This window comes from Pavona decussata, unplaced genomic scaffold (genome assembly GCF_977016875.1).
Source record: "Pavona decussata unplaced genomic scaffold, jaPavDecu1.1 SCAFFOLD_139, whole genome shotgun sequence".
In the NCBI taxonomy this organism is placed as follows: domain Eukaryota; kingdom Metazoa; phylum Cnidaria; class Anthozoa; order Scleractinia; family Agariciidae; genus Pavona; species Pavona decussata.
In genome coordinates, this window is record NW_028145552.1 from 132,512 (window position 1) to 204,600 (window position 72,089).

At 38.1% G+C, this 72,089-nt stretch overlaps 2 protein-coding genes and 1 pseudogene across 4 annotated transcripts; 1 reads left to right on the top strand and 2 right to left on the bottom strand.

Annotated features, from left to right (window-relative positions):
* The first annotated feature begins 1,333 nt into the window (after positions 1 to 1,333).
* LOC146467050 (adhesion G protein-coupled receptor L4-like) lies at positions 1,334 to 20,540 on the top strand. 3 transcript variants are annotated; one of them, XM_085126403.1, is made up of 21 exons: positions 1,334 to 1,511; positions 3,278 to 3,307; positions 4,416 to 4,823; positions 5,616 to 5,942; positions 6,748 to 6,815; positions 7,416 to 7,466; positions 9,133 to 9,337; positions 9,907 to 10,011; positions 10,289 to 10,376; positions 10,521 to 10,614; positions 12,593 to 12,642; positions 13,441 to 13,588; positions 14,087 to 14,181; positions 14,295 to 14,397; positions 15,020 to 15,170; positions 16,003 to 16,084; positions 16,434 to 16,500; positions 16,820 to 16,902; positions 17,222 to 17,342; positions 17,435 to 17,476; positions 19,248 to 20,540. In XM_085126403.1, the coding sequence occupies exons 1-21, from the start codon at positions 1,451 to 1,453 to the stop codon at positions 19,428 to 19,430; spliced, it is 2,562 nt and encodes an 853-aa protein (XP_084982529.1). In that variant the 5' UTR covers positions 1,334 to 1,450; the 3' UTR covers positions 19,431 to 20,540. The 3 variants fall into 3 exon arrangements, 2 of the variants coding, with proteins under 2 accessions (XP_084982529.1, XP_084982530.1); XM_085126404.1 differs by having other exon boundaries at positions 10,524 to 10,614; XR_014867867.1 differs by lacking the exons at positions 16,434 to 16,500; positions 17,435 to 17,476; positions 19,248 to 20,540 and having other exon boundaries at positions 17,222 to 17,259.
* Positions 20,541 to 21,151: 611 nt separating this feature from the next.
* On the bottom strand, positions 21,152 to 36,461 carry LOC146467051 (skeletal aspartic acid-rich protein 1-like). The gene is made up of 5 exons (XM_085126396.1): positions 36,351 to 36,461; positions 25,769 to 26,029; positions 24,913 to 25,067; positions 23,629 to 23,889; positions 21,152 to 23,059 (listed from the first exon to the last, which is right to left on the bottom strand). The coding sequence occupies exons 1-5, from the start codon at positions 36,394 to 36,396 to the stop codon at positions 22,814 to 22,816; spliced, it is 969 nt and encodes a 322-aa protein (XP_084982522.1). The 5' UTR covers positions 36,397 to 36,461; the 3' UTR covers positions 21,152 to 22,813.
* Positions 36,462 to 56,959: 20,498 nt separating this feature from the next.
* LOC146467052 (uncharacterized) lies at positions 56,960 to 60,448 on the bottom strand (annotated as a pseudogene).
* Positions 60,449 to 72,089: the final 11,641 nt, after the last annotated feature.

Sequence of the window (72,089 nt, forward strand, 5' to 3'; positions counted from 1 at the left end):
AAAAGAAACATTTGCAAATGCAATCCACAAGGAGAAACCTCCATGACCATGAATATGCACAGTCAAGAGAACGTCATGTGATTTACTTATCCTGCAGTGATCACATGATCTTCTCCTGATCAGTTTACAAACATGCATACATAGATATTTTTTTCTTACCACCGTCCAATTTCATTGATACGCGACCCTCGAATAAAAACTTCCGCGAGCATTTGGCGATTCGATTCCGTCAATCATGCGCTCCTTATATGGTGTTACAGGAATGCCGCTCTTATTTTCAAAAAATATGGCGGCCACCGTGTAGCCTGTTCGGTTGACATGGTTGCTTCTTTTTCTTCAAGTTTACGTTGGCGAGTGGTGTATTTGCTCGTGCAGGGGTTGTGCATCGATTGATGGAAGCCACACTGACTGTCTTCTCTCTTGCGTACTGAACTGAGCCATCCCTGTGTTTCATCTTCGTACACGAACGAACGAGAAGACCCAACGCTTCCTGGGCAACGTTTGGGCTATGAGCTTATTTGCATGAAAATAAAAGCACGTACCGATTTTAAGGTTTAACATTTTCATATTTCTCACAGACGAGAGAAAAATATGCACAGGTCGCATCGTTCACATTTAAATAAAACAGCCTTAAAATGCTTCTTTTATTCCTTATTTTACGTAACGTAAAGAAACAGATAATAACTAACTAAAATAAATCAAGTTCGAAAAATGATCTTAATTATTTTCTGCAAAAGTTGGCTGCCATGGTAACTTCAAATTCAATGAAGTAAACTAACCTACGACATGAAATGATTCCCAGAAGTCAGGAAGGGCCAAGTCGATCGTTCGATGGAATATTAAATAAGGTATAAACGGTCAAAGTCGAAGTGGCCAGAATTCGCTCCCCCCCCCCCCCCCCCCCATCCTTCCCCCTCCCCTAATGGTAGCGCAATAATCGCTTTTTTAACTAAATGTACAATTGTTTAGTATACTGAAAAATTTAGCCTCCGGGCAATAGCAAAAACGCCGTTTTCTAAAATTCGTAAGCAGCGTAAACAGAAAGTTTGTGGGTTTTATATTAAAATTAAAGCTTAACAACGACCCAAATTAAAAAAAGGCGAAATTTTCCTAGTATTTTCCTTCAGTTTTCATGCCAAGAGCACTTGTTTTTTGATATGCCCAATTATATTTACTTTTCTCAAATAATTTGCCCATGACGTTGGGCTTTTAAGAGGTGCTTTAAGTCAACACAAGTATGATGAGGCAACTACTTAATTGCACCCAAGGATATATGGAAATTTTATACCCACGGAAATCATTTAATAGTTAGCGTTGTCATATCGATGCCATATAAAACCTGAAGCAGGAAATACAGGAGCTCTACTCACCAAACGTGTTTTACATTATTGTTATTTTCTATGAGCTTGGGTAACTCTTATTTAGGAAGAGACTAAGTTGAATTGCGTTCATGGCGAAGATGATTTCCTTTCGCATTTCATGGGGAGTTCTCTTCCTTGGCTTTGTTTCAAGTGAGTATGGAATAATTAATTTATTTCATGGAAAGTTATTGTTGATATAGTAGGTAAATAATGAGCCGCGATAATTTTCTGTCGCGAGTTTTGGTTAACGCTTTTTTCGGGTGCACATCAACTAATGATGGTGAATTTCCTTGCCCTTTCTGAACTTTCTGTCATCCGCACGTATTCGTGAGTTTTGGCAAATTTAACTCGCTCGAACCGTCATAAAGTAAGAAATGTAGTATCATTAATCGCGTTTTAAAACTTTTACGAAAGGAAAATATATTCGTGAGAACATGTTTCCAAAGCATTTCAAATGTGTATTGAAGGTTACACGACGTTTCGAACATCCACTTGTTATCGTCACTTGCTTGCCAACAGCTTACCAATGACTTAAGAGATGTGGAAAATATTATCATGAGTATAGAAGAAAAAGGTTGAAAGTACTGAAAGGACAGGCTGATAATCCAACATAGTTGTGTTTGCACATCCATATTGCCACTGTCTTTTGTAATTAAATTATTGTTTGTGTTGCCCTAATATCACACTCTTCACGAGTGTCTCAGTGCACTACATAAATGATAGATAGCTCACGGCGTTTGCAATTGAAAAACATTCACTTTGGGAATTCTAAGTTTTAAATTAAATTGTGTCTTGTTTACTCACTATTATAAGTCTGGACGTTGAAATTGCCTGTTATCTTCAGTCGAATGTCTCTCAAAGAGCCATTTTCTTTTACTAAAACGTTGTTCCACCCAATTCTTTGATGTCAAAAATTTTTTATCCAGCAATCGCGCGTCATCCTTTTAATTTTTGTTTTTCTTTTAGGATATGTCGTTCGTAAATTAATTTAATTTAGCACTAAAATAACGACGCTATAGGCTGAGTTTGTGGGGAATGAAAGTGAGAATCAGAAGTCGATGTTTGCGAATAATTCAAATAATTGGCTAACGGAGCTTTACGAAACGCTGGAGGCTTGAATAAACTTGTTATTTGAACCCCATCCAGGGTAAGAAGGAAGGTTTGTGGTTTCTTTACAATATTCGAAACTGTGGTAAGCGTTGTAAGCGCTGTGCTGGGACTGGTTTTAATCAGCTTTATATTTAATCATAGAGGCGCGTTTGGTAGAAAAACAGATGACTGTAGAAAAACACCCAGAATCGGGAGTTAAGGAAACTAGCTAGATTACAAAGTGTATTTTGAATTTCTTGCGTTGGAAAGAATTAAAGATATTACAGTGCAATGTATTTAAAATTCAATGAAATTTCAAAACACTCCTGCCAAGTCTCACTATTCCAGTATGTCACTAACCAAACGCGTGCCCGCTAAATTAAAAATGACTCTATCTCTCTCAGATATCAAACTCTTTCTTTTAAAATACTCAATATTTCAAGTAAATAAGTTTTGCCGTGAAAGTATACTAAAAGAGTCGGAGCGAAAGCATTTTTTTCCGACGAGTATTAATTTTTACGGGAATATTTATTTGTCTTTAAGAAAATCCACAAATAAAGGGTTTTTATTTCATTTCAATTTAAATTTAGAATTGATATGAAAACTGCTCTAGAAAGGATAGAGAAGAGTAAATAACAATTTAAGCTGTTTTACATATATATGATTTGCGACCCAATATCGTGTTAAGATGCTTTTTCTTTTCATTCAAATTCCACTTGCTCGTGGTGATGTGCACGCGTTTCTTGAATTCATTATCGTGTAGATTATACTGAAACTCTCCAGTTGTTAAATTCGATGTTATTTTACAATTGCTTTTTTTTCCGCAGTTCTCGAAAATTTTGGAAATAGAGTGAAAGGTAAGTTTATCATTTTGATGAGTGAACTTAGAGTGCTAAAACCTAGGGCAGGTGAAAGCGATAAAGTAAATGGAAAAAAGAAGCTCAATATTTTACACACGCCACCTGAAAAATTAAGTAATTAAAAATCTAAAAGCCAAGAACAATTTCAATTTTTTTTTTCTTACAATGCCAGTGGAATCACCCTAAAGTTTCATAGTGATCGTTTCAATTCAAGGGATTCCTTAAAAATTGCATGTGTTAACGTCTACATTTTTTTAAGTTTAGATCAGATCTAATTCAATTTTATGTTTAAAAAATTAACTTTCAGTCACTGTTGAATAACTCGAACTCAGTTTACAACTTCAACTAATATTTAAAAATGTCAAGGTGACTGAGAGTTGCGCAATCGAAAACCATTTTAGGCAAAAAGTTCTCCATTGCTCAATTGCGAAAACACTATAGAAAAAATTTGAGAAATTCGACCTAGTCTCACAGTCTCTGAAACAGTTAATTTCTTAAAGGAATGTTTAGTTTTATCAAAAGAGTTGGTCGAAGCGTTGTTCCTATTTGATTATTCTTAGTTTTAAGATCGACCAATTTTAATGATTCCTCTTGCTTGTTTCGAGACTACCGGCGCGCAATCACTAAAAATAATCAGTGCTAATAACTGGACCTCAATAGGAGTTAAAATAAAACGAAGAGGCCACGTTGTAAAAGGTTTGAGCACCAGACTTATTCTCTTTATTGTTCCTCGGTAAGAGTGTTTGGTTTATCATCAGAGTTGACAACTAAATGTAAATTGGCCACCGTAAGAGGATTCTAGTTCTGATGTTTCGAGTGTTAGCCCTACGTTTTAGCACTACAATTTCGTCAGAAACTAATCCCCTTATACATTTGTTCGTCGGTAGCCCCTCTGGTAACAACAGATGACAGTTTTTTCATGGCTTTGCTGAATGAGTTTCCATATCACAGATTAATGTGATTGCCAAAGAAACAAACAAACAAAAAACAAAGTAACAAAACACTAACACTAACAAAGAACAAACAAACAGAAAAGGAGATTTTGTTCTCACAATGGTAATTAAGATTCTAGTCACTGTACTATTTCGTCCCTTTCTTTGCACAGGAGAACATTGCTCATCTTACGAGCCGCTGGAACACAAAGAACTCGAGAAAGGCAACTGTGAGCAGCTCGTTAATGGGACTCATGAAAAGTATCGTGCAGCGGAATGCATCATTAATCGATCCTATCAAGGGAGACACTTGAAGCGGTGCCTCTCATCTTGGTGTAATCGCTTTGCTTCTTGTTTCAATCAAACCACGGAATGGGCAACGCTTTGCACTTGGCGTTTTTGTTGGTTTCGGTCATCTCAGTTTGACATCTCTGTTCCAGATGAAGGAGTTAATGCGTCTTACGTTAGGAATATCCACATTAAGTACTGCGGGAAAACCTATCCAGACTGGAAGACTGTGAGATTTAAATTCTCCATCAAGACGACAGGGTATCAATGCCAATCAGAGACAGCAATAAATGGCAAGTAGAAGCTAAAATTTAAGGGAAGCGCTCGAAATACTATATACCAACCAAACCGCAAAATAGGTTGTCGTTTCTGCCTGCAGCCTCCTTTCCTCGACCTCAAAAGATGATTTCTTTATTGCATAGCAGCATACCAGCAGTATTTATTGTATACCAGCAGTAAAAAAATGACAACAAAAAATTCAAATCTCACTTTTCTTGTTAATTTCGCAATGCTGACTTTTAAAGCTGAATATTTCTGTGTCAACTCATTAAATCCCTAGCCCCCCTACCCCAAACAAGGTGGGTTCTTTCAAACAAACTTGTTATGACCAGTTCGCTAACACCTTTTTTCCTAATTGGTGAAGGCGCGGTTGTTTAGTGGTTATCGGGTCAGACTTTCGTTCAGACGTTGTTTTAAGGAAATGGGAAATAAAATATTGTTGTTGTTGGTAAACACGTTTGTACTGAGACAAATATCTGGCATTTGGGATAAATACTTGTTGTCTTTTGTGTGCAAGCTCTTGGAATATTTCTACAATAGAGTGTTTCTGTCGAGGAACTATCGACAGATAGTTGCTAGGCGGAAATTTGAAGTGCTTTCAAAAAACATATACGCTCTTTCAAGTACATCAAGTCCCCAAGTGACAACTATTTTGCTATAATACTCTCGCGCCTTCCCATCTACCCTTCAATCCGCCACATACTTTCGCTTCAATCGCGGTCATATATTTAGTGCATATTTTTAAAAATATATATTTCCTTGCACCCTAAACTAACCTTGTCCTTCTTACGTTCTATATTATATAGCCGCTTGTTCAGGAAAATGGATTGGCTACGACAAATGCGATAAGCTAATTAATGGTACACACAGCAGCTGGTACAGCATCTTCTCCACTAATGACTGGTGCAAATCGTTTGAAACCTGCCTTGAGTCAAAAAAACTGAAAGAAAGATGCCTCGCCGACTTTCGCTTCTACACCCACTTCTGGTATTATTACTACCAAGGATTTACGTTCGAAGTGAACAGTTATCTACCTGATACCCGGATTCAAGTTCATTATCGATGCGGTTATCCTTACACTTTTGGTGTCAATATTATTCGGTGTGACTCTGTTGTGAACAGCAACGGGAGCCGTGAGTATAACATTTTTGTGTGGCCTCAGCTGTCCATTTAAGACCATTATGCAATTATATTATACCTGATTTACTTTTTTGCTTCATATTCGAGTACTGACTTGGAGAAAACTTCTTTCCTTTTCACGTCCCTTCATCATGTTCGGAAGAAAAACAGAAAGAGCTATTCTTACTAGTGATTTGTCTTTGTGATGTAGTAAAACAAGAGGAGCTATTCTTACGAGTGATTTGTCTTTGTGATGTAGCAAAACAGAAAGAACTATCCTTAAGAGTGATTTGTCTTCGTGATGTAGTAAAACAGAAGGAGCTATTCTTACGAGTGATTTGTCTTTGTAATGTAGTCAAACAGACAAATAAATGAACCAATAAACTAGAAAAAATAAAGGAAAGTTAACTATGGGTGACAAAGTTGGCAAGTTCGGCTACTATTATTCTCCTTTTAAATCGCAATTGGCATTTACATTTAATAATTACATTTTAACTCATTTGGTTAACCGTACGCAATAATTACGCGGACATGCAGGCGAATTAACTTCTGTTTCGGGGTTTTTCTGGAGGATATGTCTGATAGCAGAATTGCTGTTTAGTTTTGCGCTCTACCAAAATTTCCCAAATTGTTTACACTGTTTGCATTCGCTTTGACGATGGGCTTAACGCTCAAAGGAAACATCAGTATTGCATTAGTTTCTACTCCCCAACCAACGCAACACCACAGTTTCTTTAGTAGCCTCCCAAACCCCCAACCCCCCCCCCCCCCCTCCTCTTCTTATGTTCAACTCCTTTCTCCCTTTTGTCTCATAATTAGAAGTTTACGCAGGAAAAGATAGTAATGATGACGATGATGATAATGAGGATTATGACGTAAATACAGAGGTGCGTGTACCTGCCTAGGCCGATGAAATACATTCACAGGGGAACCAATAGTATGTTTTGGAACTGGCTAAAAGTATTTCTAACTCAGTGATAACCAAGTCCTGGGTTCGATTCTGTTTGAAAACTGATCTCGTTTTGTTTTGTCTTTGTTTTTTGGGGTTTTTTTTGTTGTTGTTGTTGTTGTTCTTCTTCTTCTTGTTATATGTTCGTTATATAGTGAATACTATATCTTTCTTATACATTTGCATGTAACGAAACTAAAAAAAGTGAATCACAAATAAGGACCGTTTCAACTTTGTTGCTAATAATTATAAACCGTGACTAACCGTAAGATGTGCTCAGCCTCAGCGGTTGTGAAAGCATCACTGCATTAGGTGTAATAAAAGAATCTCACTTTGTTTGACTTTGTAATGCACATTGTCTTTATGTAAGATATTAAACTTGGTGTAACCTTAATGGTAGTATAGTTTTTTGTTTAGAACTTCTCAAACAAAATAATAACATGTCATTTATTTATTTATTTATTTATTTATTCATTTATTTATTTATTTATTTATTTATTTATTTATTAATTTATTTATTTCCTACCCTTTTTCATAGATGACAAATGCCATAAACTCCCTTGACGTTCAAAGAAACGACTCTTTGCAGGTATTATAACTTTGACTTCTTTCCCAGCAAAAACGTATCTGTCATTGAATCGAAAATATTGGTTTCCTGCTCTGGAATCATGATTTTAAAATGTAAAAAATGTAAAAATTCTGTACTCAGAGCGCAATTGAAATTTCTTTTAAGTGAGATATTTTGTTAGGATCCAATGAACTTCGTCAGCCACAATGCAAATTTGAATGTTAAGAAGGGTCATATCATGGACCCGAGGGAGCTAAGATGGTGTCATAGATGTTGGCTAATATATTCGAAACCATTGTCTCTGTTCAACGAGGGCTTACATAATTTTATCTCAATTGCCTCCCGTATGCGGCGTTTGAATGTGTTACTTTCCGTGACAAGAACTTTTGTTTTGCTGGAATCCACTAAATGACCCGTGAGCTGGCAATGTTCATGAACGGCTGACGAATTCCTAGAAAGATGTTCCTTTACTCGAGTTTCTAATAACCGAGAGGTTTCGCCCACATAATCTTTATCACATCGTTCGCAATGGATGTGATATTCTGTCCCACTGTATAAACTCGTGTGATTTGAAGGTCACACTTGTCCACAAGTGTAACCTTATCCCACTTTAGAGAAATTTTAATTGCGCTCTGAGTACAGAATTTTTATATATTTTTTTATATTTTAAAAGTATCTGTCATTGTTCTAATCATGCTTTCGTTTTCGTCAACTCTCTACATGTTTAGTTAACTCTATCTAGGCCGGGGTAGGAGGGGGGTGGGGGGGATTCTGCCCGCGGCGACTTTGAACCTGAGTAACATTTTTTTTAATATTTAAGCAAACATCATGAAACTTAATGACTTTTTCAGAGATTCACCTGGGAACAATTTGGCGTGGTTAGCTAGTGTTCCTTGACTTTAAATGAAGAAAGATACTTTTTAATAGTCACTTTTATGTTGTTAGCTCATATTAGTGTTGTTTAAATGTTTTTGATTACTTTTCATTCAAAAAATTGAAGTTTATGGGAAATAGCGAAATCCAAGATGACCGCCATTTGGCAATTATGACGTATATTACCACGTGTATGAAGTCATCACTTCTCATGACGGACCTCGAAGGAAACATCTTTGAATGCATTATTTATACTCCAAATGTCGTTATCATTCGAGTGCCATGTTTGTCAAAAATTCTCGTTGAGATAAGAGAAATTTTGTGCTGATAAAACGAAAGAAAAGACCTTGGATACAAACCAAAGCTAGGTGATGTCCCTAAAAAGAAGGGTAAAAGGACATTTTATGTAGAAAGCGATAGCAGACACTGACAACTGGGCTCCTGGTTCGATCAAGCTGCAACTTCACAGATCGAAGAATAATCGAGGGAGGCACAACGCGATACACCACTTTCGTTTAGCTTATATTGACTATAATACACACGCGCATGCCTTTTCCGGGAATTTCAATATATTGATTTTTCTTGAGTTCCTGTAGGGAGTTCCAACATTCCTGTTCGTAGAACAAGCATTTTAAGGTGTGCAGAAAAAAGGTGGGTTGTCCAGAGGGAATTATCGGGAAATAAGTTAAGTAATATGGGATAGAATCCAATTATTTTTCTGTTTTTGTTTTCCTTATCTATTTCCTGTAAAACATACCATATCATATATAATATTTTAATGTGCTAATAACAACTGGTTTTGTGTATTCTTTAGAATGCCGTCGAAGTTTTTGATGCTGTAATCAACGAGTACATTAACAGGACATCTCTTTCTGGTAATCGTTTGAATAAAACGCTCCAAGAAAAAATGGAAGACATTTTAATGGCCACGGTTACTTTTGAGGATTTTGCGCTAAGATTTGGTCAGCATCATCTTAATCAGTCATCACCTGTCTTGAACCTGGCAAGCGAAAAAGTTGGTTAGTGTTTATTTTTATCGTGTTGTTATTGTTTGAGTGCCTCGATAAGGTTCAGCTGATAGCTCAGACTTGGCCAGAACTTTAACTGTCTGTGTAGAGAAGCCTAAAACAAGGAAAGCGCAGGACACACTTAGATAGCGGCCATTTTAACTCCTGCCTTTTTATTTTATTGTTCTCGTTTTTCCATAAGAACGTACATGAACTGATTCTGCAACAGACAGCATTGAGGCAGCATAAATGAGTTGGGATTTTGCAAGCTTAGTCCTCCCAAGCAGTGTTAGATCATGCGTCTACAACAGATTGAGTTTGGACTCTATCTTTGTTAAAATTTATTTAATACCCATTGTTACTCCTGCGATAATAAGAGAGAGAATAAGAGAGATATGTCCCTAGTAAGTATGGCAGTAAAGAATGTATGCCAACGTGAAAATGACCAATTCCAAGATACTTATCCCTAAACTACCTCCAACGTGATCGGTAATGGGACAACAAAACAAGAAAAACGAATACGGTCTGCTGTCTCTGGAAAAACCAACTTTACCATAAATAATTAATGCGTGCTCTTTCAGATTTGCAAGTCAGGAGAGGTTTCTACGAAAACGAGACCGATTTTCTTCTCCAGCAATCAAAAGGACAAAACTACATCAGGATTCCCTCGAAGGATTTTCACAACGGTTAGAATCATTTCAAATACCAAGTTTAAAGATCGACATCGCTAGAGTTCGCATTTAACCAGCTTAATCGTCTAGTCTAAGAATAATGTTTTCACCAGAATTGATTATTAAACCAGTATTACAACTGCAACGTGAAAATTAACAAAAGCAACTATCATGCTAAAATTTAATTTCGCAAGTTGGTAACAGAAGGTCAAAGATGGCCATTGCTAATTAAGGTTTAGAGGTTTATTGTTCTGGTGTTATATATTTATTTTATTTCCTTATCATTGCCCAGGGTCAGTGTTACTGGGAGTTGTGTACAAAGATCTAAACGAGCTGTTTGAAACAAATCAGACCGAATCCAACACAGCTAACAAAACCAGGTTTGAGTAATGTAAAATTTCATTTAGCTAGCTTATGGTTAGATAATACTTCTCCCCTAGCTCGCTTATTATAAAATTAACACATTGAGGGACGCATAGCGAAACTATTGAAAACCCATTTTGTTTCTGTTTATTTATTTTCAGCAGAAGCCTCAACACTGTCATAATGTCAGCAACTTTGTATCCCCGGACTGACACACTGCGAGAAAATCTGACCCTGTTGCTCACGAATGTCAAGGTACCTTGTCCAATTGTGGAGTAAATTATTTGAAATGGACCCAAAGATGGACACTCCTTTAACCCTATCTAAACCGGGAGGGGGGGGGGGGGGGGCGATTCTGCCCGCGGCGACTTTGAACCAACATACCTTTTTTAATATTCAAGAAAACGCAATCACAGTTTAGGAGGTTTTAGGAAATTTATCTGGAAATAAGGAAATATCATCAGTTACTGTTCATTGACTTTGATGTTGCCATGGTAACCAACTTTTGACTGGCCTTTTTTTTTCCGAAAATGGAAAATCACTATTTAAAATAAAGAAAAATTACTTTTCTTTCTGTTTTTAGCCCATGTTAGTGTTCGTTTATTGGTTCAGTCTGATTACTTTTCTCTTAATTTCGGTGCTTTCCTGAAGGAAAAGTTGTTTTAAAAGTTGTTACAAGATGGCGGATCCAAGATAGACACCATTTGACAATCACGATGTCATCACAACGTCAAATTGCGTCATCACTTCGCGTTGCGGACGTCAAAGGAGACTTCTTTGGACGTACTATCTCTCCTCTCATTGTGATAGCTGTTATACTTGCGAAGTTATGGTGGGGGCGGAACCCACCCTTCCTGGCTCCAGAAGACAAAAAGCCCGGTCTAGATAGGGTTGAATTAAAAGTTATTACAGTCGAACCAGGTCAAGCGTACCCCCCTAGATTCGATTAATGAATCTATTATTTGAAAATTGAAGCCGTTAGTCGTTTCAAGTATTCAAATCAAAATTCGATTTCTGATTGGATTTTACGAACAATGCATGAAACCAGAAAACCAGGAAGCCCGCCGGAAAAAAGCCCTTTTCAACATATTCAGAGCGGAAATTCTTGATTTGTATAAAAGCGGATTTTCCAAAAAGCATTCTCGTAGTTTGCAGCAGTCAACGCGTACTATATACTGTCAGAGAGAAAATTCGCCATTTTCAACCAGGCACGGTGAAAATGGGTCCTGTCGGGTAGTTAAATGATCACTAAATCAGTGGACATTTTACGTTTACACACTGGCGTTTATTCCGTTAATTGTTAAAAAAATGAGAAAAAAAATTGGAAGCGATTTATCATAATAAGCAGTTCTCTTTTTGAGGTATATGCAAATTAATTCAGCGAAAAGTATGCGAACTCACAGTGAAAGATGTTTATTTCAGTTGACCTTCGACAATGGCAATGACCTTCGGCACATGTGTTGCGCTATTTTTCGCGGTATAATGGACAGTCTGATGAGATATATACCATACTTTTCATGCAACAAGGTGGGTAATGCTATTCATGAAAGATAAATTGGAATTTTCAGCCCGACTCATTTCAGCAAGCGCTTGACTTTGTGCTCTTGCCATGACCAAATTTGCATAATGGCTTTAATGTATGAACGTGTCAACAAGGGAACAGTTTGAACGAACGAGCTGTTTCAAATGTACTATAGTTTAAATTTTACAGGCTATTCCTTTCCTGTTAGCGCGGATCAATGTTCAAATTAAAAGCCAATAAGAATCGAATTTTAATATGAGCATTGATCCGCGCTAACAATGAATGAATGAATGCATTCTTTGAAACGACTAATGGGTTCAATTTTCAAATAATCGATCCATTAATAGAGTCTAGGGGGGTACGCTTGACCTGGTTCGACTGTAAAAGGCGTTTCAAGTTCACGTCCTCGAGACGAGCACGTTACCTAGATAGACACCTTTCTACAAATTGGACACCTCTCTAGCTAAGGTGAACACCTCTTCAAGATAGGCACCTCTCTAAGGTGGACACCCCTCGTAGACAAACTCATTTCTGTAGCAGCTTCTTGTGACACTACTCTGAGATCGCACTTCACAAAAACGAGTACCCCAGAAAAAGAGATACCTCTGTAAAATGGGAACTCTCATAGAAAGACACCCCTCTAAGCTGGAGTCTTCTTACTATAAAATACCTTAATCGTTGAATTTTGTTAAATCGACTGCTTGGTTTTAGAAAGCAACAAGGAACAGGGAATGCGTGTTTTGGAACTTTTTAGAAAGCAGGTGAGTGCCCTTGACCTTTAATTGACCCATTTATGAATTTCAATCGACCACTGGCCTGCTTCCCGAACATTGCCAAAACGGCTGGTTTGACTAAATTTCGACACACGCAACGAAAATCTACGAGTAATGGCAAATGACTTGAAGCAAGAGATTAGACAACTGACGGCGAAAAAATCGCAAATGTGACGAATTTGAAGTAATTTTGTGAGATTGCTCAGATTAACGGAAGTCGACCGGAGTTAATAGCAGGTAAAAGACATATTTTCGTCCTCTCCAGTAACGATCGCCACTGATTGTCAAGATTGTTCAGTTTTACTGAAGTCAACCGCAGTTGATGCAAAAGAGTTGAAATTGCGCCGGACTTGCCAAATCACCAAAAAAAAAAAAAAACAGAATCATCAAATCTGCCGACAACACAGGATCATGTGTATTGAACTGCAATAGTTTGCATCATGATAACTACAAATAATCGAGTAGATATTCCGACTGGTCTGTTGGCGAATATCACTATCTTGAATTGGTATCTTTTGGGCATTACCTTATTGTCATCGATTCGTTAGCCTGTAAACAGGCTCCCAAGTCGGGTAGTAGAGACGGGAGAAAAATTGATCTCTCCGCGTTCGGCTCGCGGATTTTTTAATTCCCTTATGCCCCACTTTAAGATTCTGTTTATGGGCTACGATCCCATACGTTATTACCTCAGTCCAGCTGTTTGGTATTTTATAAGCTAATAATCAACTCGGCGTGGCCCTGAGGATAATTCTCTTATAGATTCTAATCGTTAAACCCTTTCTGCAGTCCCGTAGGCTGGTTAGGACAAGGATGCTTTGTGAAATCAATGGACGATTCCAAAACAGAATGCAGCTGCAATCACTTGACTCACTTTGCTGTTCTTATGCAATTTGACACAAACACAGCAGCTACTACAGACACCACTATATCCGAGGTAAGACCCAGGCGAACTAATTTTTTTTACAATCCTTTAAGCTGATGATACATAATCGCCATCAAATGATAAAATTCAGTTATCATGGATCCAACCTATCTTGGATTATTCCGTAGTTTTAGTGTGGAAATTAATAAAAAAAAAAAAGAGTACTTAAGTTGATTCATACAATCAAATACAACAGGATAATGTAAAAAGTACTTAGTGGTGAGGGGTGAGGAGGTTGGTAGTGGAGACAACGCTTCTTAAAATTGTGAAAACTCAACTCTGAGACTGACATTTCAAGGATAAAACAAGGTCATTAACAATCATTAAACTAAACAAAATTCTTTCTTTGACAAGTCTTTTGAATGTTGTCAGATAATTATCTGTTCAGACCATTAAATGAAGCACGACACAACATAATCTGGAAACACAGGGAACAACTTCAAAGTGATTTGCTTAAACCAAGCTCGTTGGGTGCTATTCGTTAATATGTGTCTTGTTTATTCTATTAAGACAGATAAGAGAATATTGAACATCCTCACCAACGTGGGTCTAGTCCTATCCTTGATCGGAATTATATTGACAATTATCTGCTACTTTTTCCTCACGTAAGTATGATTCTCTGCTGCGAGTAAATTCCTTGGCTTTTGGCTTGTTCTTGTTTTATTCTTAATTTATAGTCTGTTGGTTTGAACATAGCTTGGTTTTCTTTGTTTTACAGAGACGTTAAAACACCTTTATCCCAGATCCGGGTCAGCCTCGTGTCATCTCTCGGAGCAGGGCAAATCATCTTTATGGCGGGAATTGGGGCGACAGAAAACAAGGTAAGAAATAATTATCCAATAAAGCAATCCCCAAAAAATTTCTCAAAGAGCTTTCATCCATTTTTTCTTTTTTTTTTTTACCATAGCTGTCAAAATTCCTGAACGCTGATTGGCTCGTAGCTATTGTCTATTAGAATACAGACAATTAAAATGACGTCAGATGTAACGCGCTTTTTCTTAACGGAAAATATGGCCATTTCCGTTAGTACCTTTTCCGTGTTAAAAGAAAAAAAAATAGACGGCAGTTTTCTATGGTCTGTAGTCTCACATAATGGACGACATAAAATGTTCAAAGCTTCGTAGTGAACACCACTTGAGTTTTGAACATTTAATGGCCTATAAGAGTATAGATCATAGAAAACTGCCGTCGATTTAATGAATGTCGACGCAAAGCCTGAAGAGGGGATCAGTCAAAACCATAATATCATTTCCAGACTCCAGTAGGAATGGAAAATTGAAACAAAATTATAACATTGGATACCCATTTTGACTTAAACGTGGCATTGGGCAATCTTCTTCTCTCTCTTCGTAATTTTGTTGTGATTGTTGCTCACAGGGAAACCCAGAACCCGAGGGTAAGGATGCATGACATCATGTAACTATGGTAACTGTCATTTTGCAGGGAGCGTGTGTAGCAGTAGCGGCTCTAATTCAGTATTTCCTTATGGCCGCTTTCTGTTGGATGTTAATCGAGGGAATTTATCTTTATTTGTTTGTGGTCAAAGTTTACAACGTCAGCAACAAAGTGAATATTTGTCATGGATTTTCCTGGGGTAAGTTCAACTGTGGGCTAGAATTTTTCAAAATGAAAGTAGAATTTAACCTCCTTGCGCGCTAGAGAAACTGAGAAAGGAAAGTAAAGGACAAAATTAAAATTTATGCTTAGGTTCAATCCATAGACCTTGATAAGCTTCCGAAATAAAGTTAAAATCACCTTGTAGAGAGTAAAAGACTGATTTTCATCATCGCTTACAATCGCCATCGATATAGGTTACTTCTTCTTCTTCTTCTTCTTCTTCTTCTTCTTCTTCTTCTTCTTCTTCTTCTTCTTCTTCTTCTTCTTCTTCTTCTTCTTCTTCGTCTTCTTCTTCTTCTCCCTTTTACTCTCCTTTTTTTGTTTATCGTTTGTTTGTTTGTTTGTTGTTTTTGTGTGTGTGTGTGTGTGTGTGTGTTTGTTGTTGTTGTTTTTTTTCTTTGCGATGGCCCGTGCTATGATCGGCCTCGGTCCCGAACTAGATTGTGTGGTAGTCGTTTCTTTCCAAGCTTCCGGAGAAGAAAGCATGCCTTCACGCATCTTCCGCGATCTATGACCTTCTGATTACTAGTTTGGATGCTCTACCACTGAAGCTTAGTAGAGCTCGAGCATCCCAACTAGTAAAAGTAAAAACTCCGATATTCCTGCTTTGCCTGTGTCGCTGACTGAATAGTAAGAGTGCCGTGAAGGATGAAACCCTTCAATATTCTCCTGAACAAAAAGTTATGAAAAGGAAATTGGAATGATCTGAAGAATCAGAATAAAATCTTTCACCTCAGCGAGATTTGAAGTCAAGACTTTGGTTTTTACTTGAGCATTTTTTCCTTGTTTGCGTTGTTTTATTTTCGCAGGTTTTCCCGTTGTTATGGTAACCTTATCATTGAGTATTGCTGCTGGTAAAGACGGAATCAAGAGTTTTGTCAGCGATAAATAGTAAGAATTTGAAACTTTGTTTCTTTTATATCTCATCAGCACTTTATATTTTGGTACACGTAATTTTGTGCGGCAAAATATATAAAATATAAATATAAAAAGCATGTACATACCTCGTAGCCAGGCTGTATGTGGGCGGGCTATTAAGGAACAGGAACTTAACTCCTAGCCTACAGGAAGTTTCCGTGGTCTTAGCTCTCCATCCCTTTATTATGATGCATTTTTTATTGGAAATTTATTTGGCTAGCCCCTTTCTCTGATGAGCTTACATAAACCAAATGCAAAGGCTTTAAAATTTAATTTCAAAATTTTGTATTAATTCAGTCAACGTTTCGATTTTTTTTCGTAGTTGCTGGTTGTCTACCTCCAGCGGTCTGCTCTGGATATTTGTCTCCTTTATTGTTGTAGTTGAAGTGGTAAGCTGCAATTATACCACAGTAAAATCAAGTTTTGTTCTATTTTTAAAATTGGAGTTTTTGTTTGTCTGTCATTGAAAAGACGTTGAACGGCACTTTTAGGTCTGCATTCACATTCGCTATTGTACGTTTCTGATTTTCTTTAATTTACGAGTATATAGACATGATGACTATGAAGATGATGATGATGATGGCGAATGCTCAGGCTTGTAATTAACTAATAACGGTACTAATATATGGTCTTAAAGACGATGAGAACAATAATGATGATGATAAGGATGACGAGAATGATGATTAGAATTTCTATTTATTCCTCAAGCTGAACGTGCTGATACTCGTGCGAGTTATCAAGGAAATGGCATCGATGAAACAAGTGAAGGACAACCAGGCAGAACAAATAAGGTAAAGGTTCCCACTCACATGCGTGGCATTATTGTTTACCTAGCCATTTTCGATTTATGACCCACATAAATCAAATTTGTTAGGGGATGGCTTAAATCTGTTTGGAACAAAAGTTTGGACAAGAAAACTGATGATCGCTGTGAAGCTAAGAGAAACGTGCCACACATCCTATTTCAAAATTTGCGATTAACTAGTGAGGCCGACTACAAAAAGCTGTATGTTCGATAAAAATACATTATCACAACCTACATATTGTGTAAAATTACTTTCTTTTGGAAAAAAACGCTAGGAAATTAAATTAAGCCTTTTTGTTTACTAGACTTGGGATCAGAGCATGTGTGGTGTTGATACCCCTTCTTGGAGTCACGTGGTTATTTGGCCTTCTATCTTCAACTCACAAAGCTTTTGCCTACATTTTCACGATCTTCAACTCCACTCAGGTACTTAAATCGTAAGATATCGACGTATGGTTGCCTTATTGTGTACTGATGTACTGGGTCATTCATCTTGTTTATTTTCAATACCTACGCAGGGTTTCTTCATATTTGTCTTCCACTGTGTTAGAAACACTGAGGTAAGAGCGAAAACTATATTAACTGGATCATTGTATAATCCAATTCCAGGGATTTTATTGGCTTAGCTGCCATGGTATATGAGCCATTATGCCAAATAAATAGCGGCCATTTAATTGTCTTCTGGTTATTCTTACAAAGGGAAATCAGATCTAGCAATATTTTTTTATCGTTTCCATTAAAAAAATTATTATTCACTCACGCTTGTTGGATATAAGATGATTATGCCTACTATCATCTCATATCCAATCCTCATATCCATTGCAGAGTTGACAGCACGTAATTACGGTTAAGCTAGGGTAATTTATCTGGGCCAAGTTTTCAACTAGTACCCCTAGTCTTCTTCATTCCCAGAATTACAATGCCAGAGAGAAAATAACGGCTCTTAAAAGTTTAAATTTCAATGTAAAAATAAAAATGGACCTTTGTTGTCAGCCCTGCAATCAGTTTGGTTTACTTACACGTTGAGTGACGGCTGGCGTGTGCATTTCTACTACAAGAAATCCGGCAACGAAACGTATTCAGAACAGTTTATTTGTTTATCTTAGAACAGTTTATCTTATCTAATCTAATTTTATATAAGCTAAGCCAAGCTCAGCAGCTAATTTAGCCTAATCTATTCTAATATAACTTAAGCTAAGCAGCTTATCTGCAGTGGAAATAGGCCTATCACCGGAGATGTGCGGATGAGAATAAAATATACGCAAAGGTGGGGTGCTGTGTGTGCATTTCGGGAGGAAAGTATTTTTTTTTTAATTACAGGAAAGTTATGACGAAACTTTCGAATGCCTGCAATGAATTTTGTTCACTAACCCCGGTGGAAACGGAGTTTTACAGTTTCATTTGTTCTTGCTACGATGCTGAATGTGTAAATTGTTTGTGTTGGCCATGGTGCTATTGTCTTGTTTGTCGTCTCTTATGTATTGTGTAATAAAGGGTTGACACTGCTGCCTGGCCATATACACTTTGTACATCACCAGGAAGCTTTTCATGGTTTTTTCATGACCATTGGGTTCAATTTGTCTTAAGTGACTGAGGAAGACAGTAAAATGGACCATCGTATGTCCACGTTATACAAAAATGCTCGATTTGGCCCTTTCAAGGAAAGAATAAAATGCCCCTAAATAAATTATTAACAATTATTCTACGAGCGCGCGTTGGATATAAGATGATAGATAGCCAATAATCATCTTATATCCAAAAAACGTGAGTGTAAAAATCATTTTATTAAAAACAATCAAGAAATGTTGCTAGATCTTGCTTTTTTCGCTTTGCAAGAACAAGCAGAAAACAATTGAATGATCGCTATCATCATCATCATCATCATCATGTCTTTTATTTATACACGATAAAATTTAAAGCAAAATGCTTGTAGGGTCGTGAATATACAAAATAAAAATTAACAATTTTCAATTACAACTGATGTACATAAAATAAAAATGGATATAGATTGAATAACCTAAGAGTTAGTGATTATCAGAATTTAAACATAATTTTTCTATTTGTCGGCCATGGTATACTGGCTCATATACAATGGCCGCTAACTAAAGCCAATCAAATTCCTGGGGTTATATTATTCAATGACTTAGTTTTTAATAGTTCAAGTGATTTTCAGTTTGTTTATTAACATTTCAATAACATTTTATAATTACCTTGATGGTTGCGTGAGGTTCCAAATGATGATGGAGATAAGGGTGACGATGGTCTTAGCCTTACTAGAGTCCCATCTTACAGATTGTTTAACGTTTCTAATAGGTTTAATTTCTCCTTCAGATCAGAGAGCGGTTCAGGCGAAAAATCCGCGCGGTCTTGCCAGCTGTAGGAGATGGAGTAAGCACCATGAAAAAATTCTCTGAACTAAACGAAAGCAGCGGAAACGTCTCACTTAGAAAAATCAAAGTGATGCCAATGAGTATGAACAGCAAGAGTCATGAAAGTTTAGTGAAAGCCTCCTAAGTGTTAAGGCATGTCCACTGCAGAACATTATCTGTACATTTTTCCTAATTAGTCTCTAGTTTAGTTCTTGTTATACACGTACATTTCTATAACGAACCAATAAGTTGCTCATAAATTTCACGTGTTTAGATAAAGCTTACTTAATAACTCACATGCACTAGATGCTCTTCAAGGAGGCACGCAGTCTATTACCTATTACCAGTGCTCAAGGATATGCACGGGTAATAGGCTGTGCGCATGCTTGAAGGAACTCCTGGCGCATGTACAGTGGTTTTTGAAGTCTCTCCTAAGTATATAGTCTACTGACATGAATGGTTAGTGAGATCTCTACTTAGTGATAACTTTAGAACTGTTACTGTAACCTTATTGGTTACAGTCCCCGTTACTGAATTAGGAAGTTATAGTTATTATTTTGAAGGGCGTTGCATAAACTACCTTTGTTCTGATTGAGTGTCAATCTAACAGATACCTCACTGGAAACTTATAAAAATTTCCAAAGAGTGAACAATTTAGCAGCTTTTCCTCTTCACTTATTCAATAAACAATACAGTGTTTCTCTAAAACCACCATTAGCTGACAGATACGCGCGAAACGTTTCATTGTTATTGTTATTAAAACACACATTTCGTTCCGAAGGCTCATTCGATAGTTTTAAGAACATCAAATTTCGAAGGGCTTTGTTTGTTTGTCTGTTTATTTGTTCGTGTTGTTTCTGTGGACAAACTGACTATCCAACCAAGTGTGAGCACTATCAAGTCAAATGATCATTACAAACAATCATTTTTAAAGAAAATTAAATTTACTAGTAAATTATAATCACTCACAGAAAATTTCACTTCTTAGTCTAACTTTTAACTAGCTGTATTGCAGTTGCAAAAAAAAAGTTTTTATTCAATTCTCATGGAAAGAAAATTGCAGGTTTCATTGTCAGATCCCAGGAAAAAGGTATACCGAAGCCGAAAATCAAGTGTTTCATGTCTCAAAATACCCCAGGATTCGTGGAGTATTTTGCATTTTGTGCCAGGGACTTCTTCATACCGCCATTTTGAATATCGCGAAGACTCTGAGGCCGAGTTCGTAGCTGTAGATTCTTTCCTCACCGGAGAATGGTGTGTAAGTTTGAAGTATATTGTTAAAAAATAATCCCCAATAAACATTAATGTTGACTTATTTGTTATTATCTGCGTTTTCTATTACGATCCTTGATAAGGTTAATTTTTCTTGTAGTTTAAATTAACCAGCAACGCTTATCATGTCCATAAGATATGTCCTTTTCCCTTCCTCTTTCTTTTTGCAATTTTGCAGCGAGCTACTAGCGTTCTAAAAGATATCTGGAGACGTCTCTTGAAGTGAGACTTTAAATATCAGAGCGACTTTAAGATGTTGATTGCATCCTTTTAAGTCGAAAGGATGCAGGAGAAAGATTTTGACTGTCATGAGACCGCGATAGTCGACTCAACCGTGTCACATACAGCGGAAAACGGATTAAGATTATACCTAGGGAACATAACGGTATGGTTGAAAGAAATAAAAAGCATCAGCTGGAAGAAGGAAAAAATTAACATGGCCCCTCATTAAAAAGAGTACCTCAAAACTGAGAAAAGGAGTAGCGCTGAGTTTGCGCTTCAACATCAATTTAAAAGTACTATCAATTGAAGCTAGAATGGACTGCAAATTGGTTGGAAAATGGTATAAAAAGGCGCAAAAACAAAAACAGAGAACAAGGTTTACGGTGCAAATTTATTTTTAATACCTTAACAAGTGTCAAAGTGTTTAACAAGCCATAGCTGACCCTGAACTGAACAATCTTCAGAGAAACTCGAATGGGTCACCCTGAATGGACTGGCAAACATTCCGCGCTTTTTTTTCCTCGTTGGTGCATTACAAGAAACAATGGGCGCAGTTTCCAAACTAATTCCAATTCACTAGTTTAAGCTATTTTTTTTTGGTGATTCTGTCACCTTCGCGCAAGCTATTTTTTGTGATTCTGTTACGCTAGTCGTTACCCAGCAAAAAAGAAAAAAAAATCAAAATGTAGGGTCCTGTAATAAAACACAGGAGAAATACTAGGAAGCTGGAAAGAAAACAGTGAAATAGCAAAAGAGCAAATCGGTTACATTGAGCAAGTTCATGTTTTCTGTTGTTAAGTCCTGTCAAACTTTCAAGATGACATTAATCATTCTTAGCATATTTTATGCAAAGACGAGGTCCATAATGCTCAGCTAAATTTAAGTTTTGTCTCACCCTTCTCATGCTTCTCTTGGTATTTCCCTCGTGTTTATACACGATTTCCCTCTGGTTAGCTATCTCAACAATTGATTGGGTATACTGTTAGACACTCGCTTGACTCATCAGAGAGACACAAGGAATCTTTGGGGTAGCTCTTCTTCATTCTTTAAGGGACTGATTTTCCACTGCAATAACTCGACGACAGTTCTACAATTATTCAGTTCCATTCTACGTCTACTCTACAAGTAATCTAAGGCTATTCTACTTAATTCTACATCTACTCTACATCTTTACACAAGTATCATTCAAATCACGCCTTACTTTGTAGTGTGCTGTAAACATGTTTACGACTGTAATTCAACCAAGGCCAGATGGTCCCAACCAGAGATAAGAATTGGTTTTGCCAAAATACACTAATAGGAAAGAACAACGCAACTGTTCTAAGAAAATAGATAGAAAGGGAAACCAATCAGGCTGATAAAATCCTTAAGTGTTTTGCCTTGATCTCAACCTTCGAGGAGGCCGAAGCCAAGGTTAAAGGAAGTAGTCAAACCTGTCCACAGCACAGCTATTAAGTCTAATCTTTGAATAACAGGAAAATGTCAAATAATCTGGAAAATATCCATCAAAACTATCGAAAGGAAATAACAACTATATTCTAAAATTAAAGTCGGAAACACACCCTTATATTAGCTTCACAACAATACTCAAGCCAAATATCAATATTAGGTTGCGGCTTATGCTCAAAAGATATGGACAAGTATCAACAAAAAATATCAGAACTGAATCAATTAACAAGTGCAATGAAAATGTGCTTTTATCCATGCACAACCACAGGTAGTCTAAGCTCTATATGCGTTTATAAGACCTTTGTTTGACCTTTGTAACTCCACGTTTCAATTTGAGTGTTACGCAATGGCGTAAACTATTAGGGTTTGGACACTCTCCCAAGATCGCGCTCGCTTTTACAAACCAAGATGGCGGCAGTTCCATCGACGCGTACCGGTCTCGAGAATCCTACGGAAAAATAGGGGGACTGTGAACAGTTTATCTGATCGATCCCTTCCAGTGATTACCCAAATTACAACGTGACGTTACAAAGGTCAAACAAAGGTCTAATAAAGCTTATAGAGCTTGGGCTATATGTGGTAAAACTACATGAACAAAGCCGCAAAAACGGCAACAAACAAGAAGACATTCAGATGAATGGAAGAGGCGAGGTCCTTGTCGCCATCTCCGCCATCGTCGTCATCGTCATCCTCTTCAATATCCATAACTGGATCAAATACGATGCTGTTGTTAAACCTGGGGCCTTTGAATATGAACCTTTGGTTCTCTCCTTGCTCCATGAGCTTGGGGTATCCGCTGGGCATTGTTTTGAATGCACCATCAACCTCGGCCTGAATGGGGAATAACAACAAATCCCAACAGCTAAGAGTTAAGAAGTGACACAATCACGAACCATTTACCCCACTTTTATTTCCTTCAGAGAATAATTTGCAAATGGAAATGTCTATCTGTTGGCCCACGATTTAGCAGTTTTCATTGAGCGACTGTGAAATGTGCCACTCATTGTTAAAAGCACTGACATTTTCCTTGTCATTTCATTTTTTGGATTATTGTCACTGCTCCCCTTAAGCTTTATTGTTAGCTTGATCACTGCACTATTTGAAACGAGTATAAGATTATCAGTCTAAAGGAAGAAGAATAAGGAGGAGGAGGAGGAGGAGGAGGAGTAGGAGGAGGAGAAAGAGGAGGAGGAGGAGGAGGAGGAGGAGGAGGAGGAGGAGGAGGAGGAGGAGGAGGAATGGGAGGAGTGAAAAGGAGAAGAAGAAGAAGAAGAAGAAGAAGAAGAAGAAGAAGAAGAAGAAGAAGAAGAAGAAGAAGAAGAAGAAGACGAAGAAGAAGCTAATGTGGTAAGTAGCCCGTATCTGCACCTTGGATCTAGTGTATTTCTTTTATGACATACCTGGCTAGCAACCCCAACATCATTGTTGCCAAACCGATACATTGTGACGCACTTTTTGTTCTTAACGCAGCGGAGACGAAACCTTTTCTCATTAGGTTGAGGAGGGCCCTCTCTTTTCTTTTTGTCGTCATCGCTTTCTTTTTGACCTTTCTCTCCTTTTCGGGTTTTTATTACGATAGCAGCCTCAAAATACTCTCCATCTTCGTTCTTTTTGCACAGAGAATCATTTCTTCGTCCATCGCAAAAGGGAAAGTTTTTAACCTGAATCAACAAAACAAACAATTAGAATATAATGTTGGCAATTGACCAAGTATTTCGAACGCTCAAGAATCGGACGGAAACAAGGGTAGCTTCGGAAGGACTAGAAATAAAGAGCCACAGGAAAAACAAAACCGACGGTAAGATGGATGGTAAGTGTCTCTATATATATTTTACATTTTTAGTTGGAACAAATTTGGGTTGAGTACTCGAGCCTCCTGTTTCAAGGGTCTGCATAGGGTGATGGATTCTCAGCTATCATGCAGTTAACATTTAAGCGATCAGTTTATTAGGATGCATCTCACTCAACTTTTGTTCTCACGTGTTTTTCTGCGGTATTGAATCCTATCACCAGTGTCCCTCTCTTTAGCCGAAAAATGTAAAGTATCATCCGAAGATTTCCCGATGACCTTTTGAGTGATTACGAATATTGCTTGTCACCTTCCGACGACCTCATGATTTCTAGAAACATCTTGTGAGGAGCTCCGCGCTATCTCCCTCAGCAACTTATTTTTACACAGTTAATGGCAAGCTATTTGCATGTAAAATTCGCACTATCTATACTCACTGACAGCCAAAGTTTAGATTTATCAGCTAACAATTTTCTTTATGTTTCTCGGTTATCAGTAATAAAAACTGCCATTTCTTGGCAAACAGTTAACATTTTGGCCAATTTTCAGCTATCAATCAATTTCATATAGACCAGCTGTTCTTGACATCATAGCTCATGGTTGAACGTCACTATGTTTAAGGCAAAAGTTTAGCAAATGCCTAATCCAAAGTCTTGAATTGAAATAACGAAGAAAATAATTAGAAATTTGTTGTCAATCCAAGAGCTTCATATTATTTTCGTTATTTGTGGCCAAAGCTGGAAAAAGTATATTTCACAAAGGCCTACGTTGAACGTTCATTATTTGCTTCGTCATGTAACCTTTACCTGTTTTTTTTTTTTTTCGAAAGGGCCAAAGACATTTCTATGGAAGAATATTTTTTCATATTGAAGCAGGTGAAACTCGGTAAACCAACCTTAATGAAGAATTTTATGGTTCCGTTTTGCACTGTAAAAGAGTCATCGCCGAATGTGAGATTTCCTTCTTCCTTGAAGATGAAAATCCTGAGACTGATGCTAGCATTATGATCTTTTAAGTGGGCCATCAACTTTATAGTTGCAGCCTTTACACCTAGAAAGCAGAAAAAAAAGAAAAGAAAGGTATATATTCAAGAAAGAAGGGGAGAGACAGACAAAGGAGAGACGAAAAGATTGAAAGTAATTGAAGGAAAGTGAAAAGGAGGAAAAATAACTGATAAAGGAGAAAAGGTTACATGCAAAATTAATTGTTCATCGCGGCGTTTAGGCTGAGTCGGTCTGGTTCTACATATCTTACTACCCATCCGATTTAAACTGCGCTAAACCAATTTTTAAGCCTTTAAATGTAGGGTAAATCGAGCGAAAATCACCCTCCACCCTCCACCTTTCGCCTTCCGCTTTCTGTCCGTCCAGTAGACATTAGGAAATTTTTTGTCTTCTTCCAAGGACCCAAGTTTTATAATTCGCTTGACATCGTCAACTCAATTTCTATCGCTTCTTTTAAGAAATCTCTTAAGAGCAAATTATAAATCACTATGAATAATATAAAATCTTCTAGGTAAAGTAAAGACCCTAGCCTTCTCCCAAGTCTCCCTTAATTAGCTGGCGTGCAGTCAAATGTGACGAAACAGTTGCGCTGATCGGGAATACTTCTTTCCTAAGCCTCCCGCATAAAGCTCGTCTCACTTGATGAGCGCGAGGAGGTGTAGCAACGAAACTGAAAAAAACAAAAAAAAAAAAAAAACTCGGAGAACCGGAGCAACATCAACTACTCTGATCAAAAGCAAAACTTACCTTGTAACTCAGCACTCTTGTTAAATGGAGAGGCGCTGAACACTTGATTGCCAAACGATTGCAAGGGTCTGCCAACATTATTTCCCCGCCCGTCTGTCTGGCCCAGTTTATACAGTCCGATTCTGAAGCCGCCCTTGCTCAGATCTCTCTTTTTACCACTTTTTCCTAATCGCCCGAAAGTAATTTCGACTTTCTTCTTATTTATTCTGAAGTAAATTTTATCCTGCTCGTGATCTTCTTCGTCCTGAGCAGCAGCAAAACCTGTGGATGAATGAACTGATAAGTTTATGATCATGATTGCCCTGGGGCGAAACATCCCTGTCTTGAAATCAGGAATTTTACTCTTTGAACATTGAAAAAATAGAAAAATAAAAACAAGAACCAAAAGAAAAAAAGGTAGAGCCAAAGGATGGAAGCTGCGACCAATGTCAGGAAATGAAGATTATTAATAGATAATATATAATAAACTATATAGCGCAGGGAAGGCAACATTCGATTTTTCTTGAGAACTGATCATCACAGGATTTCTTGAAGATGGCCGGTCGCTTAAAATAAATTAAAATGGCAGGGATCGATTATGGCTGAGGAATGATTCAGACTGGATGTCATGAAGATGTGGAAGAGGGGAGGGAGTCTCAAAAGTGATTCTGAATACAGGGTTTGTCTAAGAACTGACTCAAATGGATTACATGCATGAAGGTGATCTCTTAACAGGGATAGTCCCTTTCAAGTTGATGCCGGGGCTGTATGGCTTTGATTCACAAAAAATAAGGAAAAAGAGCTTCTCTTGCTCAATTACACCTTGGCTCCTTGCTGTCTTATTTTTGAATTTGCATATCTCAATAGCTGATGTTAACGTGGGGTTGATAGGCCGGCTTCACGGATCCCATGCGCGAATTTCAAGAACTGTACTATAAAGTCTCCTTACGTACACGCACCCCCTTTGAACTTCTAGACCCTTCGTTTCTCGTTTCTCGTCAGTCACCTTCTGGCTCGTAGTCATATAAGCTACAGTTCGAGGGCAGGCTATGTCTTACCAAGGTCCCTTTTTTTGTTACTGCGCATGCGTTCTGTGCACCTCGGGATGGTCCCAGAACCTCGAGTTTCCTATGGGCGCCGCCTACTAACACAGGGATGTTTTGCGCAGTTTATAACTATGCGGGAAAAGCAGGTCTTAGCTAGGGTTATTGGAACCTATAAAGAAAATTAGGGGTAGCAGACGAAATTGTCCATTATGAGAAAGGCTTATTTACTCGCGCCAATAGGCCATTTTACAGTTGTGTGCTTAGTGACCTGGCCTTGATTGGAAACGAGGCTGGGGGTGACTTTGTCTTGATATAAACCTCACTACTTTTCATGTGTAAATGCAAACTAGTTAGCATAAGAACAGCACGATCTACATAAGAAAAGCAGTGAGGTTTGTATCAAAACAAGGTCACCCCCAACGTCGCTTCCAATCCAAAGCCAGGTCACTTAGCACACAACCATAAAATGGCCTATTAATCCCGGCGATTTGGCCCAAATATCAACAAAAATCTGTGAGAATTTTTTAATTAGCCGGTTTTTACTCCGCGCTACAGAATTTAAAGAAATCGGCAGACGAACTCTAATGTGTATATGTGCCCGTGCGATTGACCGATAATCATTGTCATTCCTTAGCACTCCTGGAGCAACATAGGTCTTCTACAGACCAGATCAAACGGAACAGCTAAGAGTGCCTTCAATTACCGCTATTAACGGCATTAGAGAGGCGGCGTAGCCTAGTGTTTAGGACGCTGTTCTTGTAATCTGGAGGTCCTCCTTCAAGTCCTGCTCTGACCACTTGGTTTTGTTTTACGGTAGCCCTGTTTTCATATCCAACTGGTTTGCTTCCCAGCAATTGGGATTTTTAACAAATGTTATGTACAGTTTGTATATTTATTTTACTGATTTATAGTGTCCTTAATTAGCACTATAGTGCTTAATACTTCGACTGTTCTTTATTTAATTTATTTTAATCGGCCGGAACAGGAATTTATACTCGGCATGATCACTAGAAATTTCTCGTGATAGGTTTTTGGAGTTACTGGAATACAAAATGGCCCCTAAATTATCGTCCATCATCGAAAGTTTGTAGCCACGTTTTCCCAAATTTATCTAAAAGGAAAAAGTATTTCTTCTTTTACTTATCCCGGAAAACCGTCAATCGAAAGTGACCTAAATTAGCCTTTTAGGTGAGTGTCCGATCCGCGAAACGGATTTTGGTTTGATTTTGTAATAAGTGGAATTCTGACAATATAAAGAAATGGCCGTAAGCTGAATGCGGCTGAGCTCGAGTGTTACTGATTGAGTGACCGAGGTCAGTAACAAAAACCGTTTCTAGTGATTGCACATGAGCAAAACATGGGAAAATATTTACACTCGGCGTCAAAGGAACCGCAATATTTTGACCAAACAACACTGATAGTCATGGCAACACAGTTAACAGAAATTAAATTAACCACAAATTTGTAAACGAGGGCGCAATTGATTACGAAAGAAGTCCCAAAATCAATCTCCCAAGCTTTTTTATGACTTTTTATTTGTAATTTTCTACCATTCCACTCATCCAGAAATTCGCGATCTGTTGCGTACAAAACACGGGTTAATGATTACACAACGCCTTAAATTATTTTAATTTCAAAGCCACTATATTACATGTCCGAAAAGATCAAAAGACTTCGTTAACTAAATACCTGATAGCTCCCTATCTGTAAATGCGATAAAATCCAATTCACAGAGATCACAAACACACTGGTTTAAGATTTAACACATGCAGGCAAGAAAAGAATGTTTAGATTCTCATCCCTGTATATAAACATTTCAGAGATAATTCTTAGTGTTCACGGTTTTCGTAGTTTGACAAACAAGAGTAAGTCGCATTTTTTACGTTATTAATAAAAGACAATGGTAATGAATGTTGTTGAATGTTGTTGTTGTTGTTGTTTATCCGTTAATGGTAATGAAGCCTGATAAACCTTTTTGCTTATCATAATATGTTTCTGTTAGCAATTTTGACCTTAATTGATTGGGCGCAAACTGCAATTAAATAGATAGAGCGATTGACCAATAAAAACTTTCCTGTTAAGATATTCAATAGTAGTGTTTAGGGTTGTGCACGGTCGCGGTCCTTCCAACATAAATTGCAGCAAGGCAAAGTTTCATAACGAGTCCCTCAATGAACTTTGATTTTTACGAGATTTTATATTAGCAATGGAATTTTTAGTGCTGATCATAAATTCCGAAGTAGAGGAGTGTAGTGTTAAAACCTCCCTAATAAACCATGAGATAAGTCATATTGTAGACCTTATAAACACTGCATTCAGCAGACCAGCCATTGGATAACATGCTACCGTTCAGGACGCATCGAAGACAAATTATAAAATAACGTTTTTGTTAATCTATATGCCAATAGTGTTTGTCTCGTTTGCAATAACACGTGCCGTTGTCGGTGGGACTGTGTGCATGGGTCAGTCCGCGGCTTAACATAGCTGTTGGCATAGTTGGCATAGTTGGGAAATTTATACAATAAAGAATTGAATTGTATAAATTTCAACTCGTGTACGTGCGGTTGGGAATCCTTCTGCGATAGAGGGCCAGACTGCTAACATCTTGAATTTGCGAACGGGACTTTGAGCACGATGCTCAACGAGTTTGCCTACAAATTCTAAAGGTCTCTGAAGAGTCTCTTGGCCGAGACGAAACGCCGCGTCAGACTAGCCATGAACATTTCACAAGTAAAAAAAAAAACATTCACGTTTTCTGAATAAATTCATTTTAATTTGTATTCATTTAGTTTTAACGTAGCCTGACTACTCAGGATCTAACGTCGTAGGGGCGGTTTTAAAGTTCAGAAAGATAAGCAAAATGAATCATCATGCGTTGTATGACGTTCTCTTTAATCCTTGAATGTGGTTATTTCACGTTGTTGTTTTAGAGAGGTCGGCTAAGAAGTGTACTGGAAAGTACAATGCATCTGCAAAGCCATTTTTCGTTGCTGATTAAAACTATTGTTCACTGCCTTTCTCGTTTGCATCGTCGATGTCGCTAGTTAAGGTCAATTTATTTGATTCTTGTCCGATGGCACCACACGTTTCTGCGCGCGGGTTATTACCGTTTCGGTTAAATAAATAACCAGAACAATTTTCTAACTGTTTGACGTTTTAAAGCAAGCTGAAAATTCAGAAGTTCACGACTTGAAAGTGCAAGATACGGTATAACCTTATTGTTCCCCCTCTGTATAGCGAAAATATAACTGACCTCACCTATTGACAAAGAGTTATTTGGTGGCTGGCAAGCTTAATAACCAAGATGTGCAAATTGGGTGTTAACAGAAACGTAACTTTGGATAATCGACTGCATGATGCACCATTATTGAAGGAAACCTTCTTTCAAAAAAGAAGAGGAATTGAAATATTTCCGATCGTTAATCAAGCGTATTTTTTACGGCTGGCTAGAAACTAAATATTGGTCCTCAAACTGAAAAATGAAAATTTACTGTTATTTTAATCTGTAAAATATGTGAGAGTCGATGCTATTAAGAGCGGCTGCCTGAGAATATCGAGAACTCGCGGTCAAAACTGAAATTTCGGATTTCCTCATATTTTGTCAGAAGAATCCCTTTAGAGAACTATTTACGAAAATGACATTAAAACTTTCCAAAGATTTTTCGTTTTCGAGAATTTCGGCATAATGTGAAATGCCGTGATCGCGGCGCAGCCGGCGTTAAATTTTGACGAGATTTGGTGCATTTTCAAATCGCTCGGGAAGGAAGGCGGCGTAGCGTATTAAAACGATCTTTTGGAATTAAGTTAGGCATCCTTCTGAGAATACGGTCTTAGGAAAATATTGCTGGAGGATTCTTATTTACAAGCAGTTTTCAAAGTCCTATTTTCAGCATTTTTGTTGACACTTGAAATTGTGGAAACTTTGCGGACAAATATCGTGTCCTGGTACATCGAAATTTGAAGCAAGTATTATACTTTAGGAAAGTTCTATTCATGTACTGCAATATATAAAAAAATCCAGCTTGGGTAATTTAAAATCCAAGCGTTGACGGAAGTAAACACATAGGGAATTTTAATTTTTTTTTTTTTTTTTCAAAAATGGCAGTGGTCACGCAAGGACAAGTTTTAAAATAAGTTTAAAAATAAATTTATTGTTTATGTTTCAGTTCTGGTGGAATAAAATTAGGTTGTTATTTGGAGACAAAATCTCATGTGTTGATGGGTTTATCCCTATAAAAAATAATTTCATTCCTAGTAGGTGATCACCGATCGCAAACAAAAAAATGAAACGTTCAGGTGTTATGTCACGCTTTCCTCGGTACGCCAGCATCAACAATGCGAAGGATACGAAACGAAATCAGTAAATATTTCATATCAAAATGTATCTGAAACCCCCAACAGGCGATAATCTTTCATTAAATTACTAATCGACATGCGTGAAAGACGGCTTTGGTTCAGAAAAGTTGCGCAAAAGTCGCAGTTTTTATAAATCCTGGGTTTGTCAAAGATGCATCTCATCCACACTGTCAATAAAATGTCGTGACAGGCACTTACATTGAGCTGGACAAGCGAAGACGAGAATTCTAAAAGCTGAAGAACAAGGTATCTGTGTTTTCAATTTGCAGGTCCTAGACTATATATCATAAACAGAACTGAGATATCAGAGCCGGTAGAGAAAATCATGCTTTCACTTTAGTGCAAGGCTGGCCATAATATTATCTTTAACGGCTACACTGCGGCTATAATATATTTGAATGAGCACTTACCGTTCCAATGCCTGCAAAATAGGCATTTAATGAACCATCCCCATTAATGCGAGCAATAGTCTACCCTTCTCAGTCCGATCCGGATAGAAGAGCACCAGAAAATAACCAAGGTTGTTTGCATATTATGGCCATCACTGTGTACATAGCTATTTTAAACTTGCTATTCATAAACAATGACGCAAAATGGTTATTGCCCCCGCAGGGTTTTGGCCCAGAGGCCAAAACCCGAGGAGGCACCCTAGGATTCCCCGCGTGTATACATATAAGGAATTTCAAAATGTAAGAAAGTAAGTACTGTAAGTAAATTTGTTAGTATGCGAAAAAAATCTCGATTTGATCAAACTAGGCGCGCACTGTCGTCTCGGGTAATATTTCAGCAAGCGCGCAAGGTGCTGTCGGGTAGCCGTCATTCTGCAACCACGAGGTCTTCGAGCAGCGTTTGACGGTCTTGCAAGCAACTGTTTGCGTTTCGTCGTCCTCTAGCAGCATTTCGAGTTCTTTCTAGCAGTGTTTCAAGGTCTTGCAACCACGAGTTCGCATTTCGCCATCATTTAGCAGCATTTCAACCACGAGTTCGCGTTTTGCCATCTTCTAGCAGCCGTGTCAAGGTCTTGCAACCACGAAGTCACGTTTCGCCATCTTCTGCATCTTTAGCAGCCTTTCAAACCACGAGTTCAAATCTTCGAGCAGCGTTTCGCAGACGATCGCAGAAGGTGGAACCATGTTCTATCTCTTGCGATCGTCTGCGATCATCTGCGATCAATTGCGATTGTGCGATCATATGGAAGCCAAAGTTTGGAGTTCTCTCCCACGATTCAACGCTCGTGTGTTCCGACGATTGTAGGAACGGTCTACGTTATGAATGTGTTTATTATCGCAGCCGCAAAGATTTTAACGACTGCGATCGTCTGCGATCATATGGAAACCAGCCTTTATATCAACTGATTTATGGATAATATATTGCAGGTAATTATACATACAATACGTTGCTGTTTCACAAAACAAAACTGTATGACTGTAATAGATTTCAATGTCAAATTTACAGATAAATATGCTAACCAGTTACATGGATGTTAACTTCAATAAATATTCAAACGTTTCTTTTTTAAAATTCGTATGCACAGTATTTATATCCAGTAAAAACCATATACAGGTGTTAAACAGATCTTCAAAAGCGGGGGCAGCTCTAGTGAAAACTATTACTAGTAAATAGCAATATGCGTTCTTGGTTTGGAGTGGTTTGCTCGATACTAGAAACTGTATTTCTTCTTCCGCGATGTCATATTTTGCAGTTTTTATATATTTTCGGTTGCATTTATGGCTCCGTGCTCATTTTCGTCCTTGATAGACGACGAGTCCGGTTGCGGTCAAAGTTCGTACTATTACAGCAACCTGCGTTTCTTTGGGTGAATGCCAAAAAGATATCTCCAGTCATCCAGGTCCCAACGCCAGGAAGGTGTTTGCTGACGACAAAACTGACAGTGAAATGTAATGAATCCTCGCGCGCGCATGTTAGTAAAGTTATCGATCATCTGATGTTGTTGATTGAACATATGAAGTTAAGTCTACTGACTTTACATTGATGGAATACAAACAGCGGTGATATTTCTGATCAACCTACGATGACCCAAGAACAACAGTCTTTACATTGATGGAATTTGATATTCTGAAAGGATGAGTCGAATAACAATCAGACCATCCAGCCCCGAGTCCCCTCAAAACGACTGCGTGGGAGGCTACCGCCAACGAAGACCGTACACATCTAGTTAAGACGTCCAGTTTAGTCGGAAGGGGCCGAGAGGGAGAAATCTGCGTGACTAGCATTCCGCAAGCGTTGCTCGTCTTCGCGCTCGCGAAACTCATATATGCCTGAATAAGCCCTAAAATTCATCATTGTCATTATCATCATCATCATCATCATCACCATCACCATTATCGTCATCATCATCATCATCATCATCATCGTCATCATCATCATCATCATCATCATCATCATCATTGGTGAATCGAATAAAGGCCTTAGAGGTACGGCATGTTGCTTTGCTTTTTTTGTGAGCATGAGAAACCTGCAGTTACTATTAAATGACATCTGTAGTGCGGAAATACTTCGGATTATTGTTGAATACCTTTTTCGTGCAAGAGTATGTGTGTACTGAAGGAGATTCAAAATTCGTTCAAATTAAAGCAGCCACATCGATAGAATGATTGCTGAGACCATAGCGGATTTTGAATATTATTTTCTCTCTTTTTTTTTTTAAGTTTTATCAGTCACCTTTCCTTCTAAGACCAGAGTATTGTGTCTCTATACCAAATGGTACCCTCCTCTTAGATAAAACAATAGTTTCCCCGCTTCCTCTTCTCCCCGCATTAACTTCATTCATTGTCCTCTTTTTTAAATGTCATATTCACTCAAGATTGTTTGAGGGCCGGTTGGAAAAAACAAGCGCCTGGGATCTAGGGATTATTTTCAGCAAACTTATATATCTATTAACAAGTTGAATGCGTTGTAACCAGCTTTAAATCAATGTTATTTTCTTTACTATGGAAGAAAATACTCAAAAAGACTCAGAAAATGCTGTTTAATTAGCTATGATAAAGGTCGTTTATTGACAGGCAGACAGACAAACAGACTACACGGGTTAGTTGGACTCCTCAGTGCGAAAAAGATGAAAATACCGCAACGTTTGTTTGATGGAAGTTTCGTCTTCAGTGAGCAATACCACGTGTAGGTGATCTATCTTCTACTCGAAAATATGCCAAAGCGCCGGGCAAAATGGAATTTTATCTCATATCAGCGGTATCGAAGCGGCAGGCAAATACAACTCGGATACTACACTGTAGTTATAGAAACGTAAACATGTCATTAACCTTAGCTATCGACTGTGAGGTAGAAAATGTCGCTGTTTCCTACAGATTCATTTAAGAACTGAGCAGATTGTCACCCTTCTGTTTAGCGAAAAACGTACTAGTTGCGTGAAGTACAATAATGAAATTTGTCGATCATTCTGACGTTGCGTGATATGCCACGGCAATCGGCCTTTACGAATTTTGCTGTGGCATTAGTTATCACTCACTCTAACTGTGAATAATTTTTTGTATAGGAATATTCAACAACGAAAAACTGTTTAGAGTATTACATTTTGTATTGTAGCGATAACTTTGTCATTCTCTCGGGAAAATATATTATACAAACTATAAATGTGTTAACTAGTACTTGCGTGACTGACCACTGACTGACCATTTTGTTAACACTTGACTGTAAATGTTATACCCAAACTAGATTTCTTACATGTTGCAGTAAAATAACAGATCGTACCTCAAGCATACCTGTTGTTGTAAGTTTCGATGTACCAGGGCAAGATTTTGCCTCGAAATATTTCCTCATTTTCAAGTGTTCACATGCGAGGAGTTCAACAGTCACCATGTTGTTGACAGGCCGTGATCCTGCTTTGCACAGCTTCACAAACCCAAAATATTATTGAAGCAAGTTCTTATTTAGTTAGATATATTATCATAAATACTTGGCTCTAGAAGTAATTCTAGATGCACCATGTGACAATGAAAAAAAATTGGTTGAGATCTGGACGAGCAGAAAGGTGACATGACACTTTGACCTTTTCAAATTTGGGGTTACATCTCACTCCCTAGTTAGACTTATTTTATTTAAGATATATAAAACAATTCAAAACTTATTAGATCATTAGATTTAGTTTTGGAACAAGAATTTTATAATTCTCCGGTAAAAATAACATACAAACAATAATTTATTGAAACATGTCATCTTGTCCTTGCGTGACCACAGGAATTTTTTGAAAAAATATGTCAAAAATTCCCTATGTGTTTTATTCCTTCAAAGGCTGGCTTTTAAATTACCCAAGCTGAATTTTTGATATGTTGCAGCACAAGAATAGAGCTTTGCTTTACTGTAACTTTCATTGTAAATTTCGCTGTACCAGGAAAATAATTTTGTCCGCAAAGTTTCCACAATTTCAAGTGTCAACAAAAATGCTGAAAATAGAATTCTTCGGACTTTGAAAACTGCATGTAAATAAGAATCCTCCAGCAATGTTTTCGTAAGACCGTATTCTCAGAAGGATGCCTAACTTAACTTCAAAAGATCGTTTTAATACGCTAGGCCGCCTTCCTTCCCGAGCGATTTGAAAATGCACCAAATCTCGTCAAAATTTAACGCCGGCTGCGCCGCGATCACGGCATTTCACATTATGCCGAAATTCTCGAAAACGAAAAATCTTCGGAAAGTTTTAATGTCATTTTCGTAAATAGTTCTCTGAAGGGATTCTTCTAACAAAATATGAGGAAATCCGAAATTTCAGTTTTGACCGCGAGTCCTCGATATTCGCAATCAGCCGCTCTTAATGCCCTCAAAGGACTGAGTAGCGAGAATGTTGCTCAGGAGCCAACTGCATGTAGGTATAGGCCAGGTTGCTCACGTATAGAACATAAACTCAGGCGAAATAATTAATTTTATTCGCCTTTGAGATGACATCTGCGTTCAACTTCAACATCCCATTTACTTAAAGCAAACAGAAGGGACGAAGAGCGAATTCTGTACAGGTCTCGGAAAACTGATTCTATCAATCTCGACATTTTTTTAACATCGATCGCTGTCGGTTACAAAACAAACTTATATTTTCCAACATAGAGTGCAGTGCAGTGCAGTGCAGTGCAATGTAGTGCAGTGCTAAGTTTCCGAATTAAAGTAAAAACAAAAAAATATAGCTAGTTTTACAGGCCTATATCACACTGTATTGGAAATAAACAAGCACTTACCGATGAAAGCGAGGAAAAAGACGACAAGCATGCCCCGGAAATCCATGACACCTCAGATACGGTGGCTTCACAGAATATTCTTGCGTGCTAAAATCTGATCTTTGTATAATTACTTGGGCTTCCCACAGGGAGACCAAGTTGAAAATTGCCCTTCGTTTTTTTTTGTTTTGGTTTTGTTTTCCACATTCAGTCACAAATCGCCGTCTGGCCCCTAAAGCGCATGCGCCGCTTCGGTGTCTCTGCGCATGCGCATGATTGGAGAACACGCACATCCACGAACATGGCAATCTCGTACCCAGAGTCCTCAGGCTTTTTGGTCAGCGGGGCGGCGCCAGGAGAGACTCTGGGGTAATGGAATTTCTTATCCCAGAAAACGTCAATCTCGTACCCAGAGTCCTGAGGCTTTTTGGTCAGCGGCGCGGCGCCAGGAGAGACTCTGGGATAATGGAAAAATTTAATTTTTTCGATTGGTTGTCTGCATAACAATGGAAGACCGACAGGAAGTCCGTTGGTCATTTGCGGAAGTTAACCAAACCGGAAACCCCCCAACCAACTTCCTTGTTTTGGAGGGCGATTTGAAATGTCAAACTCGCTGTTTTGTAATTTTTATGTGTGTGTCACGGTTATTTTATGTTTTTTTTTCCATACCAAAAATAAGGACTCCAATTCAAAGACGGGTTTTGAATTATGTCAGTGAAACAATTTCTAGCCGACTAAACATTAGCCGTTTTATCGTAGGAAGTTTGCCACTACTGTCATTCGACGGTAAAATGACACGGTCAAATGCGAGCAGTTTAAACTGATTACTGTCACTGTTGAAAAAATTATTTTCGGAAAATATCATTATATCAGTCAGTTTGGGAGAAAAAGCGGTAGGAGAACGAATTGGTGAAGCCGTTCGCAAGTATTATAATGGCAACATTAAACGTATTAGAGAGGACATTGGTGTCGTCAACGTACTAAATATTTCGAACATGTTATTTACTAGTGAAGGTTATCATGGAAAAATAGAGAAGTTCTTCAACATCTATAAACCTTGTCGTGGATAAAAATTTGGAGATGACTGATCTGGTGTGGAGTGGAGTCCATCTCAGGTTGCCGTTTCGATTAATTCCCTTTCGGTTTTGCCACAAGGGAAACGCTGAAGACATCTCTACGATGATCAAACACCGCACACGAGAGCAAAGGTTTCACTTTTGTCAGTCACGGCCCATGGCCAGCTTGCCAAAGAAAAATAATTCAGAAAAAAATTGCCCCTTTGAGGCGGAGGTAATGGTGTGTTCAACATTTTTCTTAAATTTTGAGAGATTTTGTTTTGAGAATTTTGGCAGATTTTGTTCTAACTGTTCCATATTCCATGCAAAATAAGAACAATTAGTTATATGTCCTACAAAGTGTAAAGGGCGTGGTGTTAAGTTACCTTCAGATGACGGTTTAATCTCAAATGTAATAGTACATACAGATTTAAAGATTATTTTTACAGTATGGGGGCAGTTGAGAATAAAGACTTGTTGTTTGTTACTTACTACCATCTTCTCTGCAAGAAAGTCAACACACTGTCTGTGACAATGAAGAGCCACCCAACTTGACAAGTCAAAAAACAGGTGTAGATAATACTGAAGCCTGAAGCTAGACTTCGAAATGCAGAAGTACCTTAAAATCTTTGCATTTATTTACTTCCCACATGTACACAGACAAACAATGAAAAGAAAAAAACTCAATTAGTGGAGTGGATCAGGCTCAATAAAAGAAATCAATATGAGGCTTTTGAATATTAGGCCTCCTCAATATCGTTACTTGTTATTTTGCACTGATAATCAAACAAAAGAAAAAACTTTCAGACACTACAATACTAGCTTGCAAAAAAAACTACATTCAATATTTACTAAAGAATGACAAGTCTATAAAATATATATGTTGAACATTCCAAGGATTCGACTGCGTCCTTTACTCGATTCCCCTTCCCTGTTGGGGGTAACTAATAAAATTATGTGTAACCATTATCTCATCAAGTATATAGAATTTTTAAGTATAATTTGTTAACAAAACTGTTAATTATAGAGTGATTATACAATGAAACATAAAGTTTTACAGTCAACGCTTTTTAGAGCCCCCCCCCCCCCCCCCCTACAAAAAAAATTGATAAATTACTATTCAATATATTTTATGGGTTAAAGAAACATCACTAGCCTTATTGTTTATTCTGTTAACAAGCTTAAAAGAAATTTGAAACATCTTTAGATACAGTTTTGTAACTGATGGTATGACAAATTTATATGATTTTGAATTATCATTTTGAATGAGTATTTCCATTGTTCTAGACCTTTGGTCAATGCAGCTCACTAGGCTTGGTCCAGTCCCACAAACATTATGCAATATGCTGGATGACTTAGATTGTGGCCTAATAGACAATCAGAGCCCAGGAAGGGCTTGAAATAAGAGTCACGTTTGACAATTTTCAGTTTTAGTTCTTAGCTAACATTATTGTCAAGGGACCACAAATTCCCACAAGCGCTGTATAACTTACACAGTTTAGCAAAGGTCTCACAACACTGTGCCAATCATTCAGGATATTGGGGAGTTTGATAATAGTAATTATCTGTCGTCAAAGCAAGAGCTGCAAGATCAGAGAAGAGATTATATTACACTATTCAGCAGAGTGTTGGTTGAATATAATACTTCCCTTGCCTGAAGTCAATTAAATGTGTTATACCTAATCACATCACCATCGAGCCGACTCAAAAGAAATGGCAAATCATTCCGAAATTATCAATTTACCAGTAATGTGCCCTTATTAATCAGAATACGTTAGGTAATGTGTGTCAGTATCTGAGCTATCTGACTCAGCTCTTAGTTAAAGTGTACACTCCACGACCAGATGAAGTCAGGCCCCACCAAAATTTATGTCAATTAATTTAATATAAACATAATTTCCCCAATCTATTGAACCCTTCTCTGTGCTTCCTACACTGCACCCAAATTTATTAGAGAACTCACATAAGATAGTTTTAAATTATTTTACCTTGATTACATGTATACAAGAACAGACTAAGGAGGTTATATGCATGGTATAGAAATTGGCTGACTAAATGAAGTACCATAGGGAGGATATCAACAGTCTCTCAACAATCACATTATAACCAATTTACTTATGAGAGGTGGCATGATTACCACACTCCATACAGTTCTCATATATAATTATTACTCTGTGGTTAGGCAGAATAGCTAACTAATTAAACCGCAACACGACTCACTATCCTTATTTTCAAAGCCTGCAATGGCACAATTATCAAATCTATGTTATACTACTTCATTTTGTTTCTAGATATATTATTAGTATACCTGGGAGCAACTCTACAGCACTAGAAGCATGCAATATGTGAGCACTCTCTATCAGTTTTGCCAAAAGCTAGGCAAAAGGAATGTCTATTCAGAAAAAAAAATTCACAGCTGCTCTTGAATTCATGGCATGTATTAAATATGCTGATGTTGAAATTGTACTTAAGCTTGCATTCGAACACATATGACATTCTTAAATTCACTTTAAGAAAAGCGTGCACACAATTCAGTCTAATAAAATTAAAAAATTTTGAGACGAAAAAAAAAATTAATTTACAACAGTAAATATTACTTATATAAAGAGGTGATTTAAATTTTTTTCAAATGGTAACATATATGTGTTCATTGAATCCCATTTGGAAATAAACTGTTAAGGGAAAGGGAGAAGGTAATTTGAAAATAAATTGAATACACAGTCAGCTGCTCAGTTCTGTGAGAGGAGAAGTGATGGTTCCTTTTTATTTGTAAGTATAAACAGTAATAAAGAAATATGTTACTTGTCTGTTGTAGCAACGTCGAATTAAGTCCACCTTTCGCTCGCTCTTACATGAAAAAAAATCCAGTTGCTTTAATCCGCTCTTACGGGAAAAAATCCAGTTCCTTTTGATCGCATGTAGAATCAATTTTGGCTTTTTCGAACACTTTCAAGGCCCGATAAAACCTTCAGGCCCAATAACAGTAACGCGGCTGCCATTTTAGGGCATTTGACTTCCGCTTTAATCTTAAGCATGCGCACAAAGACCGGAATCCCACGTTTTCTGGGATAAGAAATTCCATTATCCCAGAGTCTCTCCTGGCGCCGCCCCGCTGACCAAAAAGCCTGAGGACTCAGGGTACGAGATTGAGAAAACGTGGGATTCCGGTCTTTGTGCGCATGCTTAAGATTAAAGCGGAAGTCAAATGCCCCAAAATGGCAGCCGCGTTACTGTTATTGGGCCTGAAGGTTTTATCGGGCCTTGAAAGTGTTCGAGAAAGCCAAAATTGATCCTACACGCGATCAAAAGCAACTGGATTTTTTCCCGTAAGAGCGGATCAAAGCAACTGGATTTTTTTGGGGGTAAGAGCGAGCGAAAGGTGGACTTAATTCGACGTTGCTACAACAGTCAAGTAACATATTTCTTTATTACTGTTTATACTTAAAAATAAAAAGGAACCATCACTTCTCCTCTTACAGAACTGAGCAGCTGACTGTGTATTAAATATATGTTCAAATTACCTTCTCCCTTTCCCTTAACAGTTTATTTCCAAATGGGATTCAATGAACACATACATGTTACCATTTGAAAATAATTTAAATCACCTCTTAATATAAGTAATATTTACTGTTGTAAATTAAGTTTTTTTTCGTCTCAAAATTTTTTAATTTTATTAGACTGAATTGTGTGCACGCTTTTCTTAAAGTGAATTTAAGAATGTCATATGTGCTCGAATGCAAGCTTAAGTACAATTTCAACATCAGCATATTTAATACATGCCATGAATTCAAGAGCAGCTGTGAATTTTTTTTTCTGAATAGACATTCCTTTTGCCTAGCTTTTGGCAAAACTGATAGAGAGTGCTCACATATTGCATGCTTCTAGTGCTGTAGAGTTGCTCCCAGGTATACTAATAATATATCTAGAAACAAAATGAAGTAGTATAACAGAGATTGGATAATTGTGCCAACAGGCTTTGAAAATAAGGATAGTGAGTCGTGTTGAGGTTTAATTAGTTAGCTATTCTGCCTAACCACAGAGTAATAATTATATATGAGAACTGTATGGAGCGTGGTAATTAATCATTCCACCTCTTATCAGTAAATTGGTTATAATGTGATTGTTGAGAGACTGTTGATATCCTCACTATGGTACTTCATTTAGTCAGCCAATTTCTATACCATGCATATAATCTCCTTAGTCTGTTCTTGTATACATGTAATCAAGGTAAAATAATTTAAAACTATCTTATGTGAGTTCTCTAATAAATTTGGGTGCAGTGTAGGAAGCACAGAGAAGGGTTCAATAGATTGGGGAAATTGGGTTTATATTAAATTGACATAAATTTTGGTGGGACCTGACTTCATCTGGTCGTGGAGTGTACACTTTAACCAAGAGCTGAGTCAGATAGCTCAGATACTGACACACATTACCTAATGTATTCTGATTGATTAGGGCACATTACTGGTGAATTGATAATTTCGGAATGATTTGCCATTTCTTTTGAGTCGGCTCGATGGTGATGTGATTAGGTATAACACATTTAATTGACTTCAGGCAAGGGAAGTATTATACTCAACCAACACTCTGCAGCTGAATAGTATAATATAATCTCTTCTCTGATCTTGCAGCTCTTGCTTTGACGACAGATAATTACTATTGTCAAACTCCCCAATATCCTGAATGATTGGCACAGTGTTGTGAGACCTTTGCTGAACTGTGTAAGTTATACAGCGCTTGTGGGAATTTGTGGTCCCTTGACAATAATGTTAGCTAAGTACTAAAACTGAAAATTGTCAAACATGACTCTTAGTTCAAGCCTTTCCTGGGCTCTGATTGTCTATTAGGCCACAATCTAAGTCATCCAGCTTATTGCATAATGTTTGTGGGACTGGACCAAGCCTAGTGAGCTGCATTGATCAAAGGGCTAGAACAATAGAAATACACATTCAAAATAATAATTCAAAATCATATAAATTTGTCATACCATCAGTTACAAAACTGTATCTAAAGATGTTTCAAATTTCTTTCAAACTTGTTAACAGAATAAACAATAAGGCTAGTGATGTTTCTTTAACCCATAAAATATATTGAATAGTAATTTATTAATTTTTTTGTTTTGGGGGGGGGGGGGGGTCTAGCAAGCGTTGACTGTAAAACTTTATGTTTCATCTATAATCGAAAATCACTCTATAATTAACAGTTTTGTGAACAGATTATACTTAAAAATTCTATATACTTGATGAGATAATGGTTACACATAATTTTATTAGTTACCCCCAACAGGGAAGGGGAAGGGAGTAAAGGACCCATTGGAATCCTTCGAATTTTCAACATATATATTTTATAGACTTGTCATTTTTTAGTAAATATTGAATGTAGTTTTTTTTGCAAGCTAGTATTGTAGTGTCTGAAAGTTTTTTCTTTTGTTTGATTATCAGTGCAAAATAACGATAAACAATATGATTCACTAAGAAGTATAATTTTTATGCTAAAACCTGCTGGCTACCACAAATTTCTTGCTAATATTTACTAGCAATAATAATTACATGAATGAATATTACATAAAGAAATGATAGAAGGGTTGTTTTCACCAAATTATTCAGTATTAAAATCCATCCACTGCCAAAATAGTTATGTTAGTAACTTTGCCAATTACAAGTGGAGTGTATGATAAGGATATAATATTGTTATGATGAAAGTGGTCACTTATTCTGCACAAGGCTGTGCAAGCGTTATCTACAGGTCATATGCCACACAAACTTGGGGTACTTGGCTTCCATGTTTATGTACAACGGGTACACTTGCAGTGGAATGAAATCGAGCAGGGCCTTCTCCTGTGTCTCCTCAATAATAGCGTCCAATTAATTGAACCCTTCAGGGGAAGACTTGGTGTTCTTCCTTATAACATATAGCACAGAAGGTCACACCACCGCTCATCTATTTTTTTTTAACTTTAGACATGATTTCACACTTTGCAACAGCATAATTGCTTTGGCCTCTCAACAGGAATATTTGTCTGCAAGGGAACCCACAGTTTTCTTGTCTCATACTTCGTCAATGGAGTATTTGCATGTTTTTTCAGATGAAGGGAAAAATAATATTTTAAAAAGGTTAGATTATTTTTACTTACATATATTAATGTACAGCACATTAACAGAGTACAGTTAAACTATCATTACCTTCATCTTTATTTTAAATTCAGTGTGCATTATTTGTTGAGTTATATAAGAACTCCAAGCAATATATTATGTTATAACTTTTGTATATTTTAAGATTGAGGAGGCTTAATATTCATAAGCCTCATATTGATTTCTTTTATTGAGCCTCCACTCCACTACTTGAGTTTTTTTCTTTTCATTGTTTGTCTGTGTACATGTGGGAAATAAATAAATGCAAAGATTTTAAGGTACTTCTGCATTTTGAACTCCAGCTTCAGGCTTCAGTATTATCTACACCTGTTTTTTGACTTGTCAAGTTGGGTGGCTCTTCACTGTCACAGTGTGTTGACTTTCTTGCAGAGAAGATGGTAGTAAGTAACAAACAACAAGTCTTTATTCTCAACTGCCCCCATACTGTAAAAATAATCTTTAAATCTGTATGTACTATTACATTTGAGATTAGACTTTCATCTGAAGGTATCTTAACACCACGGCCCTTTACACTTTTTAGGACAAATAACTTATTGTTTTCTTATATTGCATGGAATATGGAACAGTTAGAACAAAATCTGCCAAAATTCTCAAAACAAAATCTCTCAAAATCTAAGAAAAATGTTCAACACACCATTACCTCCGCCTCAAAGGGGCAATTTTTTCTGAATTATTTTTCTTTAGCAAGCTGGCCATGGGCCGTGACTGACAAAAGTGAAACCTTTGCTCTCGTGTGCGGTGTTTGATCATCGTAGAGATGTCTTCAGCGTTTCCCTTGTGGCAAAACCGAAAGGGAATTAATCGAAACGGCAACCTGAGATGGACTCCACTCCACACCAGATCAGTCATCTCCAAATTTTTATCCACGACAAGGTTTATAGATGTTGAAGAACTTCTCTATTTTTCCATGATAACCTTCACTAGTAAATAACATGTTCGAAATATTTAGTACGTTGACGACACCAATGTCCTCTCTAATACGTTTAATGTTTCCATAGTTGCGAACGGCTTCACCAATTCGTTCTCCTACCGCTTTTCTCCCAAACTGACTGATATAATGATATTTTCCGAAAATAATTTTTTGCAACAGCGACAGTAATCAGTGTAAACTGCTTGCATTTGGCCGTGTCATTTTACCGTCGTATGACAGTAGTGGCAAACTTCCTACGATAAAACGGCTAATGTTTAGTCGGCTAGAAATTGTTTCACTGACATAATTCAAAACCCGTCTTTGAAATGGAGTCCTTCTTATTTTTGGTATGAAAAAAATAACATAAAATAACCGTGACACACACATAAAAATTACAAAACAGCGAGTTTGACATTTCAAATCGCCCTCCAAAACAAGGAAGTTGGTTGGGGGCTTTCCGGTTTGGTTAACTTCCGCAAATGACCAACGGACTTCCTGTCGGTCTTCCATTGTTATGCAGACAACCAATCGAAAAAATTAAATTTTTCCATTATCCCAGAGATCCCAGAGTCTCTACTGGCGTCCACCCGCTGACCAAAAAGCCAGAGGACTCTGGGTACGAGATTGCGCACATGGTGAAAAATGGTGGATTTATTTCAAGCGTCGTCTTTGAAAGAAAGCACGAACACTATGACGTTCTCTCCGCCCAAAGCACACACAAATGCACACACTGTTTGCGGTAGACCCACACGAAAAGGATTTGAACGCTTTTTGAAAGGGTCGCTCCTCGGACTTTACGAGAGATCAATTTACGAGCGAACATTTCTGAGTGAACCGATCGAGAACTATGCTAAATCAAATGAGCTATCCAATGTTAATCATGTAAAGAAGCATCTGCATAAGCATTATCGTGTATTTAGACGTGATCGTGAACCCAGCAGAATACCAATACGAACTCTGGAACGTTTGAGGAACAAGAACAGAAAGGTTAGAGAATTTGTTTATAGAGGTATTCGTTCATGTACACCCAAGTCCTCCAAAGTGCATTGCCATGTGAAAATTAAAGAACAACGAAATAAAGCGAAGTTTTTGTTTAAACGATCTGGTACAATCCATAAAAGTATAATAAAGTTAAGAAAGAGAGCTAGTCGGTATTTGTCATTGTTTTCTCCAAATAGACTGTGTCTTTACAAGGGTCAGGCCCATGCAGCGAATTATTGTGAATTTAAATTGATTTCAGACATAGAAAAGAGCCCTGGTCCTACCCCAATGCACGTCGACTCTAGCAAAACAATAGCAGCACCATATAGCCAAGGTAATGAGTTGGTATTTGGACAAAATGCAGGACAACAATGTGTAGCAATGAGTTTATGTTCTTTGATTTACAATACAAGACTGAGCATTAGCTCTGCTCATGATCTCATCAACATAATGAATATTGGAAATCAATTGTATTCAAGTTTGTCTCAATTAGCACGACAGTCGTATTTAATGCAGACAGAATTGCCAACAATCTTAAATGTGTTTCAAACTGACTATCAACTAGAATACAGTAATAGTTATTCTGGTACTGTGCATCGAGAGACAATAATTGAAGGATATCAGTACTGTACCTCTTTGCAAAGAGCTTTTGAATCACTCATATCTGACGGTTACAACAATTTTATATTAACAGTAGGGTTTATTGGTCTTGCTATCTACTGTAATGGTAATATGGGGTTTAAAATATTTGATTCTCATGCAAGGGATTTATATGGCAGAGGGCATCCTCAAGGTACATGTGTACTGCTTGAAGTACCATCACTGACTAGCTTGGTACATTATTTTCAGAGTATACATAATAATGAAATATTTGAAATAAAAGGGGTACGCATTAATCAAGTTCAAAATAGCACACTTTCTCAAACCAATTGTTTTGGAACACAAAACTTCAATCTTAGTTGTGCAGTAGCTATCTACTCTCTCTGTTTCTCTATAATAAAATCATGTAGTTATTGGAATTCCAACACTTTAGCAGTAATTGTGGACAATGGTAAAAGATTGTATGACAATCTAAGTTTAAATGGAAATTTTTCATCAGCTGATTTGCCAAAGACTGTTGACATTTTTGGAGCTGAAGTAATACTAGAAGTTTTAAGTGACAGCAGCGAGGGAGTGTTGTCTGATTCACTTCAACGAGTATGGTTACATGAAGTACAAGTCTAGTTCCCGCCTTGCGTGTCACGTGACCGAGCTTGTAGGTAGCCATCTTGAAGTTTTGTTGTCGCTGTTCAACCGGAATAAATAAGTTGTGTTTTGCGGACTCTGTGTCTTTCCGCCTGTCGTTACATGGTGTCAGAAGTTTCCCGGATCCACACGTCACGAAAAGGAATGATTTGTGGCAGAAGCTACCGAATTTATGCCTGAAACCAGTGTTCAAAATAGCGAAAGTCCAGCTTCAAGTTTGATAACCATGGCGAATTTCCAAATACCTCCTCCTGACATACTCGAGCTAAACGATGGTTCGACAGCGTCCAATTGGCGAACTTGGGTTTCTGCTTGGAATAATTACAGGCTGGCTACGAAGCTAGATAAAGAGGAAGAAGCACGCCAAGTAGCAACACTTTTGGCCGTAATTGGAAAAGAAGCGAACAAGGTGTTTCGTACTTTCACGTGGGCCTCGCCAGACGACGCGAAGAAAATCGCTGCGGTTGTAAGTAAGTTCGAAGAGTATTGCATTCCCAGGGAAAACACTATTTACGAACGTTTTCTTCTCTTTACGCGGGATCAGCGGGAATCTGAAACTGTTGATCAATATTTCACGGAGCTTCGCCAAATTGCAGCAAATTGTGATTTAGAGTCAATCACACCCGATCAGCTTCTTCGGGATCGACTGGTGACAGGTACCAAAACTGCCAAGGTACGTGAAAATTTGCTCAAAGAGAAGAAATTGACTCTTGAGAAAGCTATAGATATCACTCGTGCCGCCGAGAGTACGGCTGTTCAAATGAAAGTTATGTCTGCTGAGTCTGGATTGAGTGCTGTGAAAGAGAAAGAGAAAGAGCAGTCAGAAAATGTCCCAGCAGTGGCTGGATCAAGGACTGCAGATTCTGTGGTAGGAACCACGAAAGACGTAGCTGCCCTGCCTTTGGCCAGATTTGTGCATATTGTAAAAAAAGGAATCATTTTGTTGTCAAGTGCCCAGCAAAAAGCAAGGTGTCTTCTGTCCAAGAGCGACTTTATTTAAGTGCCGCAGGTGTTGGAAACGGAGGTCGTGAGATGGTTACCCTCACTGTATCAAAAGAGTCTAACCCCCTTTCAGGTCACGATGTAAGCTTCTTGATGGACACGGGGGCTGAATGCAATCTTTTGCCCTTGGATGTGTACAAGAAGGTGACTGGCGATCTGCACTTGAATTTCCTCAATGCACGCGGCAAGTCAATCCTGGTTTTAGCTAATGGAGATGAGCAACCCATCGAGGGCAAAGCCACAGTGTATGTCTCCCGCAAAGGAAACGCACACAAAATTGAAGTCAATGTAGTCAGGGGCCATGGGTATGAGCCCATACTGTCTAAGCAGACAATGCTGGAAATGAACTTGATAAAGATTCTAGACAGTGACCAAGATCCACGCGTCAATGTACTGAAGTCCGACACAGAGCCATTGCTGGAAGAGTATGACGATGTATTTGAAGGCCTTGGAAAGTTGGACGGACAGTACCACATTGTAACAGACGAGTCCATCAGACCTGTAGTGCATCCTCTGCGGCGTTTACCTGTTGCGATGACTGAGCGAGTTCAGCGGAAACTCGAAGAAATGGTAGCTGCTAACATAATCGAACAAGTCGACCATCCTACTGACTGGGTATCCAGTATGCTAGTGGTGACCAAGCCATCCACCGAAGCTGAGGGGGAAACCAAGTTACGCATCTGTTTGGATCCCAGGGATCTGAATCTTGCCATAAAGCGTGAACACTTCCCGATGCCGACAATTGAAGAGATTGCAACTAGGCTGAATGGGGCAAAATTGTTCAGTGTTTTTGATGCCAGTAATGGTTTCTGGCAAGTGGAACTTGACGATGAGTCTAGTAGTTTAACAACGTTTAACACCCCGTTCGGGCGCTACCGTTGGAGGCGAATGCCATTCGGCATCAATAGTGCACCGGAAGTTTGGCAGCGCAAAATGCGAGAGCACATTGAGGGGCTTAAAGGAGTAGAAGTAATTGCAGATGATTTTGTGATCGTTGGATTTGGCAACACACCTGCTGAGTGGCAGACAGACCATGACCGGAATGTGCGTGCCTTCCTAGACCGTTGCCGTGAGAGAAACCTGAAGTTGAACAAGAAGAAAGCCCGACTGAGACAGCAAGAAGTTCCCTTCATCGGACACATTCTGACCCGTGAGGAACTGAAACCAGATCCACACAAGGTTGAGGCAATTGTGGGGATGCCAGACCCGACTGATGTCCAGTCCTTGCGTAGGTTCCTGGGCATGGTGAACTACTTGGCAAAGTTCCTCCCACGTCTATCCGAAGAAACAGAAGTCTTGAGAAACCTCAAAAGGATGCTGAGTGGTGTTGGCTGCAAAGTCATACTGATGCTGTGGCCCATGTCAAGGAAATGATTGTATCTGCACCTGTACTTGCCTACTATGACGTGAATAAGCCAGTGGTCATTCAATGCGATGCTTCCCAAAGTGGACTTGGTGCAGCTCTGCTACAGGAGGAGCGCCCAGTGGCTTACAGCTCTCGTGTAATGACTCAAACGGAACAAAACTATGCGCAGATTGAAAAAGAGCTACTCGCCATAGTTTATGCTTGTGAGAAATTTGATCAGTACATTTTTGGAAGGAGCAATGTAATTGTGCAGTCAGACCACAAGCCGTTGGAAACCATATTCAAGAAGCCAATCCACAGTTCGCCAAAACGCCTCCAACGCATGCGTCTCCGCTTACAGAACTATGACATCCAAGTGGTATACAAGAAAGGAGAGACCATGTTCTTGGCTGACACATTAAGTCGCGCTTACTTGGAAAAGGAACCAGTGAGTCAGACCCAGGACAGTGACGTCCGTTCTGTCAGAGAACGACTGTTCGCTTTTGAGTTAGAGCAGATTAAAAATGGTGAAGATCTAAGTGTCTCCCCCACTCGCCTGGAAGAGCTGCGCAAGGAGACTGCTCAGGATGAAGAATTACAGACCCTGTCTGATGTTATTCATGAGGGTTGGCCAGAGACCCTGTCAGAAGCTCACAAATATGACCGGCGTCGGAGGCAAGTAATTGAGCTGTATTGGAACAGCCGTGATGAGCTGACCATAGAAGATGGATTGGTATACAAGGGTCATCACCTTGTGATACCATTTAAAGAGCGTTCTGGTGTTGTAAAGAGCCTGCATGAATCACATATTGGAATAGAAGGAACATTGCGTCGTGCCCGCAACATTGTTTACTGGCCTGGAATCACAGCCCAGCTCAAGATCACTTGTCAAGGTGTGGAATCTGTAACCGTTATCAGCCCGAACAATGTAAAGAGCCTTTAAAGCCTCATGATGTGCCTAATTTGCCATGGCAGAAAGTTGGTGTTGATCTTTTCGTGCTGGACGGGCAATCATTTTTGATAGCCGTTGATTACTACTCTGGCTATTTTGAAGTGCAAGATATGAGTAGCACCACCAGCAACCGTGTTATCACCATTCTAAAGGCGTGGTTTTCCAGGCATAGTATTCCTGTGACTCTCATCAGTGACAATGGCCCCCCCTTCAACAGTGAAGATTTCTAGACCTTCAGTAAGGAATGGGATTTTCACCACGTCACATCAAGCCCTTATCACGCACAAAGTAATGGTCGTGTGGAAAATGCAGTTAAGACTTGCAAGTCATTGCTGACCAAAGCCCGAGCTGATAAGCGTGATCCTCTGCTGGCGTTACTTGAGCGGCGCAACACACCAACTGAGGGTATGAATGCTTCTCCTGTTCAGCTACTATATGGTAGGCGAACACGCACCCGTCTCCCAGTAGCCAAGCAATTGTTAACTCCACAGGTGATAACTGATGTCCCCGAAAAGATCAAGATTAGAAAGTAGAAGCAGAAATACTACTATGATCGTCACTCACATGAACTACCAAAATTGCTTGACTGTGATGCCATTAGAATGCGATTGCCACGCGAGAAGGAATGGTCACTGGGGCGCGTCATTGGAGAGGAGGGGACCCGTTCCTACTTGGTTGAAGTGAACGGAAAGCATTATCGTCAGAACCGCAAATGGCTCAGAGCAACACCCGAGGAGTTACCGGAGTCAGTGGAGACAAACCTCCACATGACCGATCCAATGGAACTGGTAGAGTCAAGTCCTGCTGAGCCGCCACAGGCAATGATACCATCATCACCAGTGGTTTCTGGGCCTCATACTGAAGGTCGTCCAGTGCGGGACCGCCGCCCCCCAGTGTGGTTAAAAGATTATGAGTGCTGAAATAAGACACTGACTCTGCCTTGTTGCCCCTTTTTTCAATTTGGCTTTATTATGTACTTTTGCAGGGGCGTTTTAATATAGGAGACTTTCTAAGGCAGATTTGAACATTATGTTATTGTTTTTTTATTGTCATTAACGTTCTGTATGCATAAACTAAACTATTAGACTTAGGAAGGGAGATGTAACGAGTATGGTTACATGAAGTACAAGTCTAGTTCCCGCCTTGCGTGTCACGTGACCGAGCTTGTAGGTAGCCATCTTGAAGTTTTGTTGTCGCTGTTCAACCGGAATAAATAAGTTGTGTTTTGCGGACTCTGTGTCTTTCCGCCTGTCGTTACAATGGGGTTTAAAATATTTGATTCTCATGCAAGGGATTTATATGGCAGAGGGCATCCTCAAGGTACATGTGTACTGCTTGAAGTACCATCACTGACTAGCTTGGTACATTATTTTCAGAGTATACATAATAATGAAATATTTGAAATAAAAGGGGTACGCATTAATCAAGTTCAAAATAGCACACTTTCTCAAACCAATTGTTTTGGAACACAAAACTTCAATCTTAGTTGTGCAGTAGCTATCTACTCTCTCTGTTTCTCTATAATAAAATCATGTAGTTATTGGAATTCCAACACTTTAGCAGTAATTGTGGACAATGGTAAAAGATTATATGACAATCTAAGTTTAAATGGAAATTTTTCATCAGCTGATTTGCCAGACTGTTGACACTTTTGGAGCTGAAGTAATTCTAGAAGTTTTAAGTGACAGCAGCGAGGGAGTGTTGTCTGATTCACTTCAAAGCAAATTAATGCTACAAAATATTATAGTAAATAATAGTGAATGCACTGGGTTTTTAATGTGGTTTTCCTGTTATTTTATCAGTTGTATCTTTAAACCTACAAAAAAATCAAAGCATTTGTATTGTCTCTTTGCTTATGATGAAAATCATCAAATTCAGCATACTAAGAACATTAATGGAACAGCTTCAGTTGTTGAAGCCATCAGCAAACTTCAAAAAAAATGTAAGTCTCCTGGACATTACAAAATACAATTTTTGACATGCTCATGTAAAAATGGTGACCAAAATAAAAGAAAAAAAATCATAAAAAATCAGATACAGAAACAAAACTACGAAATAATGGAACCACCAAAGAAGAGAATGTTATTGGAAAAACTACAAGTTAGGCAAACCACAAAAAGAGCTACAAATAAAACAAGTACAAAACTACAAAGCAATGGATGCTGCAAAGAAACAAGAGCTATTGAACCAAAAAGCAGAAAAATACAAAACACTGGACATCACAAAGAAACAAGAGTTATTAAATAAAAAAGTAGAAAAATACAAAACAATGGATATGGCAAAGAAACAAGAGGTAATAAATAAACAAACAGAAAAATACAAAGAGATGGATACTGCAAAGAAACAAGAGCTATTGAACAAAAAAACAGAAAAATATAAAACAATGGACATCACAAAGAAACAAGAGCTATTGAACAAAGAGGCAGAAAAATACAAAACAATGGATACTGCAAAGAAACAAGAGTTATTGAACAAAAAAGCAGAAAAATACAAAACAATGGATACAACAAAGAAAAAAGAACTAGTCAGAAAACGCAAAAACAACTACTGTTGTAGTAAAAATAAAACTATAGATTCATGCATTGAACAGTTTAAAAAGAAAATAAAGGAAGGTCCTTATTATACATGTTGTGTATGTAACAGAACACTTTACAGGAAATCGGTCATAAAATTAATTACAAGTAGTTACCCATCTCAAGATATTTTTAAAATACAGTCATCATTTGATGGAAGAGAATACATCTGCAAGACTTGTCACTCAAATGCTGTAAAAGGGAGACTTCCTTGTCAAGCAATTGTAAACAACTTATATGTTGATGATGTACCAACTGACCTCGAAAATCTTCAGAAACTAGAACAAATAATAATAGCACAGCGTATTGTATTTGAGAAAGTGATAGTTATGCCAAAAGGACAACAGAGAAGAATAAAAGGTGCAATATGCAATGTACCAGTAGAGTGTGATCAAACGTGTAACATACTGCCTCGTCCTCCTGAAAGATCTGGTATAATTCTCCTAACGTTAAAAAGAAAACTTCAGTTCAGAGGGCATGTTTATTTTGAAGCTGTTAGACCTGAGTTTGTAGTAACAGCACTCAATTGGTTAAAAGCCAATAATCCATTATATAAAAATATACAGATTGATTGTGCAAATATTGGTACAGAACTGACAGATATGGCACAGAATGGATATGATGACAGCACTTTACTAGCAAACTCTTCAACAAATCGTTCACACAATACAATTTCTGAAGAGAAAGTTAGCGGCAAAGATACTGATAATTTGCTTTCAAATTCAGACGTAAATAGTGCCATAGATTCCTCCAATAACAGTAACGTAGATTTAAATGAAGAGGAAGCAGAAGACCCTTTAAATCAGCACAGGTCAGCTGCCAGTGAGACATGTTTACGGTCATTCCAGATTATCCTATTCTTACTGAAGAAAACAACTCCACTGGTAGAGAAATTTACAACATTGCACCAGGCGAAAACAAACACCCAGTGTCTTTAATGACTGATAAACTTTGTGAAGAGCTTGCATTTCCAGTACTATTTCCAAAAGGCAGATTTGGCTATACTGCTGAAAGACAAATTAAACTATCACCAGTTAAATATTTCAATGCCAGACTATTACATAACAGTGGAAGGTTTGCAAAAAACCCAGAATATCTTTTCTTTGCGCAGTTTATTATAGAGCAGAAAAAAGTATCTGACAGTATAAATATTGCTCTTAAGAAAGTCCATGGCCAAAGAGCAGATGGGCATTTTGTCTGCGCATGCTCATCGGATAAGCATTCGAACACAAGCTTGGCGCCATTTTGTTCTGTAGAGCGCGCTGTCCGGTTTCACAAGTGGACGATCGACGCTTCAGAAACGCTGTCATTGCAAAACGTGAAAGGGAGTAACATTTTTACCAAACATCCTATCCCTGAGTGTATTTACAGTTTTTGCTGTCACTTTGGTTGGCGAGATTTTAGCGATCAAAGCGTGAACAAGAATGGTAGTAATGTGCAAAACAGAGTACTTTGGTCTGGTTTGACTGCGGATCAAGAATTGTCTACAAGAAATCAATCGAGTGAGGTAAGTGTCAAGGAGTTGAATTTTTGTTTTTGTGATTGTAGATTGATTACACGAAAGCTTTCTTTATGTGCACGGTCATGTTTGAGTCCTAAATTTTTATCTTTAACTGATTTTGCTTCAAATTGAGAGTCGATTTGCTTAAAATTTTCACCGTCCCCCCAAGTTTAAATTGTTATAGACAACGTTGTCATTCCTCTCTCCTTTCAGTTGTATACGATCTGAAGGATTAAAAAATGGTCTACGTTGAAGATTGGTATGCTATTCCACGGCTGTTTTGAGGTATTCGCATCCGGCGAGTTTTTAGTAGATTTTCTGAGACGTGGATCTCTAAACTCCTTGGTTCAGTTGCCGTTCATGTCTGCTGTGAAAGGTAAGTATTTATGTACCTTTTTACTGTTGCAGTTAGACTGCATTAAAATTTAGAAATGACTTATTATTTTTTGACTGTGTTTTGTCAGGTTCAGTGTCAGTGGTTCCTTTCTCGAAGTTTGAGCTCGAGAAGAAAAGTAAATAAATCTTTTTTTGTTTCACCGTTCCCCCAGTTCCAAATTGCTGTCATTGCGATGATAATTTATTTGTCTTTCGCTGTACTCGACTTATGTCTGTTAAAAAAATGTGCGCTTTCAACTTAAGGCATTCTTAGTGCCGATAGTTTCAGCTGCTTTTGTCACTGTTGTCTTTCGGCGCTTACGCCAACCTGAGCTTACGTAGTTGTTTTCAGGAACTTTGAAGTGAACTGCTTCAGTTCTACATGATACTCGTTTCATACGAAATATAAGCTTGAGCTTTTAGGTACCCAACGTGTTGTTTTGAAACCAAACAATGTGACCAGCATGATCGTTATACCATAACTTAAACTGTTTTGGGGGGAAAATATTGGAAAACTGTTAATAGCTTATCTGGACATTTCAAGAAGGGAGGAATTGATCGAGAGTGTATATTAAAGCTTTAAGCTTATTTCATTTCGTTCGTACACTCCCAATATTTTCGTTTTCTTTATTTCGTCAAATTTATAAAGGGATAAGGTTAGCTGTCACGAGAATCTTGTGAGTTAATTATAAAATACGAACCGGTAGGTACCAAAAGTACACCCTCACAAAACTGCATTGTTTATTAATCAAAATACAATGAATCAATGGATTTCAATATGCCTCTGATACTGGAAAAAGTATCTGGCTTGTAAATTAATCTCTCTATGTACATAATTAAGAACTCTCGCTTACCCAGTTTTGTTTTAGATGTCTTTTATAAGGTCTGATAGTAAAACAAGGTTTTTATGGAAACTCTTTCACAATTCATGACATTACTGGAGGATCAGAATGATCCCACAAATCAAGGAAACAACGGTAGACCTTATTTTCTCACCACTGCATAGTGCTGGTGTCAAATTAACTGTAGCCTCTGACATCACAGAAACAGCTAAGAAATCTTTCTGGTTATGTTTGATCAAGTAAGGGAGCAATTTCCGGGCTCAAATTACATTGCATAACTCTGCACTCATGGTTGTCATTTGTACAGTATGTGCTTAATTATTCTGTTTTGTTATTAAATATATTTATTTCTTTCACCTTTTAAGACCTAACACAGCCAAATTTGCGCCATGTAAATGAGTCTGCCAGTCCCGCATGACCATTCCTTTTAGGTATTGCACAAAATTACTGACATTGCCTGAACAGCTTGTGGATATAACGGCCCCCTGTAGACCATGTGAGTGACTTTCAAAAAGGCACATGACGGCATGGTTGAAGCCTAGTGCCATTGACTTATCTGGTGGTACTATGAGCACAGCAGCAAACTTTGGATTGTGGCGATGGTATTGCACAATGTAGTCTTCCAAATGTTGAGGAGGAAAAAAGCCGTTGTCTGAAACCATAGTTAGATTCTTAAAGTTTTCATCTTTCTTGTCCAGGACTTGCTTGACATCAAGGTTTGGTTGCTGAGGTGGCAGATTAAAGGAGCTGTATATGTGGTTTCCTTTAAAGAGTAACTGGCTGTAGACTGGTATAGTTTGACTGAGATCTTGTGTTTGTTTAGGAATTGGAAGAGATGATTCAAGGAAATGGAGGCCTGTTAACATGGAAATGATAGTGCAAGCATTGCTTCCAGTCTGTCTCCCACCTATCATTGATTGGCAAATATGAGGGGGGGGGGGGGGGGGGGGGCAACTGCCACTCGCTTACATCAAGGTAGTGGTTTCCAATGACAGTTAAGTAACTAGTTTGGGGTGCTGGTTGTGTGGCTTGCTGTTTTCTGTTTGCCCTGTACCAGTCACATGTACATGAAGAAGAACTTGGTGTAGAAATACAAGTGGTGTTGGGGCAAAAATTACATGAAATGTTGGAAGTGTTGCGTGATCTTCTGTGTCCTCTGACTGGGTGGTGACATTTGGTGCAGTGTGGAGGTGCTCTGGATGTAGAGTTTGTACTTGTACTTTGAGATGGGGGTTGGTAACCATTGGTAATTACATGTGGATGTGGTGGTGGCTCTAAAGATAAAATCTCGTTGTTGAGTTTCTTGATCACATTTTCTAATTCATCTTTCTCCATTCCTCTGACTGCCAAATTTTCATTTTCGGTTTCATCAGTACTTGAGGCTGTTGTTGGTATTTCACTGTTATCATTTATCATTTCGGGCATGTCTGATGCGGGATGTAAAATTGCTTGTTTAGCTATTCAACTGAGTTCCTTTACTTTCTGTTGCAGAAAATGTCTACACAGAGGGCAAGATGCACTTTCCTTAATACAAACATTATGAAATGAGTGGAAGCAACCATTGAAAAGAACCCATTCCTCGTCAGGTTCAGAGATTTCACATTCTGGTAGGTCGCAGGTCTTTGTTGGATCTGGCTTGATTACACAATGGAATCCAAGTGGTAAAACAATTGTTTTCATAGGTTTATCTGAACACACTGCTGGCAATGTTACGTATCTGCTTCTGCCCTCAGAGGAAAATTAACTCTGCCCTGGTGTCTGGGAGAGTTGTTTGAATATAGAAGAAAGCAGCTGAGCACATTTCACTTTCAGGAATTGTAGTTGGTTTTGTGAAAATGAAAATTGTTTAGGTGCTGTAAAGAACGATCTAAAATTACACTGTTTCTCTTTGGATTGGAAAATTGTCTTTGCTTTTTTTCTGAGTTGATCAGCACTGTCTGAAGACTTTGTTTGTGCACGTGAAATGCTGTGAGTGTTTTCCACCGGGTATTCATCAAAGATTGTAATGTAATTACGGAGAAGGTTATAAAGTTCAGGCGAATATTTTCCCCAGTGTTAACACATGTTGATCCATACAAGGGGTGCTTTGTTGTAGTGGCGTCGGGTTAGGCATGTAAACATTATCCAAATTCTGATCATTGCTCTGAAGTACTCTGCAAAGTTATTTAGTTTGAAAGAAATGCTGTAAATGGAAAGGACGAGAGAGATGTAATTGTCCAGTAGATTCAGAAGAGTTCCATACTCTAGATCTTTGAATTTAAAGAACTTTGCCATTACAGTTTGCTGTATGAGTGTCCACCCTCCATAGACAATTTCCAGTATCAGACTCATTCTCCAAGGTTTAGGGCTATCTGCAAACTTGCTTTTGGGAAAAATTGATTCATATACAGATTTGAAAAATGGATGAAAAGAATTAATGACATGTTCTCTGCTGTTTAGGGAGATGTGCAGTGGCCCAATAGTTGGTACAATGGATAGAAGTGATGGCTGGGAAGTCAAGTTCTTGGGAAAGCTTTTATATCCAGAGGCAGTAGTGGACGGATATGAATAAGCAGAATGGTTATGTGAAACACTCGTATCAAAATGTCTATGGATGGCATCGTTCAGATCTGGATTGTGGCTGATGAATTTCTTTAGACACTTGTAGATGATTTGTCTACAATAAACCTGACAAGGCCAATCTCCAGGCTGGATAACAACAAACTCTCTCATATAATCACCTAGGCCTGCACCAATCACTACATCATATGCAGCCTCGAAGTCAGCCTTTGACTTAAGTTGTAATTCAACAAAATCAGCCAGGTGTAGATCATCCATTTTCCTCATTGTCTGAACATTGTCGCTTTCACAGTACTGGTGTATATTTAGAAGTTGTCGTTGTAGTTCAGGGTTAAAAAAAGCTTCTGTAAGCCAGTCTGGCATAATGGAAGCATAAGAACAACTTAGATCATGCATGCTTGATGCAGATGTTATGATCCCATGGCATGATTCTATTTCAATTGCGTTAGGGTCATGCATGAAATTTGCCTGTTGTACAGTTATAGCTGGAATTTGTTTAAATGCCTTAACAACTATGGTACACATTGATTTAGCCTCAGATGCCTTGTCTTCCTGTGGCCTCCGTTTTGTGTGAACTGAGGTGTAGTCATCTATTATGAGGACTAACAGCCACTTGTTTTTTATAGCGTCATCTATGAAATCTTTGAATGACTGGTAGTGGGTTTTAGACATCATATTAACAACATTATTTACTGTTCTCCTGGCACAGGAGTGTCCCATAATATGCTCGGTTTCCAACCCTTCTTGGTTGATTTGACTACTCCTGAGATAAAGAGCGTGGTCAATTTGAAGGGGGTTACATGCTTGGCTCAAACAGTAGCACATGTTATATATAACTGAAACAACCCTTTTTTTTTGTTTAGGTCTAAACGGTCTGAAGAATGTCTTGATGTTGTCACTGCACTTAGAATGTTATCAAATAGCTTTGTAGCTCCTGCAGAAATACAAAACTCCCTGAATGTGTCAGGGTCATACAAATGTGTTTCTTTTTTTGTAATAAATTCACTGTACACTTTGGCTTTCACCATTTGGAGCTCCTGCTTTAAGTCACATCCTACATGAAAAATAAAAATACAATTGATACACTTAATATTGTGACCATAATGAGGTTAAAATGAAAAAATACCCTTGTTTGATATAGCAGTTATATTTTCCACAATATTGGTCAGCGCCACACATTATTCCCAGAATAATTCAATGTAAGGTCAACTGTTTATTTTTAAAACTTTATTAGCTGATTACACAAGGATTTCGTTTGACTACACCTGCCCAATTTTTCCTTATGTGACCCTCCCTTTTTCATGTGGCATTTAGCAATGGTTCTACTAAGTCACTTAGCTCGATTAGCTTGCTATTTCTAACTGGCTGTGCCCTCTTCTTTAGTAATTTTTCTTTCTTGTATTAATGTAACTCTGTATAATTTCTGGGCACGAATAAAGATTGTTGTTGTTGTTGTAAGTAAGGATTTTGAGAAAATTTAAAATAAAAATTAGTGAAAAGAGACTACGTTTGAAAATGAAGCCAGGATGTCTTTGAAACGTAGTCTCTTTGCGCTATCTTTTATTTTAAATCATGTAGCAATGGGCTTCATATGATAGTCCCAGTTAGAAATGATTTAGAAAACTTTAAGGCTTGGGATCAAATAACACCATAATCCATTGCGTAATAGTCCAGTCTCGTGGTATCTTGAAACTAGTACTCTTTATACTGGTATTGTATGACATCCAGCAACATGACAGAACTAATATCTCAGAAATGGCAGGGTATGATGATATTGCCAAGATTACTGATTCAGACGTTGGGAGCCAATTTTATCCCATTCAGTTGTAGCTTATGCATGATAAAACCAATGCACAATACAGACTCTACTCTTCACCTAAGAGGTGATTTTCTATGCTTTGGATGAAAACAAACAATTTAGTTTACTTACTTTCTGATAAAATCTTTAAATTTTCCTCCATTTCTAGATACTTTTCTTTCGGTAAAACTACCATCTCCCTAGCACTATCCTCACTATCTGATTCTGCCTGTTTACTATTACGCCAACGCTGTCGCTTTTTAGCCAATCGTCCACGTTCGTTCACATTCATGCCAACAAACTTTCAAACAAAAAGACAAGATTGTGTTAACGTTGACTCAAGACATGTTTATTTTCTTTAAGGGATTAGCTAGCCTCCTGAATGTTCAACAACAGTAAGCTCATATAATTACAGCTCATACGGACAATGAAAATGAAGCATAACAAATGGGTTAATGTAGATAGAAAAGCTGGTTTCAAAACTAACGTGCTGAAATGTCTGTCCAGTGCGTCTATGCTCTTGAAGAGCCCTTCGGCATCCTTCACAAATATCTGCACTTGAACTCGCACTTAGCTTGGCTCCAAAACAATTCTCCAAATCTTTCACGTATGCACTTGCACTTCTAAACCCAGTTTGCTGCGACTTTCTACCACAAACAAGACAACCGTCTTTTGATCTTTTCACGCCCTCTGTGTTCAGCGAGAGAAGCAAGATGCCGCAAAGACCGCCATTATTGTTTATATTCTCTCTCCTTTTTGACCCTGCAAAATGGCGGGAAAACCAAGCCGCGTACGCGCTGAGCAGGCGCATGACAGCGGATACGCCCATGAGAAGATCCCCGTTTGATCATGCGCAGACAAAATGCCCATCTGCTTGGCCAAAGTATAACTGCATCACAAGTCAGATCAAACAATCAAATATTGCAAAATCTTATTTCTCAAGACCAGGCTTACTTATTTCTGAGGCAGATACCAGGCTCTCCACCATACTGGCAAAAGTTCATGTATGAAGTAGTTGCTATGGTAAAAAAACTTGGTATACCAACATGGTTCATGACATTATCCTGTGCTGACCTAAGATGGCCAGAAGTTTTTCAAATTATTGCTAGAACAAATGGAAAAAACATTACGGATGAGGAAGTAGAAGCTTTATCATATGATGAAAGATGTAGACTTCTTAATCTCAATCCTGTTATTGTAGCAAAACACTTTCAATACAGGGTGGAGACATTCTTCACTGAAATTTTACTAACTAATGCACATCCAATTGGAAAGATACAGCTATAGGAATTATCCACGTTTGCAGTGTTCCCTGTAAGATGATCTATCAATAATGTCACATATTTTGGAAGGGTGTTGTTGCTTTGTAAACTTGTTCACCACGTGACTCCACACTTCCTGTTCTGTGACAAATCAAAAATAATTATACATACATGCACAGTAAGAACTGAGTGCCAAAAAAAAAAATATGCAAAATTATTAATACTTTTAGTTTGCTTGTTTACTTAGGACTTTCATGAGCCAAGTTGTTAATGCAAATATGATATAAAAGTTTTCTTATCATGATCACCAAATGAAGGCTACATTTAGAAACTATCTAGAGGCTCTTTTCTACAGATTTGCATTTCCATGCATACAGGATTAATGCCATGTTTGCACAATTCTCTGCTCCGGAAAAAAGTAACTTGAATTGTGACCCATAAATGCATGATTAAGTATTGGTTTGTACTTTACTTGTTTTCCTATATCTTGTCAGATACCAGAATTTGCTTAATTGTTAATGAACTCCAGAATAACTATTGTGAGCTCTTAGCAGCTATTTCCACATAAAGAACGTAATGCAGAATTAATGGACAAAATATGGGTGACAGGGAAGTACACTAATCTAAGGATAAGGGAAACCAGGTGTGGAGCTCTCCTGGCAGGAGACAAGATCAGGTGGTACCTGGGGTAGCCACCTGGGACAGATCAGAGGTCCTGATCAGTCTCCAGTAGCGGAGGGGGGGCAATCCTGAGTGGAGTACAGATCAGGGAGGACCGAGGATCAACACCCTGGAATAGATATTTTTTCCAGACCTGGCTCCAAGGGCTAAGCCTTACTGTGGGGTAAAGTGCAGCCAAGGGTTGCACTTCCCTGTCGGTATTTGTTACAAGGCAAGAATGGAAACCTGCATTATAGATGTACAAACAGTAAAGACATACCTGTAATAAACCAATACAAACACCTCTCAATCCACAAAAGACAATGACACTAAGAGATACTTACAGGTAGTGTGGATAAGTGTCATTTATATTGGACAACTAAATTATTGGAATATTTCAACCTGACAGAATTTAGAACTGTGGGTGATGTTAGTTGGTTGCAAATACAAAATTACTTAACAGTGATACTTTTAAAAAATAATAGTTTTGAGCTGGTCTTCAATAGGGACTGACATGAAGAAACACTTTCTCCTTTTCAACTTTTGGTCCTCCCTGGAGCCCTGATACCTCAACCTTGATAAGAAAACAGACATTCTGTTTGGTTGACAATACACCACATGGTCATCATCAGAGACACAGGGCCAATCAGTCAGGGGCAGACGAAATGGTGCAATGAAAGGTGTCAAGAACACGGCGTTCTTGAAAACTTTTGTCGTGCCATTTCACCCGCAACCCGACTGACTGGCCCTGGGTCTCCAAGCTAAGGATGCCACATGATAAACAATTAACTGCAAGTGCTAACTTAGTTAGCACTTGCAGCTATTTTTTATCAAAATCAATTAATTTAACAAAGGATGGTGGCATCAGTTCATGCAATTGCTATTTTGTTATAGGTTCCATTAAACCTTGCACAACACTTTTCAGAGGAGCACAATGTTGATTACGGTGAGTGATTAGGAGGTGGGGGTATATTGTCATAAAATTCAACTTATTAGTACCATTAGAACATGTCTCAATTGTTTTGACCAGCATTGTAGTTTATGGCAGAAGGGCAATAGCCCATAGTGGAATCTTGGTCTCAAACTAGCAAAAAATGTAGATAATTATCATAAGCAACAGTAAAAATATAGAATAGCAGTCATAAAGACCTCGTATAAACAAAGTTTGTATAATGGTATATTCAATCACTGGGATCACACTGTTTACAAACGATAATCTCCCTAAATCAAAATGAATAGCCATGACTATAAATTGTGAATACCTTGTCTTTCCTCCGTTTTCCTCTTTGATGCAATTCTGACACACCACTTCAGATTCCCGAAATAACGGAAAACTGCAGCTCTCACAGACTTAGTCATGGTTCGTAAACGATCTTGTCCTCTATGGCAACAAATAAGGCTTTCACCTTCAATACAGGCTGAGGACAGTGCAGTGAAATCAAACGGAGGAGATCTTGAAAAGCTTGATAAGTTAAGCAGTGTTTAAGAGCATAGCATATAAAAATTATCCATTGTCAAATGTTCAGTCTTAAAGCTTAGCAATCGGAGCAGTGTATACGTATGGTGAACGAGATGGAGGAAGCTGATACAACGGAGGTGAAACGGCTCCAAGCGGCTAGTTGCGACTGTCTCTGCAATATCCATCCAAATCAGAGTCATTGCAAAAGTCTGAATCATAATCAACGTCGCTCTCGCTTACTGTTTTGTTTTGATCGAGTCAGCTGTATCAGTATTCTTGTCACGTACGCAAAAGTCTGACGTGTTGCATTCGTTCTGATCTTCCTTGATCGTTCCACATCCTGTTGCATGAGGGTTATGAAAGCGTCTCATGTCTCATAATTCACATTATTCACTAGTTTCTTGCTGTTCTGCGATCAGTTCCCTTCCTTTTCCTTGATAAGGGCCACGTTTGACGTTCCTTTCGCTAACTCCAGATTCGCTGCGATATGCACTCTACGATACTTGGTATTTTTCCCATCGAGGGTTAGGCTATCTCGACAATTACTTCTTTTGTCTTTCCTTGATGAATACGCTCCTCTTTTTCGAGTGGAAGCTGTGTTTATGGAGGACAAATTTTCTACCACAGAGAGCGATTTTCGCCTTCACATGGTCGGCCATGTTGATTTTTTTGCTCAAAATGCCTCATGGGATTAAAGTATGTTGTTTCCAGTCTCTCGCAGTTGTTCACCTAGTTGTTCACCAATCAAGTTTTTTTAATCTCGTACCCCGATCTCAGTCGTCGGTTCGGGAATGTCGAAATGTGAGATCTGGTAAAGTTCGATACAACGCCATTTCTGGTTGGTTACCAGAATTAAGAATGCCTCATTCTAATCTGCTCTGTGATTGGCTCTTTCCTTCTGTGTTTGGTTTTCGCTCAGTTCGGGGAAGAAACAAAAACACGGAAAAGTTTTCGCTCCGATTAAGATTTTCATGCGACGTTTTAATACATACATGCCCTTTGTGTGGGGAGAGAATAGTGAGAAATTGTTTTTTCGGAAGACAACAGCGACTTTAGCCGAAAAGAGTTTGCAGTAACGTTCAAACGGCCTTGCCAAATTACACAAGTTTCCACTGAACACGATGGATATAAGCTTGCTTACTTTTGGGGATAAAATGGAGGTAGGTCATATATTTTTTTTTGGTATTTCTTGACAAAAAATGATTTTTTTTAAAATGATTATTTATTTAGTAAACGCAAATTAATTTCCACAAAATACTTTACCTTGAGTTCCTGAACACGCGCGCCGCATTTGCTAGCATATTTTCAGTTTTTGTCTTCTGCTAAAAGACTATTTTCCTTCTATAAATTGAACTGGACTTTGAGTAAGAGACTTCATAATATAATATTAGTCCTTTCAGACCAGTGTGCTTATTCCTTCAAGATCCATACAACATCTCTCATAGGACTTTGGAGAAATTGATAGAGTGTCCACACAATATTATTATTCATCTGCTGGTGAGATCAATATCCCTCCCACCCCTCAGCTAAGAGAAACGAAAAATGTCCGACTTATGACCGCCAAAATAATAGTAATGAAACCCGTACTACAACAGAGAACACCTTGTGTGAACCGATTAGGGCTCTTTATGTAAGTGTAGTTAGTTTAATTTTATCCCCTCTCTCCCACCTACTGAGTTAAAAAAAATTTGGATCCAAAATATAAAACTAGCCTTCCTCTAAAATAAAAATGGGGACATTGGTTTACATGTCTGTACCACCTAATGTTTTGCAGGTCTATGCTTGTGATAGGCTTTAGAAAAGAAGTAGTTTTAAAAGGAGGACATGCCTCTTTGGATTTGACATCACTTATAGTTTTTAGAATCTTTTTGCCATTGTTCTTTTCTTCAAGATAGCGGAATTTCTCCATTATTTTATCATTAGTATGGAGTCCTTGAAGTACTAAACACACTTCATTTACTACTTCCATTGTTAATCCTTAGCACATTCTCTGATACAAATAGTTATCACTGACCTCAGTTTCTCCTTTATTTCTTGTTAACTCTGCCTTAATTTCTTCCACCTGATTTCTAGGGAGAAGCAAGTTCCTAATTAAAAGTTCCTATCAGTGATGTGAATATCTTCAAGGGCTAAAACAGCTGGACACAGCTCAACACATAATTAAGAGCAATGACAGTCATTTCGGACAACAGATATCACAACAGTTGCATTTCTCACACAAAAGCCAAAACCAAAGTGGTTATAAGCAAAAATTTTCCCCTGCACAGATTTCTGGGGTATTTACACTAATCTGTCATGATGGGTTGCATTTCTTCAATATTTGCACCAATATGATTGTTGTTAAAGTAAAGTTTTGATGTAGCAGGCTTCCCATCTCTTCCACTTTCTTGGAAAAAACTTTCCATGGTTTGTGGAAGACCAAAATGAATAAATTATTATCCTTCCAACACAATGAGAATCAAACCCCATTCCCAAAGATTGTGCCAAATAATATTCATTGTCAGTCTGTAGAGAATGAGACTGAGCCAAAAGTGCATTTTGAGGAATTTGGGGAGTAAGGTAGAACTGGTGATCCCCAAGCTTTCCACCCAAAAAGGCACCCCCAAATCCACACAGTACTAATGATGAGTAAATAATAGGCTGACAGGCTTAATTTTTGACATTGGTGGTGATAAGTTCATCTGCTATGGGCGAAAATATGTAATCAAACTGGTCAACATTACTTTGTGTTAAGATAGGAGGGCCTTTGTAGTACTCCATAAATCTTTCATATTCAAACTTTGTATTATTGTAGTTTGGTTGTTTTTCTGTTGCTGTTGTTGTCATGACAACAATCTTCGCTGTAGGGAATACTGAGGAAAGTGTTCCTCGTTTGCTGTACTCTGAAGTTGTGCCACCTGAACAAAGATGCAATTAATTAAGAAAAAACTGTAGTCATTCACTGGGATGTTGTTATTCTTTCCATTAGAATAAGACAATATAATTACCAGAAAATGGATAATGAGAAGGCTGAATAAAAAGGGATTCTCAAGTAACTAAGCCCTTTTTGACGCATGGGGTGGTGGAAGGACGAAGCATAAAAGAAGCTGCGATAATCACCAACAATATGGCTCTGTATTTATTAGCTTTTAACCTTTAAGCCTCAGTGTCAACATACAGTTTCTCCTTACTGGTCTCTACATGTCCATTTTTCATAGTAGCATTATAGGGAGGTTGTTGAAATATCAAGAAATTTCACCACTGGTGATCTCATGACCTCTCCTTGATTGTGTATTGATAAATATTAGGAGAAATTTTGATACTGATCACTACTGGGGCTTAAAGGTTCAAGGCTCACTGTTCTGATATTTTTTTGTGTACTTGTGTGAAAAGTCCTTGAACATAATTTTGTGTCGCTGGTCTTAATATTAAGAAAAGTTAGGGTGCAAATATCAATACAAGAAAATTTTTTTTGCTCAAGGAATTGGCATCAACAAGGAATTTTCATCCAAGACAGACACTGTTTTCAAAGTTTCTTTTCCCCACCACTTCTCTGCAGTGGGTTTGTGTCTGACAGTTTGATTAAATGTTGTTTCCTGGCTATGGAAGGCCATGGTTAAGGAAAACTTAGGAATTCATGGTTACTGAAGATCAGCTGTTTTTTTGCTGCAGAAATGGGTGACAGTTCATTAGAACACACAGACATGCACAGGAAAACAAATAGTGGAAATATTTTTTTTTATTTGTTTTCTATTTATCTGCCATTTGCTACTTTTATGAGCCCAAAAGACCTTCACACCTTCCTATTATTATTGTTATTATTGTTTTTTGCTGAAATTAAGGATCCCATCAGAGGTGAGTGTCCAAGCACCAAGATAGCTGCTTTGGACATAAAGAACCTTGTATTATTCTTAGTGTATCATCCTCTATGCATGTACAAATAATGCAATGCTCAGTACAACAATGATTATTTAAGCAGCTCATTGTGCCTTGCAAATCAAATGCAGATAATGACCTCTGTTCTTCATATCAAGAGTCAAATATTATTGGACTTGTGTATTATGTGGTTCTAATTTTCGAGTCTGTGGACTCCTATGTGTTAAATTATAACCTTTATTAACTTGTCATCAAAGAAGCAGTCGAGGGGGCATGTCCCCTAAACTTAACATAAGTTTCAGGTGAAAACTTTTCAAGTGTTATGTGATAAAGGTGAATCAAGAACCACTGAAATGGAAAGCTCATCACTACCAAATAAAACTCTAATGGGAAACTCATAGGGACTTGCTCTGTTTGCTCACATGTTGCAAGTAGCCAAACATTCTTCAGATCCCAAATCCAGATGTGGTACCTCCATTTCCCAAAAGACATTCAAACTTCCATTTTTGAGAAAAAAAACCCCCTTTAAAACAGCAAGGGCGTACTCGGTATTTTAATGTTGGACATAATTGGGCGCCTACCATTTACACGGACAGGTCTTTCTGGTTTGCTGGTATATAACCAAGACAGTAGCATGGTGTTAGGGCTAGGATGGTTCATGGTTCATTTATTTCACACTATTTACACAACATTAACATAGAAAGAAAAGTATTACAACAAATGATTACAAGATAAAAATAAATACAGTACAAATTATACAATGTGTGTGGTGGTCAAAGTAGCAAAGGCTTTCTAGCTGACCACCACCTACTTTTAAGTAAACAAAGAAATGACACTGAGCTTTATTGAGATATTAGAAAATGTAGGAAATGTTTGTAGAGCCTAGGATGTACAAGAGAGAATTACATTTGTGTAAATTAAGGTATGCTCGATATATACTGAACCGAGCAAGAAATCTAAACAGGACAAGCTTAATAAAAGAAGAACAAAACAATAAATAAATAAAAACAAAAAAAAAAAAGCAAAAAAACAACATACAAACAAACAAACAACAACAACAACAAACAAAAAGAAAGGAAAAGGACCACATCATCAGCAGCAACAGCAGCGACAACAAAGATCAAAATATAAGCAGACAATTATTATTATTATTATTATTATTTTTAACTCTATAATTATTATTAGATAGTTACATACTATTATATTTGATCATTAAACAGAACATATATTATTTGATTGACAAGAGATCAGGTGGGCCTTATAAAGTTTCTTAAACCTGTTAAAAGTTTTTGTTTTTTTCAATGCCATGGGGACAGTTTCCCATATGACAGAAGCAGAGTACTTAAAAGTAAATTTGCCTATGTTAGTTCTAACTTGTGGTCGGTGGAAATTAAGCTTGGCAGAATTTCTGGTGTTATAGGAGTGGACAGTTGTTGTAGGTAGGAGGAGGCCCTGTTTAGCTGGTTCATATAAAATTATATGATTACAGTGACCTTGAGTTGTGTCCTTTGGCCTGTGAAAGAAACCTGCCGCATTTACACAATCCATTTGGTTTGGAAATTTAAACCATTAACTTATGGAAGAAGGAGAATTTGTGTGACCAAATCAGCTGAAAGACTACAAAGAGAAGAAATAATTTTTACGTATCACTGGTAGACCACAATTTCTGAAACTTTGCAAATGAAAATATGACATGAACCATTTGACTTTCCAATGCGAAATTTAACACCAAGATGCCAATCAGTAACTCTATTGTGCCTCATCTACAACAACGACCACAAAATTTTTCTGATAAAGCTTCGACAACAAAAACTCTCTGCACTGTCTGTTGCTACCTTTACCTTGGGGTGCACAAAAATTATGTGACATTTCCCTGCCTGTAAATTACAGTATCTTCAATACAGTTACCATCTAAGGCGAAAACTGGTACAGCTTACTCCGGTTGACTTAAGTCTTTTTAATTAATCGTCGATAAGCACGTTGATCTTGAGTGGAGAAAGCACAATTACGATGGATTTGTTCTTGGAACAGTTTTCATTACAAAGATGGTCTAGATGGTCACAAAGGGTAGGAACTAATCTTAGTAAAAAAGTGATTTACCGCGCTTGTTGATTGCAATCTCTCCTGTTGCCTTTTTCGTTTTGGTTTAAGTTTCAAGTTTTGTTGTCCTCTGACCCGACCGAAGAACGTTCCGAAGAGCACCCTCGAAAGCGAAAACCTCACCAGGAATGATCACAGTTACGAGCAGCACGGTGGACAAAGGATGATGGGCAGGCCCGTATTCCGGGCCTCAATTCGAACTTTACCAGATCTCCCCTCCGCCTGACCGTGGGAGATCTGGGTACGAGATTAAAGTTTTTTTGGACGCTCTTTCGAACGGCAAAATTCGTGATTGAAAATGCCGCCCTACAAAAATCGTCACTTTGCTTTCCCGTCCATACAGGGGTGAGTATTTGACTTTGCCTTCGTCAGAGTCAAGATAAAAACATTGAAAATGGAATCAACATGCAAGAAAACAGGCTTTGTGCCTCTATATCTCGTGGGACCAGAGTCATAGAACGTCCTTTCAGGGGGGTAGGGTAGTCCCGCCAAAAAATTGCACTTTTGGTTAGGTCGCCAAATTCTAACAAAAATGTGTCCAAACCAGGTTTTTTGGGACGCTCTTTCAAACGGCAAAATTCGTGATTGAAAATAGCGACCTACCAAAATCGTCACTTTGCTTCCCCGTCCATACAGGGGTGAGTATTTGACTATGCCTTCGTCAGAGTCAAGTAAATCCATTGAAAATGGAATCAGCATGCAAGAAAACCTACTTTGGGATAGGTTTTGTGCAACCGGTAGTCCCGCCAAAAACGTGAATTTCTGGTATGGTCGCCAATTTCTTGCAAAAATGTGTCCCAACCAAGAATTTTGGGATGCTCTTTCGAAAGGCAACATTCGTGATTGAAATGGCGACCTACCAAAATCTTCACTTCATTTGCCCGTCTATATAACCCCCGAAAGTAAGAAATACAACCCCCGAACGTAAGGATTTATAACCCCCAAACGTAAGCTGGATTTAGAACCCCCGAAAGTAAGGATTTATAACTCCCAAACGTAAGAAATACAACCTCGAACGTAAGGATTTATAACCCACAAACGTAAGGATTTAAAAACCCCGAAGATAAGGATTTATAACCCCCAAACGTAACAAAATACAACCCCCGAACGTAAGAAATACATCCCAAGAACGTAAGGATTTACAATAACCGAACGTAAGAAATACTACCATCGAACGTAACGTTTTATAACCCCAGAAACTTAAGGATTTATAACCCCCAAACGTAAGGATTTACAACCATCGAATGTAAAAAATACAACCCCGGAGCGTAAGGATTTATAACCCCAGAACGTAAGAAATATAACTCCCGAACGTAAGGATTTATAACCCCTAAAAGTAAAGATTTACAACCCCTGAACGTAAGAAATACAACCCCCAAAAGTGAGGATTTATAATCCACGAACGTAAGAAATACAACCCCCGAACGTAAGGATTTAAAACCCCCTAACGTAAGAAATACAACTTCCGAACAAAAGGATTTATTACCCTCAAACGTAAGAAATATGACCCCAAAGGTAAGGATTTATAACCCCCAAACGTAAGAAATACAACCCCCGAACGTAAGGGTTTATAACCCCCAAACGTAAGGATTTATCACCCACAAACCACCCAACCTTAAGGATTTATAATCCACGAACGTAAGAAATACAACTTCTGAACGAAAGGATTTATTATCCCAAACGTAAGAAATATAACCCCCGAAAGTAAGGATTTATAACCCCCAAACGTAAAAAATACAACGCCCGAAAGAAAGGATTTATAGCCCCCAAACGTAAGAAAGACAACGTCCGAACGTAATGTTTTATAACCCCAAAAAGTAAGAACTGAAATAGAATCCCCCCCCCCCCCCAACGTAAGGATTTATAACTCCCAAACGTAAAAAACATATAACCCCCAAACGTAAGAAGTTGCAACCCCGAACATAAGAACTAAAACCCCCAAGGTGAGGAATTATAACCCCTGAATGTAAGAAATACAACCCCCAAACGTAAGGATTTATAACCCCCAAACGTACGAGTATACAACCCCCGAACGTAAGGATTGATAACCCCCAAACGTAAGAATTTACAACTCCCGAAAGTAATTAATTATAACCCCCGAACGTAAGGATTTATAACCACCGAGTTAGATTTCTTACGTTTGGGGGTTGCAAATCCCTACGTTCGAAAGTTAGATTTTCTACGTTTGGGGGTTACAAATTCTCACGTTCGGGGATTAGATTTCTTACGTTTGAGGGTTAGTTTTCTAACGTTTGATGGTTAGTAATTCTCACGTTTGGGGGTTAATTTTCTTACCTTTGGAGGTTAGGGATTTTCACGTCTGGGGTTAGTTTCCTTACGTTCGGAAGTTAGTAATTCTTACGTTTAGGGTTTAGATTTCTTACGTTTGGGGTTTGGTAATTTTGACGTTTGTGGGTTAGTTTACTAACGTTTGAAGGTTAGTAATTCTTAGGCTTAGGGCTTAGTTTTCTTACGTTTGGGGGTTAGCTTTTTTACCTTTAAAGGTTAGTAATTCTTAAGTTTTAGGGTAAGTAATTCTTACCTTTCGGGGTTAGATTTCTTACGTTAAAGGGTAAGTTTCCTTACGTTTGGGGGTTAGATTTCTTACGTTTGGGGGTTAGTAATTCTTACTTTTGGGGGTTAGTTTTCTTACGTTTGGTGATTAAGGATTCTTACGTTTGGGGGTTAGTTTTCTTACGTTTGGGGGTTAAGGATTCTTACGTTTGGGGGTTAGTTTTCTTACGTTTAAGTGTCATTGTCTGAAAAAGTGTTCCAGGGGCCAAAACTTGTGGTCAACCGATTTGGCTAGAACTTGACACAGAAGTTGGTTGCCATGAGATATTTGAAAAGCCAATTTGGCTCACTTCTCTGACTTTAAGTTTTAGAGTTTTAGGGGGGGTGTCATTTTTCGCCCTTTGAGCACAAAAAATCCAGCCTTTCAGGGGTCATTTTGAAAGTGCCATAAAACCCAACTGGTAAATTGTGCTGCCAAATGAATTTGACTATGAATATTACTATAATAGAGCTTTCATTTCATGCATGTAACTTTGCCCTCAAGGTATTGGACAGAGAGGAGCCTGGGGCTAGAGTTAAGCCAAAATTAATGTCACAATTACAACTCAAAATTGCCATTT

Bases quoted from the DNA above. Each gene is read 5' to 3' on its own strand.
- LOC146467050 (XM_085126403.1), top strand. From the start codon at position 1,451: ATGGCGAAGATGATTTCCTTTCGCATTTCATGGGGAGTTCTCTTCCTT. The intron at 10,377-10,520 runs GTTTGAGTAATG...ATTTATTTTCAG, and splicing joins AACACAGCTAACAAAACCAG to CAGAAGCCTCAACACTGTCA. The intron at 17,343-17,434 runs GTACTTAAATCG...ATACCTACGCAG, and splicing joins CGATCTTCAACTCCACTCAG to GGTTTCTTCATATTTGTCTT.
- LOC146467051 (XM_085126396.1), bottom strand. From the start codon at position 36,396: ATGGATTTCCGGGGCATGCTTGTCGTCTTTTTCCTCGCTTTCATCG. The intron at 26,030-36,350 runs GTAAGTGCTTGT...ATTCATCCACAG, and splicing joins CTTTTTCCTCGCTTTCATCG to GTTTTGCTGCTGCTCAGGAC. The intron at 25,068-25,768 runs GTAAGTTTTGCT...TCTGCTTTCTAG, and splicing joins CAAGAGTGCTGAGTTACAAG to GTGTAAAGGCTGCAACTATA.